The following is a 60,948-nucleotide window of genomic DNA, read 5'->3' on the forward strand; positions in this document are numbered from 1 at the left end:
GATGACAGTGCTAATGGTAGGGACACAGATAATAGCCACTGGCCTCTGTTCTCAAGGAGCTAACAGTGTAGGGGGAATCAACACTGACAGATAAACACTACAACATACTTTTGCCAGGAAAAGGTGGCTTAGGATGGAGTCAGGAGTCACCTGAACAGCTTTAGGAGAGAGTGCACCTTAATCACAGGCTCAGAAATGGCCACCATGACCAGATGGTTGAAATAAAAACCAAATCCAGACATAGCCAAGTCCACAAGGCAAAGAGTCCAGCTCAAGATCTGGGTCACCCAAGTTGCATTTGGGTGGGGCTTTCCTCAAAAACCAGTGGAGTTCTACAGCCACAGGCCAACCTTTATGGTAGCCCAGAGGCAGATGGCATGCCATGAGCATGAGTAACCCTGATGTGTTAAGGGGCAGCTGACCCTGAGGCTTTTGGTTGTCTCGGGTGCCCAAGGAATGGACATGGGGCTCCTGGGAGCATGGGATGAGGGAGGCAACCCAAGAGCTGAGGCCTAAAGAATATGGAGCCAGCACAAGAGGAAAGGGTGCTCCTGAGAGTGGGGACAGCACATCAAGAACACAGAGAGATAAGGAAACACAGGTCACAGAGAGGAACCAGGACTCAGAACAACCACACCACAATGTTTGTACATATTAGTGTGACCAAGGTGATGAGAGAGGATGGGTTTCCAGAACTTTTAACTAAATTTGTTTGTTTTCTAGAAGAGGGAGGAGTAGTGAGCTAGGTGATGAAGTCTGAGGGTGAAGGTCTGGGTACAGCTTTGCAGACTGGCTGGCTGTGGTGACCTCTGCCTGGTCTTACCTTGTGTGGAAAACAAGATGATAAAACCTTACCTGGTCTACTTTTCAAGGAAGCCATGGGCATGAAATGAGATGATGTGATCTATAAAATGTAATGACCAGACCACATGTGAGGGATTTTTGTTGTTCACATTCACTGGGTCAATAGCACAGCACAGGAGACAGACCCGCTCACACTGTGGGGTGTAAACTGACACAGCCTTTTGATGCAAGGCAGTAATTTGGCAAGGAATCAAGCTTGGGTACAAAGAGGCTCATTCGGGCACGTTATTTGCAGTGTCGTCTATAAAGGAAAAACATGGAGATCCTCTAAATGCCAATTAGTAGGAAGTTGGTGAAATAAATTATGGTATATCATTTACTTGAATGATAACTGCTAATTAAAAATAAGACTTAGAACTGTTATTCGTTGATATGAAAATATATAGTCATATATATATTAAATGGAAATTTCGGTTGCAAACTTTGGTGTCCTGTGATCATATTTTTATAAAAGTGAGGATATACTTAGAAAAGCATTTTAAACAACCTATACTAAGCCATGGATATGGTCATTTCTTAACCACCCTTACAATGAGCATATATGCTTTACTAATAAGGAGAAAAAGGAAGGTTATTTGTCCCCTTAAAAATGTTCATATTATCTATTAAAGAAATTGAATCAATAATTAATAATCTTCAAGAAGAAAAAGCCCCAGACCCCGATGGTTTCACTGATAAGTTCTACCAAACACTTAAGAAGGAAATGATTCCAGTTCTCTACAAGCTCTTCCAGAAACTAAAAGCAGAGGGAAAACTTCATAACTCATTCTATAAAGGCAGCATTACCCTAGTAACAAAACCAGACAAAGACATTACAGGAAAGAAAAACTATGGAATACAGGTCATGAACATAGGTATACAAATCCTCAAAAAATATTAGTAAATCAAATCCAACAATTTCTCTTTTAAAAAAAACTATACACCACAATCAAGTGGGATTTATTCCAGGTATGCAAGATGGAACCTCTAAAAACCAATTAACGTAATCCATCACATCCAAAGGCTAAAGACAAAAAGTCGTATGATCATATAAATGGATGCAGAAAATGCATTTGAAAAAATCCAATATCCATTCATGATGAAAACTCAGCAAACTAGGAATGGAAGGGAATTTCCTCAATTTTCCTACAAAAAAACCTACAGCTAACGCCATGCTTAATGATGAGAAACTAGATATTTCCCCTCCTGAAACTGGAAAAAAGGCAAGTATGTCCCATCTCACTACTTAAGTTCAGCATCATACTGAAAGACTAAGCTAATGTGATAAGATAAGAAAAGGAAATAAAAGTATACAGATTGGGAGGGAAGAAAGAAAATTTTTCTAGGATGCCATGATTGTCTTTGTAGAAAATCCCATCCAAAAAATGACAAAAAACTCTTGTAATTAAACAGTAATTACAACAAAGTTGCAAAATACAAATTCAATGTACAAGTCAGTTTCTTTTATATATTACTTATATATCAGCAATTAACAAATAGAATTTGAAATGTAAGACACAACAGCATTTCCATTGGCAAAAATGAAATACTTAGTTATAAATCATATAACATATACATATAACAAAATACATATAAGATCTATATGAGGAAAATTATAAAGCTCCAATGAGAGAAATCAAAGAGAGTCTAAATAAATGGAAAGATATTCCATGCTGATGCATAGGAAGACTCAATATTGTCAAGATGCCAATTCATCCCAATTTTAGTTATAAATTCAATGTAACCCAATCAAAATCCCAGCAAGTTATTTGTAGGTGTCAAAAACTGATTCTGAAGTGTAGCCATCACAATACTGAAGAAAGACCAAGTCAGATGACTGACACTATCCGACCTCAAGACTTATGTGAAGCTGCACTAATCAGCACAGTATTGGTGAGAGAACAGACTAATCAATCACTGAAAAAGAACAGACTCCTGTAAGTACAGGCAACTAATCATTGACAAAGGAGCAAAGACAATACAATGGCGAAAGGACAGTCTCTTCAACAAATGGCGCTGGAACAAGTGGACATCCACATGCAAAAAAAAAAAAAAAATGTAGACAGTGACCTTACACCTTGCACCAAAAAACTTAATTCAAAATAGATCCTAGAACTAAATGTAAAATGCAAAACTACAGAACTTCCAGAAGGTAACATAAGAGAAAATTGAGGTGATCTGGGGTTTGGTGATGACTTATTAAGGTGTAACACCAAAAACACAATCCATGAAAGGATAAGTTGGACATCATTAAGATTAAAACTTCTGCTCTGTGAAAGACATCCATTGGATAAAAGACTTGTATCCAAAATGCACAAAGAACACGTAAAATTCAACAATAAGAAAACAGACAACCCAATTTAAAAATGAGCAAGAGATATGAGCAGACACCCCACCAAAGAAGATACACAGATGGAAAATAAGTATATGCAAAGATGCTTATTAAGGATTGCAAATTAACAACCATGAGATACCACTATACACTGGTAGAAAGACTAACATCCAAAACACTGAGAACACTAATGCTGGCAAAGATGTAGAGCAGCAGAAACTCTAGTTCATTGTTGGAAGGAATGCAAAACAGTACAGCCGCTTTGGAAAACAGTTGGCCAGTTTCTTACAAAACTTAAAACATGGCCTTACCATACGATCCAGCAATCACACTCCTAGGTATGTACCCAAGTAATTTGAAAACACATCTAACAAAAACCTACATCTAGATGCTTATAGCAGCTTCATTCATAATTGCCGAAATCTGGAAGCAGCCAACATGTTCTTGAATAGATGAGAATAAGTAAACTGTGGTCCATCCGGACAATGGAATATTATTCCGTAATAAAAAAGAAATAGGCTATCGACGCACAAAAGGAGATGGAGGAACCATATGCATATTGCTTAGGGAAAGAGGTCAATCTGGAAAGGCCCCATCCTGCACAATTCCACTCATATGACATAAAACTATAGCGAAAATAAAAAGATCGGAGCTTGCCAGGGGTTCAAGAAGGAGGGAGGAAGGACGAACACGTGGCACACAGGATTTTAGGCAGTAAAACTGCTCCGTGCGATTCTGTAATGGCGGACACGTTACAGGTGCGTTTGCCAAAACCCATAGAACGTGTAACACTCAGAGTGAGCCCTGATGTAAATTATGGACTTTAGTTAATAATAATGTGTTAATATTGGTTCATCAATTGTAATGAACGTACGCAACACTAATGCAAGATGCTAATAAGGAAAAACTGAGGGAGGGGTATATGGGAGCTCTACGTCCCTGCTCGATTTTTCTGTAAACCTAAAAGTGCCCTTAAAGTCTATTATTTTAAAAACCATTTTTAAAAAAGCTTTTCCCCTAAGAAGAAAGGAAAGGATTAAAAAGCAGGAAATGTTAAAAGCTGGTTCTCCTTCACTGACTTACTGAGGACCCTGAGACCCTCAGAGCCAAGACCGGCCGGGCCCAGAGGGCGGGGTTTCTGTCCGGGGCACCCTGTTGTGCTGACAGCTGCCCCAGGTGAGTGTGAGCAGAGCCGGGACCCTGGCTTACACCGCAGCACCCGCATTTCAAAGAGCTTCAGGTTCAAACTGTTCCCTGAGCTGCTCTAATGTTGCTCCCTGACCCCTGCCCCCCTCCTGCTGGACCCCGGTTTTGAAACCCAAACTTCCCTGAGGAAGGTGTGTCCAGCACCAGATCACTGAGGTGGCCTTGTCCTCGCGTGACTCGTTGGGTCACAAAAACTGCACAAAAACCCTTCAGTGATAAACGCATAGAGCACCTTGCGGGTATGAACCCCCACCCCCGACAGCTGGCGGTCCTCACCGTGAGCATCACCCCATTTGCCATGAGAAAGCCGAGGCTTGGGGAGGTCAGAAGCTGGACGGAGAAGCCCAGCTGGAGCCCCCTCCCTGGTCCCCAGCATGCCCTGCACCCCTCTTCCCCAGGGAACCACCAGAAGCGCTTCGTACCCACCAAGCCCACCAGGCCCGACCTCAGGCCTGCAGCCCGGCCCTCACACCGGCCGATAATGGAACACAGCATTCCCTTCAGGCCTCCAGAAACCGCCTAATTCCTAATCCAGAGAGGGGACACCGAAGGATTGGCGCGTTCCCAATGAGGGGGGCCCCAGAGCGGCTCTGAGCCAGGAGGAGGGCCCCCCCCCGCGCCAGGAGGAGAGGTGCCCCCGCGACTGGGGATCCAAGGCCGTGGCACCCACGGCCTGGAGGGGTGGAGGGCCATCCCAGACCTGCTCTGGGGCCCGGCAAAGCGGGTGCGGATGGAGCGCACTGTGCCGCCCCTGCTCTGGGTCTTTAGCCCAGGGAAACCCTTGACAGGGGCAGGGACAAGAAGCATTTGTTGGTGGCTTGAGGAGGTCAAGCCTACATGGGCGAGGACCTCTGCCTGCGGCCACACCCAGGGCCACGCAGACCAGGGCATCGTCTGGAGTGCTACCCGGGGTGGGTGGGGGACAAGCAAGGGCCAGAGTCCAGTTCCCTGAGCCAAGGACCCTCTGGAGGTTGACTGGCTGAGGACATGGGACCAGAGGGGAGGGACCAGAGGGGAGGGACGTGTGGGTGGGGGCGGTGGGGCACGGAGGTAGGGTGGGGCGTGGAGGAGCCTTGGTGGATCCCCTGCCCCGACTGGTGCTCTTGAAGTTCGTCCATCGAAACAGCCTCTGTCTCTGGGGAGGAGCATCGACAGTGAGGCCTCGATGAGAGAGCAAGAGAACGAGATCCCCTCCAAGCAAGCGGCTGGCCCACTGAAGTGGTTTCTGGCTGTGCTGACCCTTCTGTGTGGCCTTGAGGGGGTCGGTCAGCCTCTCTGGGCCTCCGGTGCCACAGCAATGAAGTTACAGGACCTTGGCCCCCCTCCCTGCCCTGCCCCGGCCGGCCTCCCACCTGGGTTCCGCGGCTGTGGACACACCATGCTGACGTGAGGTGTTCTAACTGACCACACCCCTCTAGCAAAGGCAAGAGTCGGTTACATGCAGACACGCTTTAATTCATGATTCGGAGATAACGTCACAAAAGCACAGGCTTCACGAGCATCATTAGCTACAGATGACCGAGTGGACGAGTCGGAGAGAGGCAGTATACTTTTACTCTGGCCCTGGGCCCACGGGGTGTCTGGGAACCCCACCTTCCCACTGTTGGGAGATGTCTCCTCAACCCACTGGGCAGACGCTTACTGGTACCTGTGGGCACAGGGTCACTGCAGAGAATAAACACCCTGGACGTGGCGTCCCTCGGCCTTGCCTGACCCGTGTATGAGGTGGGAAGAGGGACAGTGCACCTGCTGAGTATGGGTGCCACCAGCAGCACCTCCCGAGCACCTGCTCCCGTCGGGCCCTGGACACACGGGCTCCCCGCACACTCATCAGGGCCCCATGGGATTGCGCACGCGCCGTCTCCATTCGTAGACAAAGTCACAGAGTCGTTATGTGACTTGCCCAAGTCACACCGGCAGAGGGTTGGATTCGGAGCCTGTGCTTGCTGCTCTGAGAATATGTAATGATGGGCTGTCGCGTCAGACCAGGCCTCCACAGAGGTTCCAGACCCCGAGGACCTCACACCACTGAGCCACTCAGAGGCCGAACCAAGCCCCCCGCCCTTTGACACGGGTGCGTCCCGCAGTGCAGACCCCAGGAGGAGGTGAGCCCTGAGAGGGGTGCTCTGAGGCAAACCCACACGCTGACTCCAAACGAGAGTCCGTGTGCCACCAATGAGGGCAGACTCAGGAAGCCACGCGTGTTAGCAGTGGGGAAAAACCCAAGGGCAGACAGCCCACCCCTCACTGACAAGACAGCTCGCAGCCCCCCGGGACCCAGACCGGGCCGGGGGCTCACGGGCTGGTCCAGCGCCCAGTACTGGCGGGCAGCGGCTATGTGCCAGGGCACATAGTGCTTCCCGGGGCGTCGTGTCCTCATTTCGCTTCCACAATCTGTGTCTGGACCCCGGGGGCTGAGCACCCCCAAGCCTGTGAGAGGGGCGGAGACCCCCTGAGGCCGGGATGGGAGGGCCCCTCCCACACCGCCAAGCACCCTTCCCGAGCCCCCTGCCGCCCAAGAGCCCCCGCCCACACTGGGACATCAGGATGCTGTTTCCAGCCCGTGCAGAGAGCGATGCTGAGCGCTGGCTCCCACAGACGGGGCAGTCCGATGGCCCGGTCCCACTGTGTGCGCTCGGAGGGTTCACTTCCGCTGCACCGACCTCCGCAGAGCCTCCCTGACGTCCTTGTTCCTCAGGGTGTATATGAAGGGGTTCAGCACGGGAGTGACAACGGTGTTCAGCACCGTGACGGCCTTGGTCAGGTCCAGCGAGCTCTCCACCGAGGTCCTCACATGCAGGAAGATGGTGGAGCCGTACCAGATGAGGACCACGGTGAGATGGGAGGAGCAGGTGGAGAAGGCTCTGTGCCGGCCCCGGGCCGAGGGGATCCTGATGATGGTGGCAGCGATGTAGGCGTAGGAGAGCAGCGTGACAAAGCAGGAGCCCAGGATGACACAGAAGGCAATGCCGAAGGCCGCCAGCTCCACACCCCGCGTGTCGCTGCAGGACAGCACGATCCAGGGTGCGATGTCACAGAAGAAGTGGTTGATGACGTGGGAGCGGCAGAAGGAGAGGCGAGCAACGAGGGCAGCGGGCACGGTGATGGCAGAGAAGCCGCACAGCCAGGAGCCCAGAGCGAGGCGGGCGGAGAGCCCAGGCGTCATGGTGCTGCCGTAGCGCAGCGGCAGGCAGATGGCCAGGTAGCGGTCGTAAGCCATCGCGGCCAGCAGGAAGTACTCGGTGCAGCCCAGCGAGAAGACGAAGTACATCTGCGCCGCGCAGCCGGCCAAGGAGATGGCTCCACTGTGCGAGGCGAACGTGGCCAGGGCCTTGGGCACACAGGCCGTGGTGAACCAGATCTCCAGGAAGGAGAGGTTGCAGAGGAAGAAGTACATGGGCGTCTGCAGGCGCCGGTGCGCCCCGACCAGGGAGATGATGGCCAGGTTCCCGGCCACCGTGAGCACGTACGCGACCAGGAAGAGGAGGAAGAGCCAGGTCTGCAGGCCCCGTGGCCCCGGGAAGCCCAGTAGGATGAATGTGGAGAGGTTCTGGCTGCGGCCCCAGGCCATGAAGGCAGCCCGGACACCCACCACCCTCACCAGTACGAGGGACCTCCTACCCCAAGCCCTCACTGAGGCCTAGGAACGGAGGGGCCCGGCCCGTTCCCCTCTCCCTGGGGTCCACTCACCTCGTCTCTAATCCCAGTGCTCCAGCCAGGCCTGGTGTCCCTGTGGGAGCCCGTGGACCACGGATGACCGTGGACCTCGCCCTCTTGGGGGGAAGCCGCTCAGGAGACTGGACCCAGGTTATCAGTTGCTTGCCACCTAGGGAGGGGGGACATCTCCTCATTCTAGACTCCTTGTCACCTTGTGGGAGGGGTCCTTATTCTAGACTCACGAGGCCAGGGAAAGGACAGGAATTGTCATGTTTTCACAAATGAAATTACGTATGGCTTCATTTTTCGCATTTTCATCCAACAAACCAGATTGATTCCTAGGAAAGCATTCTTACCTCTGTGCCCAGTAAAGCCCCCCCCACACACACACCCAGCACAACAACGGTCAGAGGAAGCCCATGGGGGCCCTGCTCTCCTTGCCTGGGGCTGTCACCCTGGATTATTCGTTAGCTGGGAACCCGGCAGCCAGGAGGCTCTGACGTGTGGAATTGCAAACAGCTCCATCACCAGCGCCCCCTCCTGGCAAGAAGCTGCAGGTGGCACTGTTGGGGGGGGGCGATGGAACCTGCTGGAGGGGAGGGGGCACTTGAGGGTGGCTGCCTGCTTGAGAGAGTGAGGGGCTGCGGCACCATTGAGGAGGGGGTTTGATGGGAACTGAGCTCGGCACCACCCCCAACCCCTCTCTACAGGGCTGGACTCTGCCCAGCCGGCTGCTCTGGGCCCACAGCACCCAGTGAGTGTCCGAGGGGGCAGCTGGGCAGAGGCAGGAAGTGACCGCACAAGCGTGGAGCCCAGAGCAAGGCTTCTCCCCGACAGTGTCCAGACCCTGGGTCCACCCCGGGAGGACTGCACTCAGGAGTCACAGCGACCCCTGCAGTTTTCTGCCTGCGCCCCTCCTGCCCCCTGCCATGCACAGGTGCACACACCACCCACACAGAATCTCACACCTGTGCACACCACACACACACGCATGGGCCTGTGCTCACACGTGTGTGCACACTCACTACCTGAACCAGCCCCTGGAACAGTCACCCTGGCTCCTGATGGGCTGGGGGTCCCTTGGCTGCGTCCCCTCCCCAGACCCACAGTGCAGTCAGCAAAGCTACCCCCAACAGTGCCAATCGGTAACAAAGTGACCAAGCTCCAGCCACAGCCACAGGACACCTGGTCGGGCTGTAGCCCCCGCCTTTCGCAGCCATGCAGCTGTGTGGTGAACGTTCGGGCAAAAGCCAACCCCAGCAGACAGGCCAGTCCCCTCCCCACCCTCAGGTCCCAGGAGTGGGGCCACTGTGGGTCCTGGAAGAAGCAGTCTTCGCAGCAGGGCCCCCGTGACCCCATCTCCTGGGGGCCAGCGTGCTTTTCAGCTGCCACCTCCAGAGTTCAGGTGGGCACAGGCCGCTGCCCAGGCTGCACCAGGGCCTGAGTCCACTGCACGGCTCGTGAGCCCTCACTCTGCCCCTGCAGCCCAGCACTCTGCCCGGGGCACTGGGTCCTGACCCGGAGAATTGGGCTGTTTTGCTCAGCCTTGACTCCAGGACAAGCTTCGTTTAGAAACCTTTTTCACCGCTCAAGATTACGGCTACAAAGACTAAAAAGAGACCTATCCAGGGCTCTCCCAGTTCTCCGGCCCCAAATCTCCCGCCTTCCTGTGCCCCTGGAGCTACACGTGCAGGGGAGTCAGGCCCTCCCGGCTGTGCAGTGTGAGGACCACTCAAATCCCATGGAATCTTCCACATCTTGCAAGGGGTCCCATAAGGGCTAGAGAAGATAGAACTAAATAAATGGGCGGGCGGTCCCAAAATGAGTCTACCTTGGGACCCTCCCCCCTACAGTGGCCTGACTCCTCAAGAGGGACAGTGTGGGTGGGAGGGTCCACTCGCCCAGGTCGGCTCGCAGGGACATAGCATGATCAAGGTCACTCACCCAAGGGGTGTGAGCTCGATCCAGGATTTCCCCCCCGAAGCAGCCCAGAGACCAGGAGGGTGAGCTCGGGATGATTCCAAGGACCCTCCAGGCAGGGCTGTGTCCTGGGGGGCGGGGGGGCCCCTGTGGTCTCCTGTTGCCTGACCGCTTGCTTCCCACCGCCCGTCTGCTGGAGACGCAGCAAGAAGGAACAGAGGTGGGGGGTCAGGAGCTGCTGCGGATCTGCAGCTCCAGGGCGTCCGTGGCACTGGCCGGGAGGCAGGTCCGGGCTGTCCGGGAAGACGGCCTGGCCATCCACCAACATGAGAGCGGAGTGCAGTCCCCAAGCCCCCTGTGGGGGGCCCCAGGCGTGCAAGGCCACTCTGCCCAGGCGACCCTGACTCTGGGTACTCAGGGTGGCCAGTACTGGTGAGCCCAGCACAGACCCCGGAGCACAGGTGTGGAGGCTGCCCCAACCCCCGCCATGAGAAGGAAGCCAGTGGCACCTCCCCTGTTGTCCTGTTCCTTGGGCTGTTGTCCTTCCCTCAGATTGTGGCCGTGCCGTGTCCCCTCTTCCTCTCCTGCAGGACGGTGATTCCACCAAGCCCCGCTGGCCGTCAGCTAACACACAGCCCTGGCGCTCCTGCTCACAGCCCAAGGACCGGATGCAACTGATATAGGGGAGGGAGGGGGATCCCCCACACTGGAGAGCCCCCCGCCTGCCCACCCACCAATGGGGAGGGTAGAGGGTGAGCCCTGTGCCCTCCGACACTCTGGTGACTTCTGCCCTCACCCAGCCTCCCTCGGGGGTAGGCCTGCAAGGACCCACTTGTTAATGATAGAGCTGCAATGAGACTGGCTCTAGGGGCTGGCGAGGGCCCCAAGGGTGGTCCTGGGCAGCAACCAGCATCCTAAGCAGGGCCTCTTGCCCTTAGGCTGTGCCTGGAGGCCGTTTCTCACCCACAGCTCAAGTGCATTTTCCCCATGCCAGGCTCGTCTCTTGGGGCCATGCCCTACACGGGGTGCCCGCACCTGGGGACAGCAGCAGCCCCAGGGCATGGGCTGGCTGCACCCTGGACACTGGTGTTCTTGGCAGGTGCTCTGTGTCTGGTTCTCCCGTCTGCAAGTGGGGCATTTTCCCCATCCGTAAGCTACGCCTCCATGTCCCCTCTGGAAACAAGGTGATGACGCCCCACAGGTTGACAGGCAGAGCAGGCTGCCCCACTCCCCGCCCCCACCCAGGCTCGCAGGAAATGGCTGCAGTAAAAAGAGCCAAGCTGGGGGCTGTCTGCCACCAGGCAGCTTCCCGAGGTGGCGTCCAGCCCGGCGTGCCCTGTCCACAGGTGGCTGTGGCCGTGAGCAAAAGCCCACCCTCTGCACTCTGCCAGCATCAACCCCGGGGACACCTCGGGGCACACCTACGGGGCGCACTCAGGATATGCGGAACTGGGGTCATGGCCATGGGAAGGTGGTCACTCGGGGCCTGGGCCTCAGTGGCAGAGACTGAGCCGCCCAGGGCAGGGGTCCTGGGAGATGGTGGGAGTGTGCTCCCCACAAGCCTCCCCCCGTTTCCCTCATCAGCATTGGCCAAAGCGGGTCCTGACGAGGCCCCAGGGACAAGGGGCACTGTGGCAGTCGGGACGTATGCTGACCCCTGCCGGCCTGCTCCGGGGTGACAAGTGTTACACTGCCCTGGGACTCCAGTGCCACACAGGTGTCTGGGCTGCCCCTAATTGGGAGTTCGTTAAAAGTTGGCGCAGGGTGTCCCCTGGGGCAGGAGCCGTGCCTCATCAATTAGCACCAAAGGCAGGGGCTGCCACTGGTCTGGGAAAACACAGAGCGCTGCTTTGTTTGATTCAATAAACACTTTTTCCAAATCTGGTAACACTCTAGGAATTTGGGAGATGTCGAAGTAGAAGAGAGATTTTCAAGGCACAGATCAGTGTGGAGATTTGCTACGTCTTCCCTTCCTTGGGATTATGTTTCCCCGTGTCACGGACAGGGACACACTTGTGTGCCCCCATTTATTTTTTCATTATTAACTTATGGTTGACATACAAGAACGGTGCACATGCTTCAAGTATACGTCTTGGTGAGTCTGAAGATACGCATACACCTGTGAAATGGTCACCATCGCCTCGGAAAGTCTCCCTCCTTCCCTGCGCAGAAGGTAAGAGCCTCCCACTGAAGACTGACCCTCAGGCTCAGCGCCACACACCAGGCTTTCACAGGGACAGGGACAGGGACATGCAGGGACAGCTGGGTTCCGGCTCCTCCTATGAAGGGACGCTCTTACAAGCCTATGTTGACCAGTTTCCGTAGTGTAGTGGTTATCACGTTCGCCTGACAAACCTATGTTGACCAAAAGCTTCTTCATGGTTCTGGTAATTTCCTTACAATAGAAGAAGAGCAGTTCAAATCCCTAATTCCCCCACTGATAAAGCCACTCAAGAGGTGACAAGGCCCAGGGGCTTGTGCCCAGAAACGCAGAGCCAGACCATGAGCTGGGCACCCCCTCTTGGACCCCTTTCTCCGTGAAAGAGCGATGGTCTGTCCTGCTTCCTCTGCCCCGGAATCAAATGTGATCACGTGCAGGAGGGTGCGGGGGCTCATGATCACGCTGACCAGACACCTCAGAGCCCCGCCTCCAGGGCTGGGCCGGGGCCCAGGACAGCCCCAGGGTGCACCAGGGCTCCTGTGACCTGGCTCACACCTGGGACCCCAGGACCATGGCTGACCCACACCTAGCTTCCTTCTCAGTTTCTGAGCCTGGTCCTTACAGAATCACCTTCTGTCCCGGCCCACCTTCTCTGCAGACCTCCTGCCTGAGAACCTCAGAGTTTGAACCTCACCCTATGACCTCCAGCTCCTGCACCAAAATGTCCACTGAGATGCTGCATAGTTGACATAGAAATTGCTGGGAGACCTGGTTTCTTCCAGGCTGGATGGTCCTGGGCCTCCGTCCCCCATGCCCAACAGAGAAGGACAGGAGTGCCCCTCTGCCAGCAGGAGGAGGTCCCCCTCTTTGAGAACCATGGCATATTGAAGACAAAATTGAGGGGGGGTGGGCACCTGGGTGGCTCAGTCAGTTGAATGTCCAACTCTTGATTTTGGCTCAGGTCATGATCCCAGGGTCATGGGATCAAGCCCAGAGTGGGGCTCCGTGCTCAGCATGGAGCCTGCTTAAGATTCTCTCTCTCTCCTCTCTCTCTCTCTCTCTCTCTCTCTCTCTACCCCTTTCTCCAGCTCCTTCTCTCTCTCTCTCTCTCTCTAAAATAAAAATAAAAACAAATTTAAAGAAAAATATGGAATCAGGCGGGGCTCTGAGTATCACTGAGAAGCCTCCACCTGGGAAAACTACAAGTTTTACAAAGAAGTGAAAAACTAAAGACAAAAACTGAATACAATTAGTGACTAAAGGTCTGCCTGGGTTTAGTGGCAGTACCTTCTTTAAGGACATCCTCACAAGCACCATCTCTACAACAGAACTCGGAGAAACAGCCAAATGTGTGGTGTAAGACAGAGGAAGCCAAGCAGACAGTTGAGGGAGGAAAGCGCTGTTCAGCACTGGAAAACTGATGTGAAATAAATGCTTATCTTAAACCATGCACAATAATAAACTCCAGATACAGATTTTGTAGGAAAGCTGAAAGACTTTGAAAGTGAAAACACAACATACCAACTCGTGGGATGTAGAAAGAGCCGTGCGCATACAGGGAAACACGAGTGTAAACACATTTGTAAAAGAAGAAAATTCTCAAACTAATAAACTAAAAACACCTTTAGGAACTTGAAAAAGAAAAGCAAACTCAACTCAAACCCAATGGAAAGGAGGAAGTAATAAACTTTGAGCAGAGACAAATGAAATACAGGATATAAAAATAGAATCAACAAAACCAAAAATTGGTTCTTGAGAAGATCAGTGAAATTGACAAACCTCCCATTACACTGGCAAAGAAAGGAGGAGAGATGCACATTAGTCAGAAACGAGAGCAGGGACATCACCACCGACCTCACAGAAATAAGAAGGGTTACCGGAGAATGCAGGGCAATACCAACAAATTAGATATCCTGGATGGAATGGACAAATTCTTAGACACACAAATGCCAAAAGTGACTCAAGAAGAAATAAACAATTTGAACAGACCTGTATCAAGTAAAGAAATTGATCCATATGCAAAAACCTCCAGGCAGAGAAAAGCCCAAAACCAGATGGCTCCACTAATGAATTCTACCAAACAATTAAAGAAGAATCAACACCTTCCCAAATCTTCCAAGAAATAGAAGAGGGAAGAACACTTCCTAATGTGAAGCCAGCACTGCCTGATAAGAAGGCCAAAGACACCACCAGAAAACTACATACCAATATCTACAAATGTAGATGCAAAAATCCTCAACAAAATGCTAGAAAACCAAATCCATGGCATGTTAAAAGGGTTATACACCATGACCAGTGGGATTTATCCCCAGAATACAAGGGTGATCCAACACCCAAAAATGAATAGAATAGAATAGAATAGACCACACTAATAGAATGAAGGAGAGAAATATGGGATTGACTGAATTAATGCAGGAAAACCATTAGACCGAAGGACAGAATTCCACATACTTTCATGATACAAATACTGAGAAAACTAGGTACAGAAGGGAACTTCTTCAAAATGATTGAGGGCATTTATGAAAAACCCACAGTTGCCATTATTCTCAACAGGGAAAGACTAAAAGCTTTCTTACTGAGAACAGGAACAAGAAGAGAATGCTGGCTTTCACAATGCTACTCAACATCACACTAAGTTCTAGCCAAAGCAATTAGGCAAGAAAAAAATGATAAAGGCATCCAAATGGAAAGAAGCAAAAGTATCTCTATTCCCAGATGGCATGATTCTTTATATAGAAAATCCCAAATCATCTATACCCCAAAAATAACTAGAACTAATAAGTGAAGTCAGCAAACCTTCAGAGTATAAGATCAACACAGAGAATATATTGTGTTTCTGAAATATGCTAGAAATGAGCAATTCAAAGTATAAATTAAGAAAAACCCATTAACAAAAGCATCAGAAAAGAATAAATAGGAATATATTTATAGGAATATATAAGAATAATATATAGGAATAAATATATAGGAATAAATTTAATCAACGAGGGGAAATACTTGTACACTAAAAACTACAAAACATTGTGGCAAAAAATTAATGAAGACCTAAATACATGGAAAGACAACCCATATTCATGGATCAGATGACTTAATATTGTTAACTTGGCAATGACACCCAAAGTGACCTATAGACTCAATGTAACTCCTATCAGAATAACAATGGCCTTTTTAGAAAAAAATTTCTTAGAAAACTGATTCTAAAATCAATATGGATTAGCAATGGCCCAGAATAGCCAAAATAATCTTGAAAAAGAACAAAGCTGTAGCACTCATACCTCTTGATTTCAAAACTTACTACAAAGCTATTGTAATCAGAAGAGTGTGGTACTGGAATAAAGAAAGACATATAGACCAATGGAATAGAATTGAGAGTCAAGAAATAAACTCATACATCTGTGGTCAACTGATTTTTGACAAGAGTACCAAGACCACTCCATAGGGAAAGAACTGTCTCTCCAACAAATGGGCTGGAACAATTGGACATCCACCTGCAGAAGAATGAAGTTTGACCCCCCTACCTCACACATTATACCAAAATTAACTCAAAATGGATCAATGATGAAAATATATTACTTAAAACTATAAAACTCATTAAAGAAAATATAGGGGTAAATCTTTATGATCTTGGATTTGGCAAAGGATTCTTAGATGTGACACCAAGAGCAACAAAAGGAAAAATAGATAAGTCAGAGTTCATACACATTTAAAACTTTTGTGCATCAGAGAACACTATCAAGAAATTGAAATGACAACTCACAAAATCAGATAAAATATTTGCAAATCTTATGTCCAATAAGGGTCTAGGATCCAGAATATATTTTTTTTAAAAAACTCTTACAACCCAACAACTAAAAGACAAGCAAGATAATTTAGAAATGGGCAAAGGACTTGAATAAACATTTCTCCAAAGAAGACATACAAGTGGCCAACAAGAACATGACAAGATGCCCAGTGCCATTAGTCATCAGGGAAATGCAAATCAAAACCACAATGAGACACCACTTCGCACCCACCAGGATAGGCTATCATTTTTTTTTAATGGAAAAGAACAAGTGTTGGTGAGAATGTAAAGAAATTGAAATCCTTGTACATTGCTGGTGAGAATGTAAAATGGTGCAGCCTCAGTGGAAGACAGTGTGGCAGTTCCTCAGAAAGTTAAATAAGAGTTAGTATATGACCCAGCAATTCCATTAATAGGTATATATCCAAGAGAATTGAAAACCGGTATGAATGTACATAGCAATGATATTCACAATAGCCAAAAGTTAGAAACAACCCTAATGTCCACCAACAGATGAATGAAGAGATAAAATGTGGTATATACTTCAATGGAATATTATCCAGTCATAAAAAGGAATCGACACATCGCTAAATCCCGCTGGACCACATGCTCTCACTTGTTCATGTTATGTCATGTGAATTTCACTTCAGTAAGAAAAGAAAGGAAAAAGAAAATAATGTCAAAAAGAAGGAAATCTTTAAAACAATTCCATGAATATATAGATGAATATTATTCTGACCACAGAGTAGTCAAGAACTTCCTTAAAAAATGTGAATCATAAAAGAAAATTTGGGGGATGCCTGGGTAGCTCAGTCGGTTAAGAATCTGACTCTTGGTTTCAGCTCTGGTCATGATCTCACAGTTTGTGAGTTCGAGCTCCACATCAAGATCTGTGCTGACAGCATGGAGCCTGCTTGGGCTTCTCTCTCTCCCTCTCTGTCTGCCCCTCCCCCACTTGCTCACGCGCGCGCGCTCTCCCTCTGTCTCTCAAAATAAGTAAATAAACAAAAAATTTTTAAAAAATTTTTGAAATTTCTGAAAATCTGTTAAAATTAAGACCTTTGGGGAGACTAGATGGCTCACTTGGTTAAGCATCTGACTTCAGCTCAGGTCATGATCTGACAGCTGGTGAGTTCAAGCCCCACATTGGGCTCTGTATTGACAGATCAGAGCCTGAAGCCTGCTTCAAATTCTGTGTCTCCCTCTCTGTCTGCCCCTCCCCCCCCCACTCATGCTCGCTCTCTCTCGCTCTCTCTCAAAAATAAATAAACATTTAAAAAATTTTTTTAATTTTTAATTAAGATGTTTATGATGAATCGCTGAATTCTACTCCTGAAACCATTACTACACTATATGTTAACTAACTAGGATTTAAATCTAAAAAAAAAGAAATTGAACATAAAAAAAATTAAGATCTTTAACACTTCACCAAAGAAGATATACAGATGGAAAATAAACATACGAAAGGCTGACCAACAAAATATGTCACTAGGAAATTGCAAATTAAAACAAGGAGATGCCATGACATGCCTATAAAAATGGCTGAAATCCAAAACCCTGACAATGCAAAATGGTGGCAAGGATGCAGAGCAACATTGCTGGTAGGGAAAGCAAAATGATAAAGCCACTTTGGAGGGTGGTTTGGCAGTTTCTTATGCAGCTAAATATACTCTTGCCATACAACCCAACAATGACACTCTTAGGTATTTACCCAACTGATCTGAAGACTTATGCCCACACAAAAACTGCACAAGCACATGAATGTTGATAGCAGCTTCATTCATAGTTGCTCAAAACGAGAAGCAAACAAGATGCCTCTTAACAGGTGAATGGATAAACAAAAAGCCTGCATGCTGTATGATTCCAATTATATGACATTCTGGAAAAGTCAAAATTAAGGAGACAGTAAAATGATCAGTTCAGGGGGAAGGAGAGAGTGTTTAGCAGGTAAAGCTCAGAGGATTTTTAGGGCAGACAAACTAGCTGTATGATAGTGCAATGGCACATATGTGATACTTGTTGAAACCATAGGACTTTACCACATAAGAAGTGAACTTTAATGTATGCAAATTTTAAAAACTCATTTGGGAGGTTTGGGGATCTGGGAAACAATCTAACCATAGGGGTGGGTGTAAATGTGCTGATCTAAATAATGTTGAAAATAAGTGGAGTCTGTAAGACCAACAGCAAGAAAGCTACACAAGCACTGTACTTCAGCTGATAAAGCTTCTTCCTGACAGAGTAGATGTTAGCAATCCTGGTGCCACTATGCATGTATGCTGAAATTGAACAGCTGAATGAGTGGATGTTGGATTGTGGGAGACAGGGTTGTCACTGCTGGAGTGGACTTACACATCAGCAAGGGCAGGAGGCTGGAATGACCCATGTAGTGGTGGATGAGAGGTGGAGATGTCGGTGAGGTCTCGTGTTCAGCTTAATATGGGTACAGATGGCTACACACATAGTGTTCAGAGATATGTGCACATGCACAGGTTAATATCCACACATAAAACTCTTCACTCTGTCAGCTGAGAGGACCTAAAAGTGACAACACTCCAGGAGCAACAAGTGGTTTCTAATATGTTTGTCTAACAAAAAGCACCAGATCTCCTTGGAGAAATCACTGAATTTATGGCTGGGGCAAGAAATTTACACAAGATGGGACTGGAACATATCACAGCACCAGAATTTTAATAATAAGTGTTCAGAAAGAAGAAAGCACAGTGATGTCAAAGGGGCCAAGAAGACAACTGTCTCTCCGGCCAAAGCTGAGACAGCAAGACAATAAAGACGGCAGTATTGGAATAACCCAAAGTGTGAAGTAGGTATCCATGACTCTGTACTGATATAAACAAGTGATTGGATAAATAAACAAATCAATGGACAGAATAGACAAATGTCTCATGAAGAAGAATTCCAAATAATCTGTGTACATGTTCCTTTCTCCAGGAGGGAGAACATGACTTACAACCCCTTAAATATGGGCTGTGCATGGAACCTCCTTCCAAAGAGGGCAGTATGGAAGGGAAGTGAATGACAGTGGAGAAATCTGACACATGGCCTCAGCCAGGTGACCAACCATGATCATCCAAGTGAACAGCATGTGCCCTGATGTGATGTGATGTGATGTGATGAAAACAGCACTTCACATCTGTGTCTTCCTCCAAAGACCCAAAGCCCCAGTCTAGTCATAAGAAAAACATGAGACAAATCCCAGCTGAGGACATTATACAAGATAGATGACCAGAACTCCTCAAAACTGTCAGGGTCATAAAAAATAAAAACAAAAATAAGAAAAGTTTGAGAAACTCACAGCCAAGAGGCGCCTAAGCAGATATAACAACTGAATGTAACGTGGGATCCTGTATAGGATTCTGGGACAGAAAAGGGATATTGGATAAAAACTAAGGAAATCCAAATAAAGTATGAACTTTAATTGATAAGAACATATCAGTATTGGTTCATTAATTGAACAAACGTACCATATTAATGTAAGTTATTAGTACTAGGGGAAACTGGGTGTGGGGTATATAGGAACTGTCGGTACTATCTTTGCAGCTCTTCCATAAATCTAAAACTGTTCTAAAATAATTTTGAAAAATGTATAACTTCTGTTTCATCAAAAGACATCTTAAAGGAACTGAAGAAGAGAAGCTATAATCTGGAGAAAGGTATTTGTAAAACATGCTAAAACTTACAAACCACTGATGAAAGCAATCAAAGATGGCCTAAATAAATAGAGAAATATACCATGTTCATGGTTTGGAGACTATTGTAAAGATGCTAATGGTCCCCAAGCTGATCTATGGATTCAATAAAATTCTAGCAGAACTTCGTTATAGAAAACAATAAGCTGAGTCTAAAATTTATGGAAAAGAAAAGGAGTTAAAAGAGCCAAAGCTATTTGGAAAAAAGAACCAAGTCAGAGAACTCACACTACCTGTACCTGGTTGCAATACATGTAAAGCTATAGTAATCAAGACAGTGTGGTATTGGAAAAAGATAAACATATAGAAGTGGAACAGACTGGAGAATCCAAACATGAGACGCACACAGGACTGATTTCCACAAAGATGAAAGGTAATTCAATCTTCAGCAAATAGTGCCAGAAAAATCATCCATCCATATGCAGAAAAATGAACTTCAATCTGTATCTCATACCGACACAAAAATTAAATGCTTCAAAGTAGATGATAGGTCTAAGTATAAAACCTTAGACATATGGAGAAAATGTTTGTGAGGCAAAAATTTCTTAGATGCAACATTAAAAGCACAATCCATAAAAGAAAAAAACTTTAACAGGATTTCATCGATAAAGAACTTCTGATCTTCAAGAGACTACTAGTAGACTCAAAATACAAGCCATGGGGCGCCTGGGTGGCGCAGTCGGTTGAGCGTCCGACTTCAGCCAGGTCACGATCTCGCAGTCCGTGAGTTCGAGCCCCACGTCGGGCTCTGGGCTCATGGCTCAGAGCCTGGAGCCTGTTTCCGATTCTGTGTCTCCCTCTCTCTCTGCCCCTCCCCTGTTCATGCTCTGTCTCTCTCTGTCCCAAAAATAAATAAAAAAAACGTTGAAAAAAAATTAAAAAAAAAAATACAAGCCATGATTTGGGGGAAAAAACATTTACAAATCAAGTATCCGATATATTTGCATTCAGAATTTAAAATTCTCAAACTTTAATAGCAAAGAAACAATCAACTCAATAAACAAACAGGTGTAAGACTTGAATGGGCATTTCACCAAAGAATGGATAATAATCACATAGACAGGCAACATCATTAGTCAACAGGAAACTGCAAATAAAAACCACAAGGAGGGAACCTGGCTGGCTCCACCAGTACAGCGTATGACTCTCGATGTCAGGGTCATGAGTTCAAGCCCCATGTTGGGTGTAGAGATTCCTTAAGAATAAAATCTTTAAAAAAAAAAAAAAACACCCACAACACAAGGAGATACCACCACCAACTTCTTAGAACAACAGTTTTTAAAACTCACTACTGAGTGCCAAGTGGCATAGCCACATTGGACGATGGTTGGCAGCTCCTTACAAAGTTAAACATATACTTATCATATAACCCATACTTACATTCACACAAGAAAAACATACGCAAATGTTTATAGTGACTTAATTCATAATCAGCAAAAACTGGAACCAACCCAAAAGTGCCTCAGCTGGGGAATGGATAAACAGTGGTCCTTCCATAAATGGAATATTACCCACAATAAGGAGGAACACAGCTGATCTACACAACAGCACGGCTGAATCACGGAAGTGGTACGCTGAGGGAAGGAAGCCAGACTCAAAACAGGACACACTCTTTTGATACTATCTATAGAACATTCTAGAAAAGTCAAAATCATAGGAACAGAAAACATATTTGCCAGGTACTGGGGATGGGAGTCTTATTTACAAAGGGGCACAGAGGACACTTTTGGAGGGATAGAATTGCTCTGTATTTTTATTGTGGTGGTGGTTACACAAGTATACACACTTGTCAAAACGCACAGAACCATACACTAAAAAGAGTAGATGCTACTGTATTTAACTTATACCTTAACTTTTAAAATGTAAAAATATTTAAGAACACCTGTTCATCAAGACACCTTAAAGACAATGAAAACTAAAAGTTAAAAACTGAGAGAAGATATTGCAACATAGAGGAGACAATTAACTTTGAGATATATAAACAGGCTTTCAGCCATAAAAAATGAGCTCACTCCAGTCTAGCCCTCCGCCACAAACAACGACAAAATTAGACAAAATATATAATATGATTATACTTCTATACAATACTATAATTATGTAAATACTATAATTATAAAATACAGCACTATAATACATGTCTTTAACACTGTTTTCAGATGCTGGACAAGAGGCAGTGCAGGACTGTGACTCTAGACAGAAAGGAAACGGACAGGCTGGCCTCCAGGCATCAGTGCAGGCTGTGGAGGCCCGGGCTGCTGGTCAGCAAGGGGAGGAGACACAGACCGGAGCTCAGGGACACTGAGGCAGCTGTAATATAGGGGACAGACGCCCACATCCAGCCAGACAGAACACAGAGACGGGATTTACCCTCCCACCTGAAAGGAAACAGACAGAATATGGAAAACTGTGGATTTCAAGACCCTGGACATCAGGCCGTGAAGGACAGTGACCCTGACCAGTGTGAAACAAATGCAGTGAGTCCTGGCTTATTGCTTTGGGAGTTTTCAAGCCACCACCCAGGGAGGGACCCACGGAGACAGCCAGAGACCATGAGCTGGGGCAGAATGTTACGCAGGAGTCAAAATAAACGCCAGTCCAAGCGGCTTGCGACTCTTAATCTCAAGGTCTGAGTTGAAGCCCCACCCTGGGTGTGCAGCCGACTGTAACAGACAAGAACCTCCTGGAAAGGACAGTGAGGCTGGGGGTGTACTCCGGACGGGTGGCAGGTAACAGGCAAAGACCTACTTGTCACTGGGGAGACAGGGGGAAGGCCTCACACCCTCCCTCCAGGGACCCCGAAGCGCCCTCCACAAATTGCTCTGAGAGTCCCGCCCAGGTGAGAATTTGCAATTAGAAGATGCGGTGGGGAGCACGGCCACTAGTGAGCCCGATCAAAATCACCCGGGGCCAGAGGTGGCAGGGACCCAGTGAGCCGCGGCGGGTGTGGGGACAGACCCTCAGAGACCTGCGGGGACCCTGCGGAGGCCCTGCGCCTCCTGAGAGGTGCAGTTGAGTCGAGGCACAGGATCTGGGGAAAGGTTGGAAGGACCGCGCCTGGGGCAGGGGCGGGGGGGGGGGTGCAACAACACCCGCTGCCAGGCTGGGCACAGACGGCTGGGCACGGACACCGGAGCCCCCCGACGCCCTCAGCCTGGTGGGGGGGGGGGGCGTCCAACATGGTCCCACCGGCCAAGGCCCCACCCTCTGTCCTGCAGACACTTGCAGACGCAGCCTCTTCCTGCTGCATCACCAAGAATTGGGGGCACAGCCCTCATCCCCTCCGAACCCCGGCCTGTGCCCCACCCCCAGCTCGGAGCAGCCCCCTCCTCGGGTGAGCAGGCGCCAGAGGACCGTGCGTCATGCAGGAGTTACCCTGGTCCACTCTTGTCCACGGGGACAGCGCAAAGCGCAGCCGCTCCCCAGACCCCCAGGGGGAGTGGGCAAGGGTCCTGAGGCCCCCCCTCCTCCCGGACGGGCAGGAAAGCCTGGGGAGCCCCTCCCTGGCTGTGCCCCAGCACCCCCCCTCCCCGCAATGCGTCCATCCTTCAGACACCTACCTCCAGGGCTGTCGGACCAGAGCCCCGAACCGTGCAGCCCCTTAGCGGCTCCAACTGGACCGCTTCCATCCATCTCCCCCAAACAGCCATTATGCTGCCCAGAAAACACAAGACAAGGACGCATGATCTACATGGGGACATCAAAGCTGGGGGTGAGCCTCCCTCCCCTTGCGGCTGGCGACTATGCTCAGCCCTAGAGAGCTCACTGGCCATCTGATGGCAGTGGTGTCCTTCCCCAGGCAAGAGGGGGCCCTGGTCCTGAGCAGAGAAAAATATGAACGAGCATTCTTCTGGGGGAGGCGATCTGGATGAGACCAGGAAAGTGCCTGGGGACACAGCCAGAGGAGGCAGCCTGGGTCTTCCCTCTTGCGTTTTGTACACACCTAGGTGTGTGTGTGTGTGTGTGTGTGTGTGTGTGTGTACCTGAATGGATGGGTATGTGTGTGTGCACACCCAAGGAGGAGATCTGGAGGGGTGCACACTTGGGGTTGTGGTTGTGTAAAAAGTGTGCACCTGGTGCGTGTATGTGCATACGTGCACCTGAATGGATGGGTGTGGGGGGGGTGTGTGTGTGTGTGCACCTGGCAAGTCCAGACAGTGCCACAGGCCACACACGTGCCACCTTTTCTCAGAAACGAGAATGTCATTCTATTTAAAACTTGATGGGTCAGGGGCGCCTGGGTGGCGCAGTCGGTTAAGCGTCCGACTTCAGCCAGGTCACGATCTCGCGGTCCGTGAGTTCGAGCCCCGCGTCGGGCTCTGGGCTGATGGCTCAGAGCCTGGAGCCTGTTTCCGATTCTGTGTCTCCCTCTCTCTCTGCCCCTCCCCCGTTCATGCTCTGTCTCTCTCTGTCCCAAAAATAAATAAAAAACGTTGAAAAAAAATTTTTTTTTAAAAAATAAAACTTGATGGGTCTAATGACTAAATGGCATACCCATACCTGGTGTTTCTGCCTTTCTTCTCTGGCACTTGGGTACAAAGGTGGATTGATCCAGCACTCTCCTTATTGGGCTACTGTCACTGCCAGGGTGAGCGCTTCTCACTTGGTCCCACGTTTCCCACACTCCAATCACGCCCGTCAGGAACCCCGGTGTGATGTGTGGTGTTTGCCCTCGGACAGGACGCATGTATCCACAGATGTGTCGTATTGCTTTGCTTGTGAGAGTTTTAAATTCATGTAAGTGATTTTGTGCTGTAAATATTCTCTTACTGGGGCAGCAGGGTGGCTCAGTCAGTTAAGCGTCCGACTGTTGGTTTCAGCTCAGGTCATGATCTCACGGTTCATGGGTTCATGGGTTCTCTCTCTCCCTCTCTCTCTGCCCCTTTTGCACTCACACTTGCTCTCTCTCAAAATAAATAAACTTTAAAAAATAAAAAAAAATATTCTCTTACTATTCTGTTTTACATATTTTGAGGTCATGTCCTTCGTTAGGTACATAAAATTTAGAATTCTTTTGTCATCTTGGTAAATTTAACCTTTTATCATTAAGAAGTGTTACTCTTTGTTTCCAGTAATGCTTTTTGCCCTAATCTGTAAGGCTCGGTCTGGCATTAAGAGAGCTGAGCCAGCTTCCTTTTCGTTCACTGTTGCTTGTGTGACATAGGTTTTCATCTGCACCAGTACGTACCAGCCTCTCAGCTTCTGACCTGTTGTCAGCTCACCGAGCCGCTCAGGAACTCTACAAACCACATTTCTGTGTTCTCAGCTGCTCCCTGTTTCTGTGGAGAAGTCAGCTTTTTTTTACTTGTTTTAGGTATTTGGGTTTCCCCCCACTTTGGGAAGCTTTCAAGATCTTCTTGTCGTGTTTGGTTTCTGGGGTTTGCTTTTTCTTCAAATTTATCATGTTCGGAGTTCGTGATGCTTCTAGAATTTGTGCCTTGCCTCCTTGGTTTTTGAAAACGGTCAGCCTGTGTGCCCATAAACACTGCACTCGTCACCTTCCTTCTCTGCTGTCCGTTCAGTTTCCCTGGTCCATGCAGGGGGTCTTCTGTCACGTCCCCTCCGCCCCCAGCAGCCTGTTACGTACACTCTCTTCTTTTCTCTCCATGCTTTCTTCTGGATATTTCCTTCCGATCTTCCCGGTTACTAATTCTCCTTAGCCATATCTAATCTCTGTTTTTAAGTGTATTTTTTAGCTCTAGAATTTCCATTTGGTTCTTTTAGTTTCCTGTCCTCTATCAAAATTCTCAATCTTGTTTATGCCCGTAGACATGTGTAAATTCCTGAGTCTGTCAGTGACCCTCGTTTGCCTGTATTGGTCTCTGTCTGTTCCTAGCCAACACCGGGCTGTTTTATTACCGTGACTTCCTGTAACATCTTAACATCTGACGGGGTGAGTTCTTCTTTGATCTTGGTTTTCAGAATGAGTTACATTAGACCTTTACGTTTCCACGTGGACTTTAGAAACCCATAGGTTCTCAATTAGTTTACTCGGGCCACCGTGACAAAGTGCCACAGACCCAGCAGGGTCTGGCGGTCTGAGACAGGCGTGGGCAGGGCTGGATCCTTCTGAGGCCTGTCTCCTTGTGCGAGGGACGGCTCCTCTCACAGACGGCAGCCTTCTCCCCACGTCCTCGAAGTGCCGTCCGTGTGCGTGTCTGTGTCCTGATCTCCTCATCTTATAGGGACACCTGTCAGATTAGGTCAGGGCTTGCCCTGTGACCTCATTTTACCACAATTGCCTCTGTAAAGGCCCTATTTCCAAATACAGTCATATTCTGAGGTTCTGGGGATCAGGACTTCAACACAGAAATTAGGGAGTTTGAGCCTCTGGGGATCGAGAGGGTCTGATGGAAGCTAAGAGAGGTCACATCACGTCACAGTTGAGGTCATGGAGCCCACCTCTAAAGCCATCAAGAGGGCCTGGTGTCCCCAAGTGGAGTGGCTGGGGTAAAAGCCCGGTTGGGAGGGGAAGAGGTCGTAGTCGCGAGACAGACCTGGACAGCAAGATAGCACCCTTTCAAGCCCCAGAGCCGGACCCAGCAGGGACTGGAAAGGCCGGCTGGCTGGGGCAGTGGGGCTCCAAGTGACCTTGCTGTGGGGTGGCCACCGTGACGGCGGGAAGAAGAGGCACCCTGGGGACCTGGAGAGCCATCCTCTCCTCTCTGGGCCTCCCCGTGGAGAGCCCTGGACACCAAGATCTCGAGCTCAGGGCCTGCCACAGCATTCCGTGGTCCCCGCGTCCGGGACACATCACCCGGGGCAGAACGGGAGAGGGGGAGGGGGGAGGCGGGAGGCGGCGGCTCGGTTGGGCCGGGTGCGCACTGGGTGCTGGAGGTAGAGTGGGCGCACGCGTGTGGAATCGGGAGGGGGTGGGGTGAGGAGACGGGGGACGGTGTGCAGCGAGCAGGAGGGTGCTGGGAAGGGAGAGGGGCCGCGCGCGCCTCCGACTGCCGTTTTCTCCTCCCTTCCCGTCGCCCGGGGGATGAGCCTCCGCGTCTGCCCGCCCCCAATCCTGGGGCGGAGGCCTCGCGCAAACTCGGGGCGCGGCGCGCCGGTGCAGGGTCTCGGCCGCAGCCGGCTCCTTCCCGCTCCGCCGCGGCCCCCGGAGCGGCCCCTCCAGCCCGCGGTTCCCACCGAGGCCCGAGGCGGGTAAGGCCGCGCGGCGGGGTCCGGGCGCGCGGGGAGGCAGGGGACGGGGGCTCCGAGGGGACGGCGCGGCCCGGGAGGAGGGTCGAGCGGCCACCGGGTCCCGGCGCCGGAATTAGGCCCCGCGTCGCATCCGCGTCCCCGTCCCCCGCGCCAGCTGCTCCGCCAGGCGGCCGGGGTGGGGCGGGAGGGGACGGTCCCCCGGGTCCGGGCTGCGGGGGCGGGGTCTGCACTGTGTCACCACCGCGCTTCTCGGCGCCCCCGCGAGGCCAGAACCCGCCGCTCTGGCTCCGCGCCGCATGCGCGCTGCCCCAAGGGGTGCGGGCGGAGCCACCCGCGTGTGGCCTTTGTCCAGACGGTGGAGACTGTCCATCCCCGAGACTGTCCTTCAACACAACCCCCACCCCGGTGTGGCCTCGGGTCCCCGCAAGCCGTGGAGGTCTGGGCGGGTCCTCCCACCGCAGCCGGGGATGTGGGGGTCCTCCCTCATTCTTTGCTCCCACTCCACCCCCAGGTGCGCAACCCGCGCAGCCGCCTCACCCTCTGTCCAGGCCCGAGTGCCTTACCCTCCCACCCCACTCCCAGCCCTGCGCAGGCCGTCCTCGAGATGCCGAGTCCCCGAGCCCGTCTCCAGGCCCTGGGGACCCTGGCCCCCTGACCCTCACAGAAGCTGAGGTCCTTTCTCCGTTGGCCGCAGGCTCGCCCCACAAGGATGAACTGGACGGCCGCGACGTGCTGGGCTCTGCTGCTGGCCGCCACCTTCCTCTGCGACATTGGCGCGGCCAAGGGCGGCCGTGGAGGGGCTCGCGGCAGCGCCCGGGGAGGGCTGCGCGGGGGCGCGCGCGGGACCCCGCGGGTGCGCGTGAGGCCGGCGCCCCGCTACGCGGGCTCCTCCCTGCGCGTGGCTGCGGCCGGGGCGGCGGCGGGGGCGGCGGCCGGCCTGGCGGCGGGTTCCGGCTGGAGAAGGGCCCCGGGCCCCGGGGAGCGCGGCCTGGAGGACGACGAGGACGCGGCACCAGGCGGCAACCGGACGGGCCAAGGCGTCTACAGCTACCGGGCGTGGACTTCGGGCGCGGGGCCCACCGGCGGCCCGCGCCTCTGCCTGCTGCTGGGCGGCGCCCTCGTTGCCCTGGGGCTGCTGCGGCCCTAGGCCTGGCCAGGCTCGGGGCCAGATCCGGCCCCCAGCCCGCGCCCTCCCCGCAGGCCCCCCGCCCCGGATCGGCCCCAGAGGCCGCCAGCGGCTGAGCGCCGCTTCCCACCGCTGCCGGCGGCCTCTGACCCAGAGACGCTGCCTGGGGGATTCCAGCCAGCCCGGGCAGGAGCCGCGGCCTCTCCTGTGGGTGCCCACTGACGACGCCCCCGGTCCACCGCCCGGCCCAGGTCCCTCCCCAGCCTCCCCATCCTACCGAAGGACCAGGGCCCTTCAGTCCCAGGATGCCCCGCCTACCGCCTGGATGCCAGGGTCTCCCCCCACCCCCTCCACCGTCAGAAAAGCAGGTGGCATCCCGTGCTTCCGGTACCCTCCGGGCTGACGGCCCACCATCTCTCCAGAGCTGCCCAAAGTGATGTCCAAGACCAGGCTGCTCAGGCCATTCCAGCCCCCCTGAGGACCCTGTGGCCTCCCCCACAGAAGCAGCCAGAATGGACCAAAGGATTTGAGGACTTGGGGGGAGAGGTTTCCCTCACAGGTTTTAGTGTGCCTACCACCTGTCCGGAAGAGGCCGTCTGCGGACTGGAGCCCAGGCGTGCCCATCACTGTCTGGAGAATCCCTGGAGCACCCCCTGCCACAGCAGCTGCCCCGGAGCCCGGCCAGCCCACCCCCAGGTCCAGAAGTGTGCCCCCTCACCAGGCAGACCCTCTCAAGGCCACTGCCAGGCGCCTCTTGGAGCCACTGTGCTCTAACTTGAAACAAGGCACTTAACTCTTCTTGGGACCTGTTGGGGCGGGGGGGGGGGGGGGGGGGGGGCGGGGGGGGCACTGTCTAAGCTTCAGAGGCTTTTCATTTCCTTTGAGCTTTAGGCTCCCGTTCTGGAATCGTGCCTGCTGGTACTCAGGGACGGAGAGAGCTCCCCAGGACAGCCAGCTGTGGCTCCGGCAGGTCTGCAGCTGCTCCAGAAGGTGAGGGCCAGGTGTGAACGGCGGAGGCCGGGTCTCAGGTCAGAACCAACAAACAGGCCACCAGCAGGTCCCTGGAGGCAGGCGCAGCAGCAAGTACGACCAGATGCGGGCTGCTCTGGCCGAGAAGGAAGCGTGCAGGAGGCTGACCCCCGCAACACCTCGGCGGCCATCCGGGCACCTGAGGGTGTTCTGAGGACAGAAGACACCCAGGGAAGTGTCTAAGGGTTTGCCCCTGGCACACAAACACCCGTCTGCAGACCAGCCCGTTGCTTCTCAGGTGCCCGGAAGCCCATTTCCCTCCAGCCTCTGGCCTGGCCTGCAGTTCGTGAGCTCAGCCCTGGAGGCCTTGGCTCTGTACGCCCTCCGCCCCATATCCCGCGGCAGGACAACGCCCCAGGCCTGGATCCTCTGGATGGCCCCCTCCGTCGTCGGTGCTCACCGAAAGCCTCACCTGCCGCTGGGCTGCCTCCCAGAATCTGCCCTCACCCCCCAGACTATGGGGCCTTTGGACTCAGCTGACAGAGGCCAGTGCCCAGACCAGCACCTCCGGGGGCCCTGCCACCTCTGCTCGCCCACAGCTGACACACAGGTCTGGTCAGGGTGAGGGTCGCCAAGCTACCAGCGGAGCCCTGGACCAAGCATTGTTCTCCAAAGACCAGGACACGGATCCGCACTGCCAGCATTCCTGGGGTACGAGCCCAGGTGCCTCTCCATCCATTCCAGACCAAATTTGATGCAACCAAAGACCAGCAGGCTGCGGCCAAGCCCTGCCCGGGGCCTCGGGCGGTGTGACCATTCTGCCACCGTACTCGCAGGCAGCACAGGGAGACCCATCAGGGCTGCACCTCGGGCCAACTCAGTTCTCCCTGCGGGGCCAGGAGCATGGGCCCAGCCTCTGAGCCGCCCTCACAGGCTGCAGGGCACCACACACCAGCCTGACTCCCAGAGCCTGTCCCCATCTGGTACAGTCACATGCTAGAGTACTTCCTGCCCTACTGGTCAGGGTCCCAGCAGGAGGCAGATGGCACCCAGGGGGGGTAATCTCAGATTAGGAAGCGTGCGCCACCGTGGGCACCTCCAGGAGGGGAGGTGCCTGGCAGAGACTCCAACGCTCCAGGAAGGCCACACACACCGGACACAGAAGGGGTAGAGCTGCTCACCAGGCCCACCCCACCCCCTTTCCCTCCTCTGCCCTTTTCTGGAATGCAGGCTGGCAGGTACAGGTCCCTGGGGAGAGTCCCACTGTCCAGTAGCTACAGTTTGCCACTCGGAAGTGGGGGGAAGCCACACCAGCGACCCTCCCAGCCTGCATGCAGCTGGCGGTGAGCAGGGCAGCCCCCGGGGCACCGAGGGAGCAGAAGGTTCTTGGGTTTGGCCACAGCTCCTTGGCACCTCTTGTCCATTTTGTGTGCACATTTTCGTCGTGTCGTGAAATAAACACTCCACTGGCAAACAGACTCTTCTTTACTGCAGGACCCAGGGTACCACCAAGGCCCCAATACACAGGCCTTACTCACTAAGCAGTTCATATCCCGTTTTTTGTGTCGTTTTGGAGAGACGTTAACATGTGAGCCCAAGGTGCTCCTGGTGCACAGCAAACGAGCCACCAGCAGAGACTGGCCTTGTGAGACTTTTAAATTGCAGACTGTATGTTCACGTCCTCCTGAGAAAGCATCCTCTTCCCCCTGAGAGATACTCGGCACAGTTGAGACACCCAGGGACAGCTTAGGGACTTCGTCAGCCCTGACGTCCAGACCCCAGGCACAGTCCCCAACAACAGCTGGCCAGGCTGTGGGGCAGCAGGAGGTATAGGTTCCTTCCCGGCGTAGAGACCTGAGTGGATAGTGACCAGCATGGAGCTTCTGGAAAAGGGAGGCCCAGCATCAGATTCTGGGCTGTGGTCTGGGATGCCCCACATCTCTGGTGCCAAGGGCCAGGCAGGAGTGAGGCCCCTGCCAACTGGACCAGTTCAGGGCTCTGCCACGGGGGACCTCTGCAGGACATCCCTGTCCAGCATCACTGGGCCCAGCAGCCCCCTGCGGAAGGTCTGGAGGAAGTCTCGGGCTGCCGCAGGGTAGTTGGGCTGGATGACGTTCACGTCACCTGGGGGAGAGAAGAGGGTCTGGTGAGGAAGGCACCTCCCCACGGGGCAGGTGCAGGATTCAGACGCACGCCTCCCTGCCCGTCCTCAGGGACGGACGGTGGGCACCTGTGGAGCCTGGGCACGAGCACATGTTCTGAAAGAAAACACAAGAGTCTGGGCTGTGGCGCCTCGACCTCGGCAGGTTTCAAACCGGTGGGACGCAGGGTATATCCAGCGCCAAGAGGCAGGGCCGCCTTGCCGTCTACAGGCTGGACCGAGAGCCCGCCCCTCTGCAGAACCTGTGTTCCCAGAACAGCCACACGTGCCCACAGTGTCCTCCCCCAGCACCAGGGGCCGCTCGATCGGCTGGTTCCCCAAGCCCAGCCGGAGGCGGATGCCCCCACTTCTCACCCGTGCCCGTGAGCACTTTCACCTTCTGCGTCTTCCCCAGTGTCACAGCCACCTGCTTCAGCACGCTGGCGATGTCGTCACAGGCGCCGCCCAGGCCATAGTGCCGCACGTACCTACACACAGACCAACAGTCGGGGAGAGGGAGCCAGGCGGGGACATGCTGGGTCACGCCCAGCTCCACCAGGGACCCCTCGTGCATGTGGCCATAAGTGGTGCCCACTGCAGAGCTGCCGACGTCTGTCCTCCCACGTGACCACAGCCAGCTGTCCTGAGGACCGCTTCCCTGCCGATGCCCGTGGCTGCAATGGCGGGACGACTGCGTCATCCACCCCGTTCCCGAGCAGCCCGTAGCCTGGAGCCCTAGGTCAGCACGGCAGTACCCTGACAGGTGCTCCAAGCCTCGGGGCAGCCGCCCGAGGCAGGATCGCCAGGATTGCCAGCACTCTCTCCAGGGGAGAATGAGCAGGTCTGACTGGTGTTTTCTGTAGCCCACAAACCAGCACAAACCCACTCGGCGCCCGCCTCTGCCGAGAACTGTCCAGTAGCTCTTGTGGACGCCCCGTCCGTGACGCTGGCTCAGGGCCTGATGAGAAAGGCCAGCACAGGGCCGGGTGTGTCTGCCCCTGAAGGGTTGAAGGAGATAAGCCTCATCCACAGACAAGCACGTCCCCCACAGGAGCCGGGAGACACAACTAACACCTCTGCCGGCCACTGGTCCCGGAACCTACGACAGCCGGAGCGACGGCGGGATTTGCCTCCGGGTCCACAGAGCAGGGCGGGGCTCGGCCGCGAGGCGACCCCACCTGGGTATCGGAGTGCCCATCTTGGAGGACATCGCATCCTGAGGAAGGCAGGTCCCAAATCAAACTTGCGGCCCCTCTGTCCTGGGCACCCCACTACACACACGCAAGGGCCGCCCTGCAGGACACGGCTGCCTGTTCTCCAGAAACACTGGGGGACCGCGGAGGCCCACACAGACTCCCACAGAAATGAAACAAAATAATCAATTTGAAATCCTACTTCCATGCAAAATGGAGTAACGAGAACTGAACTTACGATCCACCTGAAACAACCAGAAACATACAAAACAATGGTTTTCAAGGCACCAGACATCAAGCTACAAAGGATGTAAACCAACAAACACCCAGCCTGGTGCCCGGAGGCCCCAGGGAGCCCCGAGGGTGGCTGGAGTGTGGGCCCAGTAAAAGTCACACGACAGAACCAGAAAGGGCAGAGCTGCCCAGAGAGAGAATTCTGGAAGCCTGCCATCCTCTGTATTTAGCAGAGGAGGGATCTGCACACATGATAAAGGAAGTTCCCCAAAGCCAGAGGCCAGGAAGGACCACCCTGGAGGGCACAGGGGCAGCAGTCAATGCTCACAGAGAGCCAGGAGCAGACGGAAACCTCATGACCCATGGGGCACAGCGGAGGTGGGGGGAGGCCCTGCCTCAGTCAGGCCTGGAAGGAACTGTTTCCAGATAATTGTCTCAAGCAAAGCTCAAGGATGTGTCCAGGAACTTAAAGATACCCATCTCCCAAGAAGGTAAAATTTAAAACACCAAGCATCCAAGCAAAAATGATCAGGCGTGCACAGCAGGAAAACAGACTCATCGTGAGGAGGAAATCAGTCAGCTGAAAACGCCCCAGATGTTAGGACTAGCAGAGATGTTAGACCGGTCATCGTGACCACATTCCATGTGGTTACAAAGTTAAGCAGATACACAGAAGATGTAAAGCATGATCTGAATCGGACTAGAGACCTGTGCTGTGAGACACACACTGGCGGGCGCTAGCAGTGGGTCAGACACATGGGGTGCAGGCAGGTCGCCCATGGGGCAGCAGCCGTGCCCAGCAGGTCCTGAGGACGGGAGCAGGCAGGAACTGAAAACACAGGAAGAAATAATGGTTGAAAATGTGATAAAAGCTACAAAGCCACAGATCTAAGAACTCAACAAACTATAAGCACAAGAAACATAAAGAAAACCACACGGGTCCCATTGTCATAAATTGCTCAAAAGCACGATAAAGAGAAAATCCTAAAGGCAGCTGGAGGAACAAAGACAAACGTGACAGATTCCTCATCAGAAACAGCACAGGTGAGAACAGGATGGGACAAAATCCCTCCACTCCTGAAAAAAAACATCCACCTAGACTTTCACACCCAGGGCAAGTATCCTTCCAAAACGAACATGAAATACGGGCATCTCTGGACAACCTAAGGAGACAAACTCCTCACCAGCAGACCTGCATTACAATAAATGCTACAGGAAATCGTCAGAGGATGGCGACACCAGACAGAACGTGGATCTACACAAAGAAACAAGCGGTGCCCATGAACCATAAAGCCATGGGCAAACAGCTAAGATTACGTCTCACACTTGGGAGTCTCCATATGAGCGAAAACAGTACATCTCAGGCTTACAAAATACACGAAAGCAAGACAGAACAACAAAAGCCCAAAGATCACGAGAAAAATGGAGATGCGCTATCGTAAGGTGCTTATGCGCCATGAGACGGGTTCTATCACCTAACCCTCCTCACACCGAGACAACCTCCTCCATACGTTACAGAAGGCAAGCTGACAAAGGGGAGAGAGGGGATAAGAGTATCCCAGTAACCAGAAAAGGCCAGAGAGACAGACAGAGAGACAGAGGAAGAGAGAGAAAGATGCAGAGAGAGACAGAGAGAAAGATGGAGACAGCACAGGCAGAGGCAGAGGAGGAGGAAAAGGAACAAAGGACGGATAGGACGAAGAATAAGATGACAAACGTAACCCCAAGGTCAATGATCACATGACACGTAAATGGTCCAATACCCAAAATAAAAGACAGAAATGGTCAGGTTGGATAAGAAACAAGGCCTCCCTATCTGTACACAGCCTATGAGAAACACATTTTATTTCATTTTATTTTAAATATTCATTTATTTATTGAGAGAGAGAGAGTGAGGGGAGAGGGGAAGAGAATGGCCCGATCCCACGAACTGTGAGACCATGACCTGAGCTGAAATCTAGAGTCAGATACTTAACTGACAGAGCGCCCCAGGCACCCCGAGAAACACGTGTTAAATATAAAGACACAAACACGCTCCATGTGAGCACTCATCAGAAGCTACAGCAGGTGTGTAACTACCAGACGAGGTTGATGTCAGAGCAGGAAGTATTGTGAACATCAAGAAAGGCATTTTGACTGATAAGGGCATCGGTTCAGGGGGACACGATGATCCCCGGGCTGTCCCTGCACCGCACAACAGAGCTCCGAAATGCGTGAAGCAGACGGACAGAGCCGCAAGACAGACAGACCACAGGCAGAGATTTCAGTACCTTCTCTCAACAACCGATGGCAAAAACAGAAGGAAAACCAGCAAAGCAGAAATAATAATAAAGACTGAACGGTAATCAATGAAATAACCGAAAGACAATGGAGAAAGTCAATGAAACCATACCAACAAAACTGACAAAGCTCCGGCCAGGCTGTGGTCCTCAACGCGGTAAAGGACACCCAGCAAACACCCTCTGCTCACGTCTCACTCCTGGGGGAATAACAAGGTGTAAATCTGCACCAGGAAGGAGCGACTGGAGGCACCACACAGAGGAATCTGAAAGCAGTCCCACCGAGGACGGGAACCCCACAAGACAGAGCACAGGACGTCCAAAGAAAGACAGAAAACAGACGGTCACCAGGATGTGGCGAGCGGGCTTTGGGGTCTCGTCTGTAAAATGGGAGCAGGTAAAGGTGGGAAGGAGGAATTACCAAAAAGCACAGGAAATTTGAGGCTTTTCTTGACTGTGTAACAAACATATCGATCTGTATGCTGCAAATAACGTGCAGGCTGCTGGTCTAATCGCATCTTACTGCTGCTGTTTTTTTAGACTATGTTTGTCTAGAACGAGAGAGAGAGGCGAGCCACCTGCCCCGGACCCTGCACTCACCCAAAGAGCTGGTGCCTGTTGAGGGTGTAGAGAAGGTAGTCCGCCAGGGTCTCCTCCCCGACAAGGTGGTCTAACACGGTTCCTAGAATCAGGCGACCAGGGTGAGCCCGGCAAACCAGCCTGGCATCTGCACCCCAGGGCCCCTCCCTGTCTCAGCCCGAGGTGCTGCTGAGGAGAAGGCCTGGCCGTGGCCCTTGGACCTGACCCACAGACCTGCCTTGGCTGTAAAACGGGAGAAGGAAGGCACTCTCTCCAAGGAGGGCTGTGAGGGTCAGTGGGGTCACAGCAGTGCCTGGCCCACATGCGCCCTGAGCTAGGACCGCACAGGCTGCTTGAGACGCCCGCTCAGCACAGCATTCAAGAGTCTGCAACATCCAGGCCTAGAAAGGCAGGCACAAAGTGCCAGGGCTGGGGGCCCCGCACCCAGGCGGCAGGAGGGGGCACGAAGGGTGACCCCCAACTCACCACACAGGGCCAGCTTTAGGCCCATCTCCACGCTTTCAATCCGAGGAGCCAGCACCCCAGGAGTGTCCAGCAGGAACATCAGCGGCCACTCACACACCTGTGGACACAGAGGACAGTCGGCCGCGCCGCTGCCTCCAGGCTTGCTGCTGGGCGGCCCCTGGAGCCGGGGTGTTAGGCTCCTGAGGCTCCAACGAGGCCTTTCCACCACACTCTTGGCTTCCCCACTGGGTCAGCTCCCACTGAGTCCAGAGAACAGGAGCAACAGGCCCCAAGGGCCCCAATCTTCTCCTCCCAGGGAAAGAAGGGAACGTGTGGACAAGCTGAGCTGAGCTGTGTGACCTCAGGCAGGTGCGTGCTCCCCCTCCATAAAACAGGGGTGACGAGCACGCCTGCCCGCAGCTCTGGTGGAAGGCTGGTGCAGTGCCTGGCGTGCGGCAACACTCGGTGGGGCGGGTGGAGGCAGTGCCCCCCGAGTCCTCAGGAAGCAGCCCGCGCCTGCGTGTGGAGCTCCAGACCCAGCAGCCGAGGACCCTACCTGGATTCTGGACATCACGGCTCTGGTGATCCCAGGCTCGCCGCCCACCCTGGTAGCTTTCCCTGTGGGATGCAAAGGGGCTGTCGGACGTAGTGAACACAGAAGCCTGGCACACAAGCTACAGAAGAAGAAACGACACAGCCGGAAACCCATGAAGGCCCAGATGAGCTCGTGCTCAACTCAGCACCAAACCAACAGGGACCGAAACGCACCTCCCTGGTGCCTGGGAGGGTGAGGAGAGGCCAGGGCCTGGCCGTGGAGGTCAGCACAGAGCTGCTGCTTCCCACACGACGGCTTCCTCCCTCCTGGACTTGACCCTGTGCCCCCGACACCGAGCCTACACCCGGCAAATCAGCCCCAGAGCACTGATCACGACAGGCCTGTCTGTGAGCACAGCTCCCGACCAAGGGGCCGGATAAACTCAAGAGTAGAGATACACGTATCTATCGGTGGACGAGTGGAAAAGCAAAACGTGGTATCTAAACATAATGGAATATTATTCAGCCTTGAAAGGGAACAAAATTCTGACACAGGCCACAGCACGGATGGACCTTGGGGACATTATGCTCAGTGAAATCAGTCCAACAGAAAAGGACAACTACCGTGTGATTCCATTCATGTGAGGTAGGAGCTCTTCAGAGATCCAGGGACAGAAGGCAGATTAGTGGTGCCCAGGCAGTGGGAGGGGAGAGGGGGCTAGGGGTTATGTTTATAGACTTTCAGTTTGAGACCAAGGAAAAGTCTAGAAATACTGTGATGGTCGCACAGCACTGAATATATTTAATGCCACCAATTTTTTTTTTAAGCCACAATTAGAGAAAAGTAAACTTAAAAAAAAAGATGATTTGGGGCACCGAGGTGGCTCAGTTGGTCCGACTTCAGCTCAGGTCATGATCTCGCAGTTTGTGGGTTCGAGCCCCGAGTCGGGCTCTGTGCTGCCAGCTCAGAGACTGGAGCCTGTGTCGGATTCTGTGTCTCCCTCTCTCTCTGCCCCTCCCCTGCTCACACGCTCGCTCTCTCTCTCTCTCTCTCTCTCTGCCCCTCCCCTGCTCACACTCTGTCTCTCTCTCTCCCTCTCTCTCTGCCCCTCCCCTGCTCACACTCTGTCTCTCTCTCTCTCTCTCTCAAAAATAAATATTAATTTTTTTTTTTTTAATTTAAAATGTGTGACAAGATGATTCTGTCTCACCATTTAACCTTACATCAGTTATCCGGTGCAAAGAGACAACCCTGAGGGGCCATGAGGCTCTGGCTAAGGACGAGGTTTTTCTCGGAGCCAGAGGAAGAGCGGCCACTCGCCAGCAAACACCACAGCATCAGCTCACAACGGCCAGCAGTACCTTTCCCAAGGTGCTGTCTCCTGAGCGCGTTGATGAGCGAGGATTTGCCCACGTTGGGGATGCCAATCACCATGGCACAGTACTCCAGACTCTGCAGAAGCACAAGAGCAGGGAGTCAGGGGTCCGCCCGGACCACCCACAGCCCCACTGAGAGCCTCATGTGGCCCATGCAACGGGACCCACAAACCCAGGCCAGTTCAGGTGAAGAAAGGTCACTGTGGAGGCCCCGCCAGCCTCAGCAGGGCCACCCCCCACCCCGGCTCCAAACAAGAAGACAGAGGGCAGCTCTGTGGGCTGGGGCAGCACAGAGACAGCCCCCAGGAGTTCTCGGGGCTTGGTGATGGCCCAGCATGGGGACTGGTCTACCACCGCTTAGCCACCGAGCCCAGGGCTCCTCAGCAGGAGGGACCACCCCACAGCCAGCACTGAGCCCCACCACCGACCTCTCCTCGATGATAGCGGCAGCTGCTCCCCACCAGTCCCGTGACCGTCGGGATTATCTGCAACAGACAAACCACACAGCGGCACACTCGCACAGAAACCGGCTTCCTCCTTAGCTTCTGGAGGTGGTGTACCCCATGCCCAGCATCGAAGAACCCGGGCTCTGTCCACATCAGGGCTTAGAATGCGCTGGGGGGGGGGGGGGAGGTCACCTGCGCCCTGACCTGTCCCTCCACCATCAGCAAGCAGGTCAATCCCCCAGAGGGTGACGGCTGTGACCGAAGCCACCTTCCACAAAGATACACCAGCCAGGGAAATCCTCGAAATACAACTGCGGAAAACCAGGCACCACACCCTCCAGAAGCTTGTCCAACAACAGCCCCGGGTACACGCTACAGCCTGGCACTGGGCCCTACAGACCACCACAGGCTGCCCAGGGCCTACCTGCTCTCGATCAGAGATGAGTGTACCCCAGGAACCCCAGCCAACCCCTGCCTTGCCTCCAAAACTCTGCTTCTCACAAGAGCATGAGATAATCCAGTTCTTTTAAATGTATTTAATCAAAAGCATTAGGGTGTAAAACAGAGAAGCACCTACCTGCTTGACATTCTCATCCTGTAAACAGTTGGTGAAAACAACATTTTTTAGGCCTTCTCCTTCTAAGTGCTGTATAATTTTCTGAAAGAGATATTTCCATTTTTTTTTCAACATATGAAATTTATTGTCAAATTGGTTTTCATACAACACCCAGTGCTCATCCCAACAGGTGCCCTCCTCAATACCCATCACCCACCCTCCCCTCCCTCCCACCCCCCATCAACCCTCAGTTTGTTCTCTTTAAGAGTCTCTCATGCTTTGGCTCTCTCCCACTCTAACCTCTTTTTTTTTTTCCCTTCCGCTCCCCCATGGGTTCCTGTTAAGTTTCTCAGGATCCACATAAGAGTGAAAACATATGGTATCTGTCTTTCTCTGTATGGCTTATTTCACTTAGCATAACACTCTCCAGTTCCATCCACGTTGCTACAAAGGGCCATATTTCGTTCTTTCTCATTGCCATGTAGTACTCCATTGTGTATATAAACCACAATTTCTTTATCCATTCATCAGTTGATGGACATTTAGGCTCTTTCCATAATTTGGCTATTGTTGAGAGTGCTGCTCTAAACATAGGGGTACGATATTTCCATTTTAAAAACTAAATGAAAATGTGGATGTGATATGCTAAAATCCAAGGATCTGAGATTGAAGCCCCACCCCGACCCGGGCCAGGCGTGCTCCAGGCGAGGGGGCCCCATGGACAGCACAGACCATAGAGGAGGCTCCAGTGTGAGCACAGGAAGGAAGTGCCCTGGGCAGGGGTCCACGAGCTGCAGGCTCCAGCGGGCATGAGGGCTCAGCACAGACGCTGGCTGTCCTCTCGGGACACAGGTACCTCCGTGGAAAATGAGCCACCCCTGGCTGCATTCAGTGATCTGCTTAGTCCTGAGTATTCTGACGAGCTCTCACAAAATGACCACTGTAAACCCAGCCTTAACCCAATCCAAGTACAAAGTACATGCAACGCTTTAAAAGCTCAAAAGTAAACTAAGGTTAATATGAATTTATTGGTCTTAACATTAAGTGAAATCAGTGTAGGAATCATAGTTTTTAATACCGGTATGATATTGTTTGACCACGTACTGACCTAAAACATGGTCAATGCCTAAATGAACCAAAAGTCATTTGCTAACTTAACTTTCATTATATATTTCAGTTGTTTGTTATGATGATACAGATGAGGATACAGGCCACAACAAAGACATATTTGAAGCCACGCTTTGAAGTGTATACATTCACATGGGATGTCCCCACTCACCCCCAGAGGCAGACATGAAGGGCCATCCCTGGGGCCTTCTCCTCTCCTCTCCTCTGCCCACAGCAGCACCTGAGAGGAGGAGCACACACTCCCGCCGCCTCCCAACCAGTTGAGACACCGCTGTGTCCCTACGTTAGGTCACCTTATGTGCCCAACACTCCACAAAGATTAGCACTTAAGGCCAGAAGCAATCGCTGGTAAGACTCAAGTCACAACCAATGAAAGCAAAGCTTGTGATGCTAAGTTAGTAGAGCGTGCGTGCAGTGAAGCCCATGAACACCTTGTTCTGGGGGCTCTGGAGCTGTCCACCCCCCGTCCTGCACAGCAGAAGGGATTTAAATGACCAGAGGTACCCGCACGTGGGTTAGGGGTGGCCTCTGCTCGGATTCTCAGCAAACAAAGAGCTCCTATATTTGATGTTCCCCTGGAAACCTTGTGACAGAGACTTGTGGTTGGGGTCTAAGTAATTCAAACATACCACGACCAACTGAGAAGCCTGAATGCACTCTGCCAACAAAGAGGACGCTGCGCCACTAACAGCCTGAAAACTGCTAGGCTGGAATCCACAAGGGTCTGACACCTGCCCTTCCGGAAGGATTCGATAATACAGCAAGAAAAGCAGAGGTGAACACTCAAAAATAATATGCCCAGACCTTCATGTTTCTTGTATGCTGGGACACGTGGGCATGCCCTGCACTTGGTCACTTGTGTCCCCCGATCCTGCCTGCTTTGAAGACATTACTTTGGGCCTCCAGCGCACTTGGTGTCTGGAAGGCCATGGAACTGGCCAGTGTGGGTGCCTGGGCCAAATGCAGCCATCACAGGAGACCTCCAGGTCAGTACCTGTGGCCTGTGCCTATGGCCACCAGCCTCAAACAGCTACGGAAACTTATTAACTGAAATGAAATAAAACACGAGTATCGTGTCTGCAGCAGGAGCCACATCTCAAGCGCTCAGAGCCGCATGGGGCCAGAGGCCACCCTGTGGGGCACTTGGCTCCAGCAGCAAAGCCTGGCCACTTCCTTTGGGAGGTGCGCTCTCTGGTCATTGGACCATACATTAAATATTAGAGGGAAGCAGGTCATTTTGAGAAATCAGGCGGGAATACCTCCGCAAACAAAGGGTTGTTTGCTAAAAAGCAAGCCTGCCTGAGTGAATCAACACAGAGTCTGCTTGCAAGGGTGACCCTAGACACAACCCTAGTGCCGGAGGTGCCCGGGACAGGGACCTTCACCTGCTGCTCTTTCAGATCCGCCAAGTCCATTTTGTTGAGGACCAGCACATGAGGCTTAAGCCCAAGGGTTTCTTGAAACAGAGGGTTGCGGCCTGAAAGTGGAATGTGGCAAAATTAAGGCAAAAATTCCTTTAATGCTTCACCAGACCATTATTTTATCTCGTCTTGTTATGCATATCGGCACCACCTTCAGAAGAAAATCTTTTTTTTTTTTTTAAGGTTTATTTATTTATTTTTGAAAAAGAGAGCATGTGCACACAAGCGGAGGAGGGACAGATAGAAAGGGAGAGACAGAGAATCCCAAGCAGGATCTGCACTGTCAGCATAGAACCTGACAAGGGACTCAATCTCCCGAACCATGAGATCATGACCCGAGCTGAAACCAAGAGTTGGACACTTAACCGACTGAGCCCCCCAGGCGCCCCCAGAGGAACATCTTTAGAAGGGAGTGAGCAGAGGAGGAAGCCCAGTCTCAAAGCAAGTACATGCCAGCCAGCCCAGCCTCATACCCCAGTCCTACCCTCCTGGCAGAGAAGAAGGAAACGGTCTCACTGCCATGGAACCACCACATGCAAGCAGGGCAGCGGTTCTCACGTTCCTCCTCAAATGGGAATGGTGGCGGCAGAAACAAAAAACAAAGCTCAGGGGAAGGTCTTATTAATGGGTTCTTTGTTTAGTTGCCAAGATATGGGAGTTCAAAATGAATGATCTGATCGCTCAAAAAAAGGGCCTCCCGTAAAGTCCTAACTAGTATACCTCAGACCAATGCCGCCCTCTGGTTACTGCCAAGGGGATGAGGGTCCCCCATGGAAACCACCACTGAAGGTTCTGCCTCCTTACTAGCACTGCCACGCCCTTCCTCCCTCAGCCAGGGACCCTCGGGGATCACGACAGGTCCCACCTCGTGGAACCCTAACGCAGGTAGGAGGGGGGTGCCCATATATCTATCTTCTGAACACTCAGCCCCTTCCCGGTGCTTCATCTCCTAGTGAGTCCAGGTGTGAAACTCCTGAGGCCTTGTGCACCAGTTAAGCTACCTACTCTCTTCCCTAAAGGGTTAACCAATCCTGTGTAATTCAGACTCCACCCCAGGGCCGCAACCCAACGTAGGCATTCTTGCTGTCCTGGAGAAAAGGGCAAACATCTAGAAGCCAACAGGACAGGTGTCCTCTTACGGAGCACTGAACAGTAACTACAGGTTCATCATTTTTGATAATCGTAAGATTGCCAGCAAACACTTCTGGCCAGCATGAGATATCCTACAATATTTCGCCTACAATAAATAAACTGAGTACTTTCTTACAAAAGTTCCAAGTCTTTGAAATAGTGAAAATTGTCCCTCATCTGCTATCCCTGAGGTGGTGAGAACTCTCAAACCAATGCCTTTACCACATAAAGAGAATCCAAGCATAGCTCAAATACAATAAAAACAGGGTCTGGAAAGTGCATGGTAATGAGCAAGATCACCAGACCCTGCCGGTTCCCGCCTCAAGCGTGGAGGAAAGCCTGCTGGCAGGAACGTCGAAATGAAGGTTGCACGCCCCACCTCGAGAACCGACTGCTGGACTCAACTGGAAGGCCTGGGCAAGGCAGGCAGAGGTCAGAGACAATGGATGCTATCTACCTATCAATGAGGAGGCTCGAAAAATACAAGGCCTGGACCCCCACCAGAGATTCTGATTAACCGGTCTGGAAAGGGACCCAAACCAGGATTTTTAAAGCCTCCTGGGGGAACTCTGTCATGTACTGAGGGTTTAGAGTTAAATGCCAGTAACTCTGAGAGGTGAGGCTGCCAGGCACTGTGGGAGCAGACTGGACCAGCGCAGAGACCAGACACAGGAGGAGGACCAGACAGAGACAAGGCTACAAAGCAGGAATGCTTCCTGCTGCCTTGAGCACAGCCTGATTCAGGAAGGAGGGCCTCTCCTGTACCACTGCAATTCCACACCCAATTCCAGTAAAGTTGGGGGTGGGGGAGGAGGACAACACCAAGCAATTCTGCGACACTACCAGGACATCCTACAAGTTAACTCAACTCTGACACTATCTACCTGGAGGAAGAGTCAGACCCCACAGGTTAATGCTCAGTCCCACAATGTGCCACCTCCCCACCCCACTCCCTCCAGGTGCCAATCCCGAGTCCAGCTGGTCACCGGTGCCTCTGACCAACTTGTTACAGATGGGAGGTTCCCACAAGCCCCTCCTCAGAGCCAATTAGCTTGCTAGAGCAGCCCACAGCCCTCGGAGAAACATCTTACTTACTAGATTACTGGCTTATTATAAAAGGATGTAACTCAGGAAGTCAGACAGAAGAAATGAATAAGGCGACGTATGAGGGAGTGGGGCACACAGCTCCCGTGCTCTGAATGTGTCACTCTCCCTCTGTATCCACGTGTTTGCCAACCCAAAAGCTCTCTGAACCCTGTCCTTTTAGGCTTTTCTTGAGGTTTCACTATATAGGCCTGATTAATGAAATCAGTGGCCATTGGCAATCCACCCAACTTCCAGCCACTCTCACCTCCCCTGGCAACCAGCCCTGGAACTTAGGTGACTTAGTGGCTTTCCAAAGTCACCTAACAACAGACACTTTTTTACCACTCTCATCACTTAAGAAATACCCAGGGTTTTGTGGGGCCTGGGTGGCTCAGTTGGCGTCAGACTTCAGCTCAGGTCATGATCTCGGTCATGATCTCACAGTTCATGGGTTCAAGCCCTGCGCCGGGCTCTCTGCTGTCAGTGTTCTCGCTCTCTCCCTCTCTCTCTCTCAAAAATAAATAAACTTACAAAAAAATGCCCAGGATTTTAGGAGCTCTGTGCCAGAAACAGGGACAAAGCCCAAATATATATGTGTGTGTGTGTGTGTACACACACACACACACACACATATGCACACACAACACGTGTATACATACACACCACATATATACACACATATACAACATATACCTACATGTGTGCATATATAGATTTCTTATCATAAACCACAGTATTACAACCACTAAAGGATATCCGGGCATCATGGACCTCGATGATACAGTCCACCAACTTTAGGCTGCTCTGCATCTTCTTCAGCCCTGGAAAACAGAAGAAAGATGCCTAAGGGAAGGCGTCTATGGCTTTTCAAGAGTGATTGGGTGACGCTGAATGGTCCAGAATGACACACCACCTAGAGAGAATACACCTGAGTGCAGTGTCCTAAGTCACCATAACTGATACAGCCTTGCTGAGGGCCTCTTCCAAGTTCAATAACGGTGTCTCCAAAAAGAAGAGGTCCTGCCTGAAGGGCAAAAGCATGTCTGGGGTGGAGCCACTTGGAGGGCTCCAGCTCCAGTATTTAACCTCCTATGGGTCTTGGTCTCGGCCTTAAAAAGGTAACTCGGACCACCCGACTCTCTGGGCCCTCCACGCTGTGGGGACATGCTGCTGCCTAAGTTTCAGCCACTCGCACAGCAGTGAACTCCCCCTTAACCATTAACCAGGAACAACACCCACAACGAAAGTAACCACCCCCTCCCCCGCAGTGTCCCTCAGCACGGTGACCCCCCGCTCAACCGGGTCCTCCGCATAGCCTCGGACGTCCACGTCCCGAGGGCGGACACCGACGCACCGCTCTCCGCAGGGGCCGGCGCACCGGGCACCGGCTCACCACTTACGCGGTCAGAGCGCGCTGAGGGCTGCGGGAGCGGGACCCGGCGATCGCTGACACGGAGGACCGCGCCGGCCCCGCGCGTCTTCTCGGGCCCATTTTTACAAATCAACAGTAAGAAACTCCTCGAGGGCTTCAGGCAGAAGACAGCAGTGGCCGTGTCTTAAAGGTGTTGCAACGATAATAGCTGAATACTTCGCAGCTCGGCGAGGGCTTTCCTACCACCATTTCATCGAGTGCTCAAAACAAGACTCGGAAAAGTACGTCTCTGTGGACTAGGATGTGGAAACGGAGGCTTGGGGGAACAAAGTGGCAGAAGGCACTTGCTGGGGCTCGGGGCTCAGGTCCGCCCCCGGGCCGCCGCCGCCTCCCGCCCCGCGCGCGGACAGCCTGACGAGCGAGCGGGCGCCGGGGCCACCGGGCCTCACCGCGCAAACACCGGCCCCTCCAGGCCCCGCTCACCCTTGGCCATGTGGCCCGGGAACCAGCGCGCCACGTCGCGACCGCCCAGGGGGAAGCTCTCTCGCCAGGCGACCCCGGCGGCGCCGCCCAGTGCGCGGAAGGCTAGCCTCATGGCGCCGCGACCCAGAGCGCCGTGGGGGAACGGCTCCCTCGACGGACCTCTCCGACCGGCCCACCATCCGGCCCCGTGGTTCCGGGGTTCAGGAGACGGACGCGCGATCCGCGCGTGCGCACTACGCTTCTTTGTGCGCCGGAAGGAGCCCAGGGGGCGGGTCTACGAGCCCACCGGGGGCCTGTGCACTCTGGAGACTCTCAGGGGTCCCGAGAATTCGTGAATACGTTAGTGTTTTCCAGTTCTTCCCTAAATGTAGTCTGAGTATAACTGTAATATAACTTAGCTGTCCCCTGCCAATGTTTGACCTCTTTTTACAAACTTGGTTAAAATTTTCAAACATTTTAAATGTGCCCTATATATGTAATATCCTCTTTTCAAGTACTCCAGGTTGTAAGCAAAGCGTTTGCAAATACTGACTGCAGTTCTGCTACATTAAGCCTATTAATACACTGAGCCTGGGATTCCACTGCCCAGGTACTCTGTGTAAATGTAGTCAGGTTTTAGCTTTTTTTTTTTTTTTTTTTAATTTCTTTTTTTCTTCTTGCGAGAGAGACACAGACTGCGAGCAGGAGAGGGACAGAGAGGGAGACACAGAATCCGAAGCAGGCTCCAGGTTCCAGGCTGTCAGCCCTGAGTCCCACACGCGGCTCCAACTCACGTGTGGACGAGATCGTGCCCTAAGCCGAAGTCAGAGGCCCAACCAACTGAGCCACCCAGGCGCCCCAGGTTTTAGCTTTAATCTGAGTCCAACCAGCTACTCAGCGTACACTGGGTACAAGAATATTACTCTAAATGTAATTTTTGAAACAAGTTCCTAAAATTGGAAACATGCTTGGATTCTCCGCACAAAAATGTCACTACTGTGATGGTCTTAAACCTCCTAATTCTCAGCACTAAACATTCCAGAGATTGAGAAACAAATCCACCATGGGAGAAACAAATCCACCAGCCTTCCCAGGTGGCCTCCAGATGAGTTCGTCACCAGAAGAGGACCCAGCCCTCAGCCCCCCATCACAGAGCAGCCATCCCACCAAGAGGACAGCCTTTGTCACTCTGGATACAAGAAATGTCTCCCAAAAGCATGTGGCTCAATGAACTCTTGGATGGATGTCAACAATACAGATCATTGCGCCTGAGGGAAGCTGCAATCTCTCATAGACCTAGGACTGTAAAACTAAAGTAAAACCCTGTTGGGGCACCTGGGCGGCTCAGCTGGTTAAGCGCCCAGCGTCGGCTCAGGTCATGGTCTCACAGATCGTGAGTTCAAGCCCCGCGTCAGGCTCTGTGCTGATGGCTCAGAGCCTGGAGCCTGCCTCAGACTCTGTGTCTGCCTCTCTCTGCCTCTCCCCCGCTTGTGCACTCATTATCTCTCTCTCTCTCTCTCAAAAATAAACGTTAAAAAAAAAAAAAAAAAAAAAAAAGCTCACTGGTAGGTGTCCCGTGCAAAATCACTCCAGTGACACACGGCAGTAGACACACATACAGAGCTCTAGGGTGGAGGCAAGGAAGACCCCTTGGAGGGGCGACCTGATCTGGGAGGGGAAGGTATGAGAAGGGCCTGTGCAGAGTGTGCTGGGGCCGAGGGCATGTTGGGCACCACTCGGGATTGGAGAAGAGCCCAGACAGGCCTGGCCCCAAAGCCCTTCTTCCGAACACACATACACTCACCCCCGGAGCCAGGGTGCCCCCACCCCAGAGCAGGACACAGACTGCAGCCAGAGATATGAGGACAGGCACAAGCCACTGACTTCAAAGGGGGTTGCAGGGCCAGCAGCCCCCACCGCCTGCAGCATAGAGTCCAGGCCTCTGAGGCTCCTGCCTCAGAGGCACCCTCTGAGGGTGGCCAAAGTGCCTCCTCCAAAGTGCCACCCTCCAGCCACACCTGCCTCCCCCCAGGGCCTGTCCTGGGACGATGCCCAAGCTCTACGCCGGCAGTCGTGAGACTGGGCAATTACTGAACTCGACCCTCTAGGTATTTTGTGCTTTCCCCAGCTGTGAAAATGGAGGTACTTCGACCCTCTCACTGGGACAGTTGGAGGAAGGGAAGCTGAGGTCAGCTGAGCAGAACACCCAGGGCATCCCCACACTCTCACCCCAACACTGCCCGCTGCACTGGCATGCTCCCCACTCACCCTGACACACCAGCTGTCCCCCTCCTCTGCGTTCATGAGGACTTGTTCATCCACTTCCTCCAGAAAACCTCTGGCCCCAAGTCAGGACGGGGTGCCCCGTGCACTCATGGCTCCCACCACCTGGCCGACACCCAGCCCAGCACGCCATGGGTTGTCTGCTAAGGTATCTCGTCAGCACGGTCCTGAGCACCAGCAATGAGAGCTCGGGACACCAGGAGATGCCTGGGACCAGGGGCGACCACAGCACCCAAAGTCCAGGGAACTCAGGGGAGGGGGCACCGGGCCCTGCAGGGACCCAGCCTGGGACCAGGCGAAGACAGAAGCGACAGATGCTGCAGCCCTGGGGGGGAAGGATGAGGACACACGGAGGCTTTAACACACTTTATGTGCACGCCCTCAGCAGCAGTGCTGGCGCCTTGCATCACACTTCTCCAGGAAGACCTCGCACTCAGCTCAAGCTCGGCCTGACCAGACTCCATGATACACGTGAGAAATGAGAGCTGTCCCCAGTCGCCAAAAAAGGAAGGCTGTCATTAATATCCCCAAATCTTGGCCAGGCCAGACGCTGTCAGAGAAAGGATGGTGGCAGCCTCCCCCGGACAAGGAGGGGCAGAGCCCAGCTCGGAATGGAAGGAGCAGGGCTCAGAGCCGGGCTCAGGCAGCTGCGCTTGGGTGTCCCACAGAGCGATGAGCCGGTCGGCCTCCCTCCAGCCAGACAGCAGAGCCCCGTGCGTGGTGGAGTAAAACGCCCGATGTGTGGCTTCCCCTGCAAACAGGACCTGGAAAGAGAAGCCGGGGTTAGCACGGGGCACAGGAGTCAGGCTGTGGCCACACGACTGCACCGTGGCCACGAGCTGGGGGCAAGGGCGTGGCTGTATTCTTCACTAATCCCACGGAGCCCCAAGACATCCGGAAACATGAGCAAACACGCCTGGAACCAAATGTTACTGCAAAATGGAAAATTCAACAGACCGTTTGGGATGCAATGTTAAGAACATCGCCCAAAATGCAGAGTGACAAACCAAAGAGATGGAAATTAGGAGGGAAAAAGATAAGAAAATTTGAGGACCAGTCCAGCATCCAAACAACAGAAATCTCAGCAAGAAAAAGAGAAGAAAAAAGAACAGAGAGAAGAAAGCAAATCTAAGAGACTCTCCCAGCTGACAGCAGTCGCACGGTGGAAGCTCCGTGAGGTGCGAGGCAAGGTGCAGGGTGGCGTCAGTGTGGGGGAGTGGGGCAGGTGCTTGGTGAGAGCAGGGCCCTAATGTTCTTCCAAGCTTCCTAGGAGGTAGGAAAGAAAGGAACCTGAATGTCCCCGGACTTCCCCACTGCAGCACCGGAGAATGTCTTCCACACCTGAGGGCAGTGACTCTCGAACTAGGGTCTACACCCAGTGTGTGGCTCTTACACGGCTACAAGTTTTTGGAGACGCCTCCCACTGAAAGGTAGGCTCTGCGTCCCGCCCCGGGAATCTGGGCAGGCGTGTGACCGCGCTGGGCAGTGGAGTGTGGCCCAGCCGCACCGTCTGGCACCCAGCAGCGTCCTGCTCCCGGGCACACCTGTGCTAAGAGTCGTGGGCACCACGTGGGCAGCCGCATGAGGCGGCCATGCTGTGAGGAAGCCAGGGCCACACAGGCCACGGGCAGGCACTCCAGTCAGGGTCCCCGCCCCGGGCAGCTATGCAAGAGAAGAGGCCTCAGATGACCCCCGCCCCAACCCTGCGTGATCCCCATAGGTCGTCTTCCCAGCTGAGACCCCAGGACATCAAATGGCAGAAACACACGGTCCCCCTTGTGCCAACCTATAGGATCTGTCATCATAATAAGTGTCTGTTTTTTACCAGTGGGTTTTAGGGTGGTTGGTTTCTGTAGTGACAGGACTGGACCACCTAAGTATAAGGGTAGAAAAAAGGACATTTCCACACCTGCAAACTTTCCCTAAAACATTTACCTCCTGCACCCCCTCCTCAGGAAGCTACTGGAATAAATGCTCCAACACAGTAAGGGGTGGGGCTGGGGGCAGGCAGGGTGTGGGCTCCGGGCAGGTAGGGCATGGGCACGAGGCGTGGGTGGGGGGCAGGCCACAGCTGTGCCTGAAGGGGGCTGGAGCTGACTCTGGCCCGAGGGAAGGAAGCGGGAGACAATGTAAACAGTTAGCAGAACCCAGGCAAAGAAAATGAGCCTGCACACTCTCTCCCACACTCACATACATGCTGCACACACTCACACTGAGAAACACGCTCACATCTACAAAGAGGCAGGAAAAGGGAGCCGCAGCTTCCTTGCACCCAGGGGTGGACAGGGCCTCACCCAAAGTACTGCTGCAAGCATGGGGAGTGAAGAGAGCTAACACCTGATCGGCCATAGTGAGAATTCAGTGATGCTTAAAACTGAAAATTCAAGGAGCAACGTTATCAACAAGCAAACCAAAAAGAGATCATAAAAGCACATGGAAAACTGAACAGTGTGGACAATATGGAGGAATTAGTGTAAATTCGTAACTGCGATAACGATGTTATAGTGATACATCTTCAGAGGGCATCCTCATCCTTTAGAGACGCACCGGAAATATGTGCAGGAAGATGATGTCACCTGTGGGGCACGCTTCACGATCACGGGGTTGGGGGAGGTGAGTGACCGCCGCCACCTGACAGCTCGGAAGTTGGAGATGGAGACCCAAAGGTTCCGCCTGCTTGTGCACACATTCGAAGTGTTCCACGACTGCATGCTTTGGGGCAGGTAGACGCGTTATTTGGAGATGTGATAAACCTGGAGAGGAGACTCCGCCAGAATAGTCTGGGAAGGGGGTGTCGGGCCTCCGCCAGCTGCTATATCTCGTGTTATTTTATTTTGTTAGCCAGCACTGCCGAACTCTCCTGATGCTCAGTCTATGCGCATGTAGACTTCTGATAAAATAATACATGCGTAACAGTTCACGATTTCAAGAAGCCCACGGACTCCGCCCACCCGCCGCCTCACCTGCGCCTCCGCGCCGTCCGCAGGCAGGGGCTGCGCCAGCAGGTCCACGTCGTCCCCGGAGCTGCCCACCGCCACGTAGCTGTAGGAGCCCCTGGTGTACGGGGCGCTGTGCCAGCGCGGAGCGCAGCACGCTCCTGGGCGCGGGGAGCTCGGCGTTTCCTGAACCCAGAGACACGCGTTTACCCCTGCACGCGGGCCGCCCGACCCCAGCCGCTCTTCCATTTAAGACCCCGCAGCTGGACGGGGCGCCTGGGTGGCTCAGGTCATGATCTTGCGGTCTGTGAGTTCGAGCCCCGCGTCGGGCTCTGTGCTACAGCTCAGAGCCTGGAGCCTACTTCGGATTCTGTGTCTCCCTCTCTCTCTGGCCCTCCCCCGTTCATGCTCTGTCTCTCTCTGTCCTCAAAACACAAATAACATTAAAAAAAATTAAAAAAAAAAAAAAAAAAAAGACCCCGCAGCTGGAAAGTCAGGAACTACCTGGAATGAAACCCAAGCCACGAATGTATTCATTCAGGGGTTGTCTCTGTCTTACCCGCTTTGCTTAACTCAGAACCCCCAGAAACAGAAAAAAGGGAACGTGTTCGCAAAGCCATTTCGGTCCTCAGGATGAACACTCGAGTGACCCCACTAATAGAAGGGAGGACTGTCCTAGAGGCTCACAGCTCCAAGTTCACTTCTGCACAGGTGGTGCCCTGGTTTGCCCTACCAGAGTTCACCAAGGGGCCCAGGTGGTGCCCTGGCCGCACGTGTGCTCGGTACCTGTCACCTGCGGAGCACTTGGGTCAGAGACAGAAGCACTTCCTCGTCGGACGGGTCTCCATGAACTCGGACTCCAGCCCAGCGATGAACCCACAAAGGACGTGGGCAGACCTGTGTGGGGAGACACACCCCTGACACGCCTGGCCCCCGGCCAGCTGTGGCCACAGTCACTGTGTCGGGCGGTTCTGCAAGTGTGGGCCACAAACTCCGGGTTCTGTGAGGTCAGAGCTCATTTCACAGGGCGCCTGGGTGGCTCAGGCAGTTAAGCATGGACTCTTGTTTTCCCTGGGGTCATGATCTCACGGTTCGTGGGTTCAAGCCCTGCACCGGGCTCTGTGCTGACAACCCAGAGCCTAGAGCCTGCTTCGGATTCTGTGTCTCCCTTTCTCTCTCTCTCTCCCCCTCCCCGGCTCACTCTCTCTTTCTGTCTTTCAAAAATAAATAAAATGTTTTAAATTTTTTTTTTAAGAAATACAGTTACTTTTCATTTAAAAATGATATTTATGTTAACATGGTATAGGCTTACCATTTAAAAATAACAATTTTTAAATTTCTCAGTTTTAATCTCTAATGTGGTAAATGCACAGATACAACCACATAAACAACGGCTCTTTGGGATCCTCAATACTTTAAAGAGTATAAAGGGGGTTCCTGAGACACAAAGTGTGAGAGCCATGACGTGTCCCAGGACTGTCATGCCCACCAATGTCCTGAGCACAGAGCATAGGCCAGAGAGCCAGGCGTTGGGAAGCTGGCCGGGCCCCCCAAGCCACCGCTCCACCACCCATCCACACAACCCCGGCCACATTTCTGAGCCCTGGAGTCAGCTTCATCCTCAGTGCAAAGGAGACATGCAGGGTCCCTCGTAGGCTGGAGGAGCCCGTATATCCTACTCTCATGACCACTGGGGACGTGCTCTATGCCGGCAGGCATGCCTGTGTTTTGTCTCCAGGCCAAGAACATGGTCCCCGATCCCCAACCCCGTTCTCTGTGTGGAAAACTGGACCACAACATACTAACCACGCTTTTGATCTTGCTGCCCCAATTATTCATGGTCTTATTTCTGAGTAAACACCGAGTCCAGAGTTGCCACATTATTTATGTTTATGGCTGGGCCACACAATTTAGCCACTGATGGGTCTTTGATTCCATGACTTGTAAGCGTATTGCTCAATTACTGCAACAGGTTTTAAATACTGTCTTCCAGCTACAGACAATCCATGTTTCAAATTCCTCCTGAACCCTACACGCCCCAGCTTCCTGGGGGTTTCAGGAAATACTTTCTTACTGATTGAACATTCCTGCCAGGCCACCGGCACATTCCAGGCCCCCAGGCCCGGAGCAGGCTTCTGTCTGTCCTGCAGGGTTAGCCCCCTGGTGTCTGTCCTCAGGCTCTGGCTGCCCTTGGGATCCCACCCAGAAATCCTCCAGAAACACCTCCCAGTGAACCAACACACCGCTGATTCTCAACCAAACTAAGGCCAACGCGCCAGCCCCTTCAGAGCTCACACCTGAAGCTTCCTCAGAGAAACCCAAGAAGCGTACGTACTCGAAGGGAGGCAGGACTAGAAAGCCAATAAGCTTCTGAACCAGACGTGCTGGGGCTCGGAGGCGCCGTCCTGCAGGGGCGACGTGTCTTCCCACACCACCTGGATGAACTGGCAGTCTGGCTCCCAGAAGGGCTCCTCAAACCCAGGAAGATTTTATTGTTGGTCCCAAAGCCTATTTTCCTGATCGCTTCTGCCTTCTGGGTGGGCAGCGGGGGCTCAAAGAAGGTGTCCAGACGTTCTTTAAGAAAACCTGGAATTCAGAAGTGGACCCAACTTACACCACATCTCTTAACCTGGAGGCGAGAGTCACACACCGACCCCCATCAGAGGAGTCAGAGAAGAGGCCTCCAGGACCCACACCAGCCCCAGCTCAACTGGGCTCCCAGACGCCGGGCTGGCTCTGGCCATCTCTGGACTCAGCCTCAGCGAGCAGCACCACCGTGGAGGGACACAGAGGGCCCCGTGGCCAGCTGGTCAGGCAGGGGCCGCTGGCACACACCCCCGAACCGTTCTCAGGACAGCTTCCCCTTCTAAACCTTCCACCTCGAGACGTCTGCAGTCCCATGCTGACGTGGATTGGTTTGGAGGAGACAACAAACAGGCTTTATCAGAAGCTACAGAAAGAGTATCTGCATGACAAAAAATTATATCTTGCCCAGAGTCAATGTTTGCAGCACAAGCCAATCTCCTTAAGACAGAGATATCTTGAAAGGCAGTGAGTAAAGGACAAACAGCCCAACAGGAAGCAGATCCACAGGGGGGTCACGTGCCCTCCGCCACAGTCCCCGTCTGCCCAGCAGTTCTCTACTGCAATCCATGCCACAGGACGTTCGCACATGCGTTTTGTTTGTTTTGGTTTTGGGGGTTTGAATTTTATTTGAGAGAGAGGGAGTGTGTGTGTGTGTGCATAGGGGAGCGGGACAGAGGGAGGGATGGAGAGAGGAGGGAGGGAGAGGGAGAGAAAGAGGGAAAGAGAGAGAGAGAGAGAGAGAGGGAGAGACTCAAGCAGCCTCCACACTCAGCACAGAGCCCGACACAGGGGTCCATCTTACGACCCTGGGATCATGACCTGAGCTGAAATCAGGAGTTGGATGCTCAACCGACTGAACCACCCAGGTGTCCCACACAAGTGTTTTTAAATGCACGTGGGAAACGTTACGTAAAACAGAAAAAGTGAAAATAACCTAAACTTCCACCGATTTTAAGTAATATTGAGTAATGACATCTTCAAATAAGAAATAACTATGTGGCTATAACTATGTGGCTACGTGACAGGTGTCCTGGCTCCTTGTGAACAATGTCAACATTCACAGTAATGCACCTGCTGATTATAGCAGAGGCTCAGTTAGCACACACCACAGCAGTGAATGAACACAGACATTGGTGGGGGGAAAAACCCATGTCACGGATCTATATGTGCTGAGTTGGAAACACTGACACAAGTTGTATTAACCAAAAAGACAGGGTTGGCAAGAGAGGAGCAGCCGAAGACTATGCTAATATGTCCAGTACGATTCCACATGTGGGAGAACGGACTAGGTGTTCAGCAAGCTGCGTCCTGAAGGGACCCCAGGGTGCAGGCTGTAGCCACCGGGCTGGGGGGACTCTTCATCTTACAGCAGCTCTGGCTTTGCTAGGCTGGTGAACTTGGACAACTAAGTGTGGGGAGTAAGTGAGATAGCACAGACACGGCGTGGCTCCCAGCCACTCCCATCCTTTGTCAAATTTCCAACTCCCACCAATGGCTTCTGTCTAGGGCATCAGATCTAGAATTAAACGGAACCCTATACTTGACTCCTTTCTCAATCATACGAGGACTGAACCTGAGACCTGGCTGTCACACCCTTTGCCGTGTCCAAGAAAGCAGGGTTTGGGGAACCCCTGGAGGCAGTCCCAACCTGCCCATAAATGACCTCTGAAGAAGCAACACGTGGGCTTTCTCTTACTGTGAAACTCAATTCCAAAGCATGCAGTTGCTACAAAACACATTAGAATAATCCTGTCCAGGACTACAATGAAAATACGAGCTTAGCAGCCGAACAAACACCACAGAGCCAGCTGAGGTGGGAGAGAGCCAGAGGCCAGGGCACCTGGGATGGGTGACCAGAGGGAAACCCGTGGGGAAAAGCAGCTTTACCTAAGGGCACAGTGACAATGACATGATGTGCAGGGAAGCAGCCTCCGTCCTCACACTCCACCAACACCGGACACGTCTCCCCAGGAGAAGAGGCTTCCCGGAAGGACCCATTCCAGTGAATGGTCTTTACAGGCTTGTTAAAAACTACCACGTCCTCGGGCAAGGAGGCCATTATGCGGTTTGTGAGCCCCCTGGTAGCCCCTAGGAGAGACAGAAGCGCTGGTGTCTTCAGAGGAAAGCCGCTGGAGGAGTGCCTGCAGGGAAGGAGGGAGGAGGGCAAGGGTTCCCCCCACCCCTGCCCTGGTGGTTTTCCAGTCCACCTCAGTCGGGGCAACCAGGAGGAGTCCACGAGCATGAGCAAATGGAGGCAATCGTGGGAGAAGCCTCCTCCCTGCCCGGCCTGGCCCCCTACTTCTGATCACAGATGCCCTCCTCTGCCAGAACCTGGGGGTGAATGCCTGGACAGCCCGGCAGACAGAGCCCAGAGCGGACAAGCCTTCGAGGGTCTCTGGAATGCTGGGGGGGGGGGGGGAGGGCAGGACAGGCCCACCCACCACAGGGGTGGCTGTCTGTCCCATCACGGGGGTCTGAAGCCTTCACACAGCACTTAGCACATAAGGGGCCTCCTAAACACGGCAGAAGAAAGCTCTGTGAGACGCACTGGCCTTCTTCTAACCACCTTTTCTTGAAAATAATTATTTTTCCTAAATGAGCAAAACTAGAGAAACAAGCGATCTCTCTAAAACAGGGAAGACTAATGTCCCCCTGACCCTGTCACCCTCCCCTGCTTCCCAGCTCAACCTGAGGTAAATGAAAGAAGTCCCAGGGTGTATGGAGGGGCCTGGGTGCGTGGAGAGGTCCAGGACTTCAAGAGGGGGCCTGGGGGGGTGGAGGGACTGGGGGGGGACATGGGGGCCGGGGTGGGTGGAGGACGGTGGGGGGACATGGGGGTGCCGGGTGGGTGGAGGGACTGTGGGGGGACATGGGGGCCTGGGTGGGTGGAGGGACTGGGGGGGGACATAGGGGCCTGGGTGGGTGGAGGGACAGTGGGGGGGACATGGGGGGGGCCTGGGTGGGTGGAGGGACAGTGGGGGGACATGGGGGCCTGGGTGGGTGGAGGGACAGTGGGGGACATGGGGGCCTAGGTGGGTGTAGGGACTGTGGGGGGACATGGGGGGGTGGAGGGACTGTGGGGGGACATGGGGGCTTGGGTGGGTGGAGGGACAGGGGGGGACATAGGGGCCTGGGTGGGTGGAGGGACGGTGGGGGGGACATGGGGACTGGGTGGGTGGTAGGACGGTGGGGGACATGGCGGGGCCTGGGTGGGTGGAGGGACGGTGGGGGGACATGGGGGTGCCTGGGTGGGTGGAGGGACTGTGGGGGGACATAGGGGCCTGGGTGGGTGGAGGGACTGTGGGGGACATGGGGGCCTGGGTGGGTGGAGGGACGGTGGGGGGACATGGGGGGGCCTGGGTGGGTGGAGGGACTGTGGGGGGACATGGGGGCCTGGGTGGGTGGAGGGACAGTGGGGGACATGGGGGCCTAGGTGGGTGTAGGGACTGTGGGGGGACATGAGTGGGTGGAGGGACAGTGGGGGACATGGGGGGGGTGGGTGGAAGGACAGTGGGGGGACATGGAGGGGCCTGGGGGGTGGAAGAACTGTGGGGGACATGGGGGCCTGGGTGGGTGGAGGGATGGTGGGGGGACATGGGGGCCTGGGTGGGTGGAAGGACAGCGGGGGGACATGGAGGGGCCTGGGTGGGTGGAAGGACGGCGGGGGGACATGGAGGGGCCTGGGTGGGTGGAGGGACGGCGAGGGGACATGGGGCCTGGGGGGTGGAGGGACAGTGGGGGGACATGGGGGCCTGGGTGGGTGGAGGGACTGTGGGGGGACATGGGGGCCTGGGTGGGTGGAGGGATGGTGGGGGGACATGGGGGAACTTGGGTGGGTGGAGGGATGTTGGGGGGAACATGGGGGAACTTGGGTGGGGGAGGGACATGGGGGGCCTGGGTAGGTGGAGGGACGGTGGGGGGACATGGAGGGGGACCGGGGGGTGGAGGGCTGACTGGGCGGGTGGGGCAGGCACATACCCAGGAAAGGTGCAATCCAGCCCCGGCAGCACGGTGTATTCCCCGAAGGGTGCGAGGGCCACCAGGTCCATGCTGTGGGTGCCGCTCACACAGCACTCCACGTTGAAGAAGCTGTTGAGGATGGCCAGCTTGAGTTTCCTGGTCTCCTCGTCCTCCGTCCAGCCAGCTGCATGCTGACTGATCTCCCTCTTCAGGTACTCCCCGACACTGGGCACTGGGGCGTCCGGCAGGCGCAGGAACTCCCGAGTCTGGTCGATGAGCCCATAGAACAGACCAGCCATCTCCACCACCAGCTCATGGCTCACACTTACCCCAGAGCTAGTGTAGGACACGGAAGGCAAGCCCACGTGGCCCCCAGTCTCAATCAGCTGGTTCTCCTCTGACAAGTCCTTTTCCTCCAGCAGCTGGTACCTGGCCGCCAGCTGGAAGACGGGGTTGCCCTGGGAGGGCCCGTGGATCCAGTGAGCACCTAGCTCTACCACGCCACCTGGGAAGGGCAGGAGATGCCACCTTGAGGTTCTCTCTCCACAAAGGCCACCCCTGAGCCCTTCTCCCGGACCACACGCAGCCCTGCCCTCCCCAAATAAGCTCTGAAAACCAGCCCAGGGCCATAGAGTCCCTGAAAGATTACAGTCCTTCATGGCAGCACCTGCTCAGACCTGGTTTAAGGGGGACACTTGAGGAGGGGGTGCTGGCCCGCACCTGCCCTGGGAGGACACGTGGAGAGCAGGCATGGGGGCAAAAGGGACACCTGGGAGTGGTCCCGAGGCTTGGGGGGGGGGGGGGAGAGGAGGGGGGCGGTGCTACTTGTGGGACACAACGGGGGCGACTGCAGAGACATGGGTTTACCCTCCTCCGCAGGGGCAGGCCTGCCAACCAGGCAGCTGAGTTTCGGGGACCATTGAACTTTGGCTGATTAAGTGGGGTGGGGCGGAGATTCACTCAGGGACCAGGTAAGGCTTCTGGGTCTGTTAACCTAGGCGCAGGCCGGACAGTAGCGGCAGAGCTCGGGCGACACCCGCTGGGTTCCAGAAAGGGGGTCCGGAAAGGGGTTACGAGAAAGGCCGTTACCGAAGCTGCGCTCTGAGCAGATGCGGCCGCCGGCGCGGGAAGTGGCCTCCAGGACCCGCAGCCGCCGGAAGGCCGGGTGGCTGCAGAGCCTTTGCGCCGCCCCAGCCCCGCGATGCACCGCCCACCACCAGCACCCGCGGGCCGCGACCCGGGGCCTCACGCGCGGCCGCCACTCGACTCAATCGCGCCGTCCCGAGCAGTCGCCGCGCGTCTCCGCCGCTCTCAAGCGCGGAGAGCACCCAGAGGACCGTGGCGGGCGGGGGCGAGGGGCGGGGCGAGGGGGCGGGGCGGAACTGGAGGTAAATGGGAGTGGAGGTGGGAGTGGGAGTGGGAGTGGGGCGGGGGTGGGCTGGTGGAAGCGGGCGCGGCGGGCGCGGTGGGCGCGGAGGACGCGGCGCGGGGTCGGGACTGCAGGTGGATGGGGGGCGGCCGGCTAAGGGCTGCGGGCCCCGAGGCCAGAAGGCGTAGAAGGCCAGAAGGCCCGAGGTGGAGCAGGAGCCAGGGGCGCGGGGCGAGGGCCAGGCTCAGGCGCCAGCCACCACCACGAGACCCTGTGGGCTGGGCTCGGGGTTCCCGGCCATGCTGGTGGCGCAGAAGTGCAGGCCGGGCAAGGGCGAGCGTGGCGCCGCCCGTGCGTGTCTCCAGCCCGGTTGCAGGCGCCGAAGCCCCGCTCCTGGGCCGTGTGGGCGAGTGTCCCCACGGGGGGAGGATGCGGCCGGCGGCCGGCCCAGGCGGCTCGTGTCTCCTTTCCAAGGAGACGTGGGAAAGGCGACCAGGAGGCGGAGGAGACGCCTCTCTCCTGCCTCGGAAAAGCAGGTGAGCGCCTTCACCTTAGGGCGTCGTGGAGCCCGTAGGTGGAAGTCGAGGACGGCCGTGACGTCAGGGTGGGGACCGGGGAGAGCTTAGCACGTACAAAGCGGGACTGCGCGACAGTCTCTCGGCGACGACACTGTTCTGTGTGTACGTGGTCACGTATCTTTATACACACGTGTACCACACATCAAGTACGAAGTTCAAGATGTACGAAGTTCAAGATAAACGAAGGTAAGTGAAGAACTTTCTAGCACTTTCCCCCTCCCCCCACTGGTCCCAGAAGCCGTTTAGTGCTTAAGCATACCGGCCTCTCTAGAGAATTCCCCTAGTTCAGGAAGGTCTTGCAAGAATTAGAAAGTTCCTGCCCTCTGCCCAAGGCTTTCCTGTAACCACGTGTTAGCGCATGTCATTCCTCCTTAGCCACGCACTAGTCCACCCGGAGGCTTCCGTGGGCTTTCTGTGGCCACCTGTGCCCGCGGGCGAGGGTGGCCAGGGACGGGAGGCTCTGCAGGCTTCAGCCGCGAACTCCTCGGTCGGCTCCAGTCTGGGCGGATGGTCTGTCTGGGTTTCCCCCGTCCATCTCCCGACGAATTCCCTTCTCTCCACCTGTGCTGGCCCTCTCCAGCCATCTGGTCTTCTTTTTCCTTGATTCACTCACCTGTTTTGGTGAAGCTCAGAAGAGGTGTCTGGGATACCTTTTTTGTTTAATGTTATTGCAGACCTGAAAATGTCTTTGATTTGCCCTCACACGCTCTAAGCAAAGAATTCTAGGTTAGAGGCTTCTTCCTTCAGACTGTGAAGGCATTGTCCCCTTGATTGTTAGGGGTGCTGTTAAGAAATTTACAGGCTTTCAATTTATAATCCTTTACCACAGTGGAGGCTGGTTCCTCCCTGCAAATTTTCAGGATCATCTATTGAAATTTCACAACGTGGTGGCTCCAAGTGCCTGGATTTTCCTTCACTGTGATGGGAACTCAAAGGGCCTTCAGTGGGGAAACGCCTGTCCCTCACTCCCGGGAACTTCTTTCGTAGGCTGTTTCACTAATCAATCATTTCTACCAATGACTTGTTCCTCGATTCCACATTTCCTCTTTCCAGAATCCCTATTTTAGGGGGTGCATGGGTGGTGCAGTCGATGGAGCATCGGGCTCTTGATTTCGGCTCAGATGGTGATCCCAGGGTGGTGGGAGCGTGGACCCTGCTGGGGATTCTCTCCCTCTGCCCCTCCCCTGCTCATGTGCTCTCTCTCTTTCTCTCTAAAGAAATTTAGAAAATTAGAATTCCTGTTTTAGGATGTCACAGGTCTGAGCCTGACCCTCGAACGTAGTCGCTCCTGTTTTCCATCTTTACCCTTTGCTCTGCTTTCTGAGGATTTCTCCCATGAGGCTTTTGTTTCTGCTGTCACAGTGTCTAATTTCCAAGAGCTCTTTCTTCTTCCACTCATGTCAGTGTTTAGAGAAATGCTGTTCTTGCTTCAAGTGAGCAACGTCTGAGGGTATGAATGAGAAATACTGCAGTATCATTCTCCTGCCTGGTATGTTTGCTCTGAGTTATCTCTTTGCTGTTTCTTCCGTTCCTACCTTTCAGGAAGATGCTTTACACGCCGTCAGGTAATGTTTGTTTGCTCGTGAGGAGGAATATACCAGAAGGCTATTTGGAAATATTAGACTTGTAAGTGGGACTCATCAAATTTGAGTTTGACTCTGGGGTGCTCAGGGGGCCTGTTGATTGGGGAGCCCTCCCCCCATCAGTATCTCTAAGTCTTTCCTCTGGGCTGGCCAGTCTCCCCAGCATCTTCCGGTGTCCTGCGTGCAGCATGCATGCCTGCCTGCTAGTATTTTGGAGCCAAAGAGTGGAAGAGAGTGCAGACGGTCAGTATTCTGGGTGCTGGAGACGCACTCCCAACTGTGCCTCTGTGCAGAGACAGACTTCCAGGCTGCTGCCAGGATGGCACCGGACAGTCACCAGGGCCACTGCCTGTAATCTTAACAGTTTCTTAAACATGAGAATACCTATTCAAATGATGC

At 53.4% G+C, this 60,948-nt stretch overlaps 4 protein-coding genes and 1 long non-coding RNA gene across 9 annotated transcripts; 1 reads left to right on the forward strand and 4 right to left on the reverse strand.

The window, feature by feature from the left end:
* Positions 1-7,025: 7,025 nt before the first annotated feature.
* On the reverse strand, positions 7,026-7,952 carry LOC115526801 (olfactory receptor 287). The gene has a single exon (XM_030334110.1). The coding sequence runs from the start codon at positions 7,950-7,952 to the stop codon at positions 7,026-7,028; it is 927 nt and encodes a 308-aa protein (XP_030189970.1).
* An 18,537-nt stretch (positions 7,953-26,489) lies between these two features.
* On the forward strand, positions 26,490-30,325 carry SPRN (shadow of prion protein). Of its 2 annotated transcripts, XR_003972750.1 has the most exons (3): positions 26,490-26,756; positions 27,451-28,872; positions 29,150-30,325. XR_003972750.1 is itself a non-coding variant. In XM_030334043.1 (2 exons), the coding sequence occupies exon 2, from the start codon at positions 27,466-27,468 to the stop codon at positions 27,901-27,903; it is 438 nt and encodes a 145-aa protein (XP_030189903.1). In that variant the 5' UTR covers positions 26,490-26,756; positions 27,451-27,465; the 3' UTR covers positions 27,904-30,325. The 2 variants fall into 2 exon arrangements, 1 of the variants encoding a protein (XP_030189903.1); XM_030334043.1 differs by having other exon boundaries at positions 27,451-30,325.
* Positions 30,319-45,467, reverse strand: MTG1 (mitochondrial ribosome associated GTPase 1). 4 transcript variants are annotated; one of them, XM_030334038.1, is made up of 11 exons: positions 45,276-45,467; positions 44,177-44,241; positions 41,168-41,272; positions 38,676-38,756; positions 38,081-38,137; positions 37,638-37,728; positions 36,298-36,359; positions 35,763-35,859; positions 35,298-35,379; positions 31,367-31,479; positions 30,319-30,975 (listed from the first exon to the last, which is right to left on the reverse strand). In XM_030334038.1, the coding sequence occupies exons 1-11, from the start codon at positions 45,385-45,387 to the stop codon at positions 30,842-30,844; spliced, it is 999 nt and encodes a 332-aa protein (XP_030189898.1). In that variant the 5' UTR covers positions 45,388-45,467; the 3' UTR covers positions 30,319-30,841. The 4 variants fall into 4 exon arrangements, with proteins under 4 accessions (XP_030189898.1, XP_030189899.1, XP_030189900.1 ...); XM_030334039.1 differs by having other exon boundaries at positions 41,168-41,259; positions 44,118-44,241; positions 45,276-45,309; XM_030334040.1 differs by lacking the exon at positions 45,276-45,467 and adding an exon at positions 44,821-45,214.
* Positions 33,046-35,291, reverse strand: LOC115526769. The gene is made up of 2 exons (XR_003972751.1): positions 34,811-35,291; positions 33,046-33,247 (listed from the first exon to the last, which is right to left on the reverse strand). It is a non-coding gene; the product is annotated as an uncharacterized LOC115526769 (long non-coding RNA).
* Positions 45,468-47,888: 2,421 nt separating the features above from the next.
* On the reverse strand, positions 47,889-58,689 carry PAOX (polyamine oxidase). Its single transcript, XM_032595295.1, is given in 13 exon segments — positions 47,889-48,301; positions 50,501-50,614; positions 50,616-50,685; positions 51,267-51,312; positions 51,315-51,370; positions 52,809-52,845; positions 52,848-52,952; positions 52,955-53,059; positions 54,947-55,137; positions 57,032-57,524; positions 58,109-58,221; positions 58,223-58,401; positions 58,648-58,689. Coding segments are annotated over 13 exon segments (1,797 nt in total). The 3' UTR covers positions 47,889-48,055.
* Between the last annotated feature and the right edge of the window lie 2,259 nt (positions 58,690-60,948).

Source organism: Lynx canadensis, chromosome D2 (assembly GCF_007474595.2).
Source record: "Lynx canadensis isolate LIC74 chromosome D2, mLynCan4.pri.v2, whole genome shotgun sequence".
Classification (NCBI taxonomy): domain Eukaryota; kingdom Metazoa; phylum Chordata; class Mammalia; order Carnivora; family Felidae; genus Lynx; species Lynx canadensis.

Coding starts and splice junctions, on each gene's coding strand:
- LOC115526801 (XM_030334110.1), bottom strand. CDS start 7,952: ATGGCCTGGGGCCGCAGCCAGAACCTCTCCACATTCATCCTACTGGGC.
- SPRN (XM_030334043.1), top strand. CDS start 27,466: ATGAACTGGACGGCCGCGACGTGCTGGGCTCTGCTGCTGGCCGCCACC.
- MTG1 (XM_030334038.1), bottom strand. CDS start 45,387: ATGAGGCTAGCCTTCCGCGCACTGGGCGGCGCCGCCGGGGTCGCCTGG. Junction 41,273..44,176: donor TCGAGGTCCATGATGCCCGG/ATATCCTTTAGT, acceptor TAATTTTGCCAC/ATTCCACTTTCAGGCCGCAA. Junction 35,860..36,297: donor CCGTGATGTCCAGAATCCAG/GTAGGGTCCTCG, acceptor CTGTGTCCACAG/GTGTGTGAGTGGCCGCTGAT.